This window comes from Cervus canadensis, chromosome X (genome assembly GCF_019320065.1).
Source record: "Cervus canadensis isolate Bull #8, Minnesota chromosome X, ASM1932006v1, whole genome shotgun sequence".
Classification (NCBI taxonomy): domain Eukaryota; kingdom Metazoa; phylum Chordata; class Mammalia; order Artiodactyla; family Cervidae; genus Cervus; species Cervus canadensis.
The window spans coordinates 13,409,742-13,481,830 of NC_057419.1; the positions used below are offsets into that span (position 1 = coordinate 13,409,742).

The 72,089-nt window shown below is 41.7% G+C and overlaps 1 protein-coding gene across 1 annotated transcript; it reads left to right on the top strand.

The window, feature by feature from the left end:
• Window positions 1–30,377: 30,377 nt before the first annotated feature.
• LOC122434775 (N-alpha-acetyltransferase 10-like) lies at window positions 30,378–31,303 on the top strand. The gene has a single exon (XM_043458475.1). The coding sequence runs from the start codon at window positions 30,499–30,501 to the stop codon at window positions 31,204–31,206; it is 708 nt and encodes a 235-aa protein (XP_043314410.1). The 5' UTR covers window positions 30,378–30,498; the 3' UTR covers window positions 31,207–31,303.
• Window positions 31,304–72,089: the final 40,786 nt, after the last annotated feature.

The window sequence follows — 72,089 nt, forward strand, 5'->3', positions numbered from 1 at the left end:
GAACCTGCCAAAAATGCAAATGCTTGGGCCCCAACTCAGATCTACTCAATCAAATCTCCTTGGATGTGAGGGGGAGGGAGAAGGCCAGGCAGTGGGGGCGGGCTGCAATCTACAGTCTAATAGGTCACCCCACCCCACCTTGGGTGATTCTGTTGCACTTTCCCCTTTGAGAACCACTGAATTAGATCACTGCGCCTCAGACTCTACCATGCACATGAATCCCTGGTTCAGTTCAGTCACTCAGTTGTGTCTGACTCTTTGCAACCCCATGGACTGCAGCATGCCAGGCCTCCCTGTGCATCATCAACTCCCAGAGCTTACTCAAACTCATGTCCATTGAGTGGGTGATGCTATCCAACCATCTCATCCTCTGTCGTCCCCTTCTCCCACCTTCAATCTTTCCCAGCATCAGGGTCTTTTCCAATGAGTCAGTTCTTTGCATCATGTGGCCAAAGTATTGGAGTTTCAGCTTCAGCATCAGTCCTTGCAATGAATATTCAGGATCGACTTCCTTTAGGATGGACTGGTTGGATCTCCTTGGAATCCCTGGAGATCCTGTTAAAATGCAGCTTGTGATTCTGCGAGTCCAGAGAATGGCATGAAATCGTGCATTTGCCGCACGCTCCCAGGTTCTGCTGGTGCTGCCGGGCCCAGGACCACACTTTGAGCAACAAGGAAGTGGATGGTCTTTCCCTCCAGTGGGGAGAACGTTGTCTGTGGGTTTTACACTTCATAGGCAGACAGAGGAGGAGGGCATGGCAACCCACTCCAGTATTCTTGCCTGGAGAATCCCCATGGACAGAGGAGCTTGGTGGGCTACAGTCCACTGGGTTGCCAAGACACGACTGAGTGACTAAGCACAGCATAACATAACAGAGAGGGTATGGAAAAAGAAGCAGAGCACAGTCCTGAACTAAACTGCAGAACTGGCTCCAACCAGAAAGCTTGGGACTCAATCTAAAAATTCAAACACCAAGAGCAGACTTATGGACACAGCAGGGGCAGGGTGGGGGAGGGAGGAAGGAGAAGGTAGGACAAAGGGAGAAAGTAACATGGAAATATATACTCTGTGTGTGTGTGTTATTGCTCAGTCATGTCTGACTCTTTGCAACCCCATGGACTGTAGACTGCCAGGTTCCTCTGTCCATGGAATTCTCCAGGCAAGAATATTGGAGTGGGTTGTCATCCCCTTCTCCAGGGGATCTTCCTGAACCAGGGATGAGACCCAGGTCTCCTGCATTGCAGGCAGATTCTTTACCATCTGAGCCACTAGGGAAGCCTAAAATGGACATATTTCTCCTGCAGAGACCCTGGGATTCACAGCCTTGCTCCATATTTTCTCTGCGTGGGTGGGGGATGGGGGACCTGCCAGTCCATCTTCTCTATGAAATAGTGCATCCAGCCAGCCAATTGACTTTTGTGGAAGAATACCTGGTCTCAGAGAACATGCAGTTCCTTTGCGTTCCAAGTTCAGGTTCAGTAGAGAGGAGTAGCTGAGTGATAAACACGCTCTGCTGACAAACACGCTTGGTTTGCTGTGACCTGCTTTGACTTGTTCTCCTCAACGCCCCATGAACTTGACCTCAGCAGGATCGGTGCGACACTTTCCCCCAAGAAAGGCCTTTCTCCATCACAGGGATGAGGAGGGGCCTTGTTCCATCCTTCTCAGCTGAGCCTCTAATCCTCCCCCAGCTAATACTGGGCTTTCCTTCTGAATTCTCCGTATCTCTCAACGCTGTTTCCTTTGTAATGCCAAGCCTCCAACTTAGCAAACCAGAGCCATCAAATAATAAAAACCTGCTTTTACTACGCCCTCCCTCTTGGGGACATTCATCACTTCTCACCTTGAATTTTCTCTTTGCTCTATGGCTGGCTGCCCACTGGCTTGATGATTCTGGGAGGCCACAAGGAAGGAGAGAAATTGTTTCATAGTCATGTAGATATCCTATGTAGACATGTGGCTAATCGGGTGTGCTGAGCTGCCAGGAAGGGCGTCAGCAGGTAAAACTTACAGCAGCTGGGCAGGGACTGCGCCGTTCCTGAGACCTGGGCCGTGCTGATGGTTCCAAGTTCTTTAGAATCCACTGTGAGGCCAGGATGCATGCTCAGTCACTCAATTGTGTCCGACTCTTTGCAACCCTATGGACTGTAGCCCACCAGGTTTCTCTGTCCATGGGATTTTCCAGGCAAGAATACCGGAGCAGGTTGCCATTTCCTATGCCAGGGGATCTTCCTGACCCAGGGACCAAACCCATTTATCCTGCATTGATAGGTGGATTCTTAACCACAGTAAAACTCCTGGGAAGCCTGAGGCTAGGGTGTACTTCTCTTTATTTTTGCATCCATACCTAGCACAGTATCTGGTACGGGAAGGAGTCACACATTTGTACTGAACACATTTTTTAAAGGATTATTTTTTGACGCGGAACATTTTTAAAATCTTCATTGAATTTGTTACAATATTGCTTCTGTTTTATGTTTTGGTTTTTTGGCAGTGAGGCATGTGGGATCTTAGTCCCCAGACCAGAGATCAAACCCACACTCCTTGCGTTGGAAGGTGAAGTCTTAACCACTGGACTGCCAGGGAAGTCCCTGAATACATTATTTAAAGTTTGAAAAATGTTCTCTAAGTTCTTACTAGTATTGGAGGCAGTCTTCATTTCCTTATTTTCCCTTAGCCATCAAAACATGTTGATGTTTCCTTTCTAAGATGCTGTCAAATGGAAAGCATTCAAAGTTTGTATGTTATTTCAAGCAATATTTCTACAACCATACCATTAACCTGGATTAATTCTTATCACCTGCTCTGCATCTAAAACAGCCCTGTCAGGTGGAACTTTGGGCTGTGATGCAAATGTTCTAATAGGCACAGTGCAGCGTGAACCTCAGTCTGCTGTGATCTGGCATCACGGCTGGGTGCCCTGGTACCAAGAGCACAGTCCCTGGTTTAATAGACTGAGTAGGAAAGCGGAACGTGTTTAATCTGGAGCTTGATTGACGTGACTCTTCAAGAGGAAAGTCAGACACTAGTCTCTGAATAGGGCAATTTTCTCTGACTACACTGAAGATCCATCCCGGAAATTCACTATGTTGGCAGTTTCCTCTATGGTGGACCAACTGGGAATTGCTGCGGTCTAGTTCAGGGATCCATAGTCACAGTTTGGGATATTTCTTCAATTAGGCCACTGAATAGCTGGGGTTTGCCTATGGTATTTGAACTGAAGCAAAATAAATCAGATGACATTCACTGCTCCATACTGTCTTATTTACTAGCTCAAGGACATTTTAATTCATTTAAGATTTATTTTCATTTCTATGTCCAAAGTTCATAAATTTGATCCTACAACAGTTTAGCTATTAAAAGAAAATCTTTCAATCCTCTCAAGCTGTATTCTTTTTATTTTATTATATTTATTGAGATATAGTTGATTTACAATGTATTAGCTTCAGGTATATAGCACAGTGATTCAGTTTTTTATATGTATATATTCATTTTAGATTTTCTATTATAGGTTATTATATGATATTGACTATAGTTCCTTGTGGTATACAGTAGGTCTTTGTTATTGATGTTTTTTATATATAGTAGTGGGTGTGTATCTGTTGATCGCAAGCTCCTAATTCATCCCTTCCTCTTCTCAAGCTGTATTCTAACAAGATTGTTCCATTCATTGGAATGGTCTTTGCGTGAAAAAAGAATAATAATAAAGCAAGGATGTTGCAACTAGAAAATTCTCTCCAACATTGAAAAAGCATATTTAAAACTCCAAATCTCTGAGTTCTCTACAGATTCTTAATAATACATTCTAGTCATGGCAATGAATATTATCATAATATTAATAATGGAAAATAACTATTAGGTTTCTAACTAAGAAATGTTTGCAAAAATTCACACCAGGTCAGCAAGGTACTCACCAACAGTGTGTTTTCTGTGTCCTACTTCCATTTGTTATATTTCCAGTTATATAATCTTTCCCTGGAGAAAAAGGAGTAATGTCATGAAGTAAATGTGTCAGGTATATGGATGTGGGTCTTTCTCTTGATATGAACACTTCATGCAAAATTCTTTCCAGGAGGCATCCTTGGGAGTTCATGAATTAGGTTACTGAAAGTTTTATTTTAAATCAATTTCAATGCTCCGTATTTAACTATTAGCTACAGGCTAATCCCCATGATCTGAACTGCCAGCAACTCTGATAAAAAGAACAGTGTATCTCATCAAAGTGCAAAACACTAGTTAGTAGCTGCTCTAAGAGAGGGGAGTGGCAACCAGTCTTGGATCTAGAAGCCCCCAGTATTACCATATGAATTAAACAGACAGCAGCATGTGAATTTCAACATTTACCTATTCCTTGTGGAACAGGAGGGAAAATGTCACCCCTCATTTGAAACCTCCCCACATTCTTGGCGATTTGCAATCTGAAGACTGATTCTGCTTATATCAGAGAGTGACTGATGCATGTGAGCTCCACAGAGGACAACTGCACGCAATTCCTCTCCCTTCTTCTTTGAAAGAGTCTGATTGCTGGCAATGTATTGACTCCATTTGATGGTGAATTGATATTTCAGTCACAGAAACTGGTTCTCAATCTCAAAGTAGGAGAATATGTCTTTATGATTTTTTCAGCTCAAATCAGTGTTTCATGTTGGACTGCTACATGAAATCATGAAAAAAATGAACTCGGAAAAAATATGAAAAATGTATGCTTCTAGTACATTTCACTGCCAGATTTTAGTGTAATATACAGTGATGGTCGTCATAACAACAGGAAAATCCAGGAGCTGCAATTACGCAGTGAGGGACAGCTGCTCTGGTCAGAAATAACTGGCTTGTTCCTAGTTGTCTAGTTACTTCACCTTGTACATCAGTTATCTAGATTCAGGCTCTTAAAATTGCCGCTCATCTACTTCAACTTTAGGTTCTCAGCTTTTTCTCTTGATTATTCCTAGAATATTTGAGCAGAGGAAGAGAAAGAGGGTATGTGCCAGGCCCCTTGATTTCAGTGGCTTAAGAAATCAACATAATTGATGAGACAAAGCTGAAGCAAACCATATACTGAAGGAAAGGGGGAACCCATGTAATTTTGAATTAAATAATGTGATGACAGAAAATGATTTAAATGATAAGAAGATTGCTTTGGAATAAAATATCACACACATGGTCCAGTGTGAAAAATATTACCCTGTCTTTCAACAAAATGGCTGATGGCATTTAGTATGTTGGCACATCACAGTGGGAACTTAGCTTATGTATTACTCTAAATGATTACCAATAAAAATATTCACAACCAGCTCACAATAGGCACTGAGTCAAATCTAAACCATAGCACCATCATTTTCCTAGGAGGCTTTCAAACCAATAGGTTTAAAAAATTTTTTTTTTCATTGTAGTTGATTTACAATGTTGTGTTAGTTTCTGGTGTATAGCAAAGTTATTCAGTAATATTTTTTTCTTTTTCAGATTATTTTCCACTATGAGCTTATCATAAGATATTGAATATAGTTTCCTGTGCTATATAGTAGGTCCACGTCCTGGTGGCTCAGATAGTGAAGAATCCTCCTGTAATGCTGGAGACCAGAGTTCTATCCCTGGGTTGGAAAGACCTCCTGGAGAACGGAATGGCAACCCACTCTAGTGTTCTTGCCCGGAGAATCCCATGGACAGAGGAACCTGGCAGGCTATAGTACATGGGGCTGCAAAGAGTTGGACACGTCTGAGTGACTAACACTTTAACTGCTGTTTTTCAATTTTATATATAGTAGTGTGTATCTGTTAATCCCAAACTCCTAACGTATGCCCCCCTCTCCCATTTGGTAACCGTAAGTTTGTTTTCTTTGTGTGGTACACGTATATATGCATACAATGGAAAACCACTTAGCCATAAAAAATAATGAAACAACACCATTTGCAGCAACATGGCTGAAACTAGGGATTGTCATACTAAGTGAAGTACATCATACAGAGAAAGACAAATAACATATGATATCACTTATATGTGGAATCTAAAAGAAGATACAAATGAGCTTATCTAGAAAACAAAAATAGACTCATAGACTTAAACCAACAGTTTGGAGAAAGACAGTGGAGTGCTTTTTCCAGTTTCTAACTTTTCAAACCTATTAGTGAAAATGCTATCTTCCACACACATGGAGTGATTACACATTTTAGGCATTATATGGTGGTTCTAACTTGAAGTTTGAAAAAGAAAAGACTGGTGGTGAAAATCCACTTCTCTAATAATAACAGCAAGCATTTAGGAGGGACAACTCTGTGCAGACTCTGGGTCTGTTTTCCTCACCATTATGTACTTACCATGTAGTTCAGACCCTGTCTTATGGTAGGCACCATGTGGTCAAGATAAACAACCTTTCAAGATAGTTTTCCAGCAGTAGACTTCTGTGATAACCTGTTGCTATTTATCTATTACTGCTAACAAATTATTCCAAAACTTGTTGGTTCAAAGCAATAAGCATTTATCATCTCACAGTTTCTGTGGGTTAGGAAATAGAAAGCGGCTTAGCTGGGTGATTCTGGCTCAGAGTCTCTTGTGAGGTGGTAGTTAGGACATTAGCAGGGCTACACTCATCTGAAAGCTTGACTGGGGCTGGTGGATGTGCTTCCAAGATGGCACATGCACACGGCTGTTGGCAGGAGTCCTCTGTGCCTTGCCATGTGGGTCTCTGCATAGGGCTTGGCTTCTGGCTTCCTTGAGAATGAAGTGATTAAAGAAAGAGCAAGGAGGAGACTGCAATACCGTTTTATGACCTAGTCTTGGAAGTCACACACCATCACTTTAGCCATTATATTTTCTAGAAGTGTGTCACCAGGTACAGCCTACACTCAACGGGAGAAGAATTAGGCTCCAGCTTTTAAAGGAAGCAATACCAAAGAACTTGTGGATGTATTTTCAAGCAAGAATGTAAGCAGACTTTGGATTTCAGAAAATAGATATGCTCTGGAAATCCAAGATCATAGAAAAATACAATTCAATTTAATTTACCAAAAGGAGCTAAAAACATGCCCATATTCGACCTGCCTACACTGTGATGAGTAATGGCAAGAAACTTTGCATCATTCCAACACTTTGAGTCCTGGTAATATTATAATATGTTTGAATAATATTGAGATGCCTATTCAAATGATATTGTGTCTCTAAAATATAATTAAAGAACTGCAGCATTTTTCTAAAAAGGTCAGGTTCACAATCAGTACCATTATTCACAGGGACTCAAGAAAAAGATAAATAATTAGAAAAATAATGTAAGGATAATTGGCTAATACCTATAAATATCTCCCTTGCACTTATCAGGTCTTCAGACAAATTGTGTTATTTTACCTTCAGTTGTCATCTTCTTGCATTCTTAAGCTTACAGACCCTGCTGTGTATCTTTCTAATCACGAAAAGTGCCCCATTTAACTTTTGAAATAATCCAAAGTCAGATGTAAGAGGAAAGAAACTGGATATTTGAAAAGATCAAGCTAATTATATTGTATCCTAAGAAGAAGATGAAAAACAAGCACAGAGATTAAAAATTACCCCAAAACACAAGACAAAAAACTAGTGATGGAATCAGCTACTCCTATTCTGGGCCCAAACTCTAGATCTCTTTTTGTTTTTAGCAATGTTTTTTAAACTTACTGTTATTAGAGAAAAATACATGTTATTATAGGAAACTGGGAAGTATAGAAAAATAGAAGAAAACAGTCACCTCCCAGAATCAGCCGCCTTAATGATTGGTGTATTCCCTTTACATCTTTGATTCATATAGATTTTTTATACTATTGGGATCACATCTACATATTTTTACATATGTTGCTTTTTTTTACCAACTAGGAAAGCAAAAACATTCTCCCAGATTATTGCAGCTCTTCATAGCTGTTTTTGATGGCTGCATAATGGTCCAAAGTATGGCTATTCATAGGCTTAACTTCTCTTATTTGTTAACTCTTCCCTCTCGCCCTCTGCCCTGTGACCTAGTATTGCAATAGTGGAGGCGAAGTCTGCATCCCTGCCCCTTGACTTTGAGCTTAGTCAGTGAAGGAAATGGCAACCCACTCCAGTATTCTTGCCTGGAGAATTCCATGGATAGAGGAGCCTGGCGGGCTATAGTCCATAGGGTCGCAAAGAGTCAGACAGGACTTAGTGACTAAACAACAACAATCAGTGGGAAGATTGCAAACTTGATTGGAGCTTTACAGCTTTAAGGGCACATAACTGACTGGACTTGACCTCTTAGGCTCCTGTGATTCACCATGAGAAAAATGTGTCTCGAGTAGCTGCTGGTCCAAGAAGAATGAAGAAACATATGGAGCAGACCAAAAAAACAACCTGCAGCCTGGAGCCAAGCCCTCCTAACCCCAGGGGAATCCAACCAAGCTAGAACTGATCCATAGATCTGTGCATGAAAAAACAGATGTTTACCGTTACAGATTCCTGAGAATTGGACGGAGGGGGCAGCAATCAGTCACAACAAACATGCTTAATCTGGAGTCCGTGAATATCAACAGTAAGCGATGGGTTGTACTTTGCTTAAGCAGTGCCCATGAATAATAATTTTTGCCACCAAGCTTTTCATAAGAATTGTGCAATCATTAGAATCTAGTAGCTAGTCTTCATAAACTAGCATGTATGAGACATGAATCAAATTTGGAAAAGTTAATTTTGCATGGTTCAAAATGGTAATAAAGCAAATCATTTATATCTCTCACTATATATATATATATATATATATACACACACACATATATATACACACATACACAAGAAAGGATATTTTTGTTCAATTACACAAAAATGCAAAATCAAAAGCAGGTGACTTGGGAAGAAAGTAAACTTGCCTTAGGCAGACCTTTTGCCTAGAGCCTACCTAGCTTCTTACTCCTAGATTTAGGATTTTTCATGATGACTGGTTGAAAAAGGGTTAATCAAGGGGCTGGAGCCAGGCCTGACTGATGTTATAGTGCAGAATAAAAGACTCAAGGCAAAAAGAGGTTGAAAAGGGAAAGGAAAGAGGCTCCTAGCAAGCCTCTAAGATCAGTCATTAACACTAGGATTTTATCCTTTGACTATTGACAAAGTTGAGTTTAATCAGGTTTAGTTAACCTAATATCCAAAGCATTTTTCATGTTTCCATCACGTTCTGAATCTTTTAGAGTATTTCAAAATGGATCTAATGTGAAACCCCATTGTTTGTGCAGCCGTAACTAAAAACACTCTGACTCCAATAGAATTGAAATTATTTTTAGAAAGCTTAAATTTCCCCTGGTGCAAGAGATAATGATGATCATAATATTTGGAAAAGGAAGTGTTTGGTTGGGTTATGTGTAAAAGAAAGACACACAGATGCATGCATGCACGCACATGCGCAAACACACACACACACACACATGGACCAGAAAGAATTCATCAAGAACCGGGAGGACACAGGTTTAATTTTTCCCAGTATGAATCGACACAAAGAATCGTTATTCTTGTGATGGATCAACTAATGTCAGTAGACTCTTTATTAAGATTCTTTGGGCCACTGATCAAAGATACAGAAATGATTAATAAATTTAGATTCATTTTCTAAAGCTTTCTAGATGAGATTTAAAAAGAAAAGCTAATCTTATTCAAACTGGCAAGCAATGTTATTTAGAAGAATAAAGCCTTTTCAAACAATTTTCTGATGGCTTCTTTTATACTTGAACTCTTATTTTCATGACAAGTGGAAACTTTTATTATTGTGGTATTGTACAAGTAATTTTATTTCCTTTATGGTCTCCTGTATTCCTGGCGAAGTATTAGCTTTATCGAAGTGGCCAGATAAAAATTCTTTGTCAGCTTAAAAGTCAAACTCTTGCTTCATTTGGGAAAAATAACTCTTTGCTAAAAAATTGTTTCTGTTTATAATCAGTTCAGTCGCTCAGTCGTGTCCAGTTCTTTGTGATCTGTTTATTATAGGTAGCTTTAAACTATGGTTGTAGCATAGCTGTTTCAATTGGAAATATTGGAACAATGAATGAAAGAGATAAGGCATGGATGAGTGTGAACTAAAAAATATGCAGATGCAAAAACATAGGTGGATTCAGTCATGAGCTAGAGAAAGTGCTAGTACTGTGCATTGTCTGTTTACCTACTCTTCTTGCCTCCTGAGGCAAGGAAGTTTAGGGTTCCACGGCATATATGGCCCCTTTCAAGGCAATATGTTCACACGGTCGTATGTTTTTATAAAATTTGCAAAAGTAATATATCTTCCCCACAAAACTGTGTCTTTCCACTATGACTTTCCTTTCTTATATAGGGTGGACTTAGAGATGGCCATGGCATTCTTGAAATCTGATGAAGGTCGAGTTGAATTAGACAGAGTTTGGTTTTAGTGGGATATATCTGTATTTCATATTTAAGTTATTACAAGCCATCCTGATGTAGAAATGGCTTTTAAGGATATTTCTACCATTTCCTGGGAGGACTCCCTGAAAATCATGACATTGAGGGCCAGAGGCAAAAAATATTAATGCGTGCTGTCACATGTAGAAGCACCAGAAGTAAGGAGTAGTGGAGGAGAAAGAAGGCTTGAAGTACAGAAAGCCAGAGGGTTGTCTATGGAATCCTAACCCTAACCTTCCTTATAAGTAGAGGATTTAGTTCTCAATAACTCTAAGCAAAATGGAAGTTCTTTCCCACCATGAATAGATTGACAGTCCAGTAGACACAATTATAAACTCATTATAAAGTGAAAATATATAAAATATATTTTGTATGATATATTTTCAAATATGTGAAACATTTTAACATGCTATGTACGTATTTCATTATATATAAATATATATTTCACATATGTCATTTTACTGTATAATTAAGGAAACAGATAAGAAATAAATGTGATATATATGAACTCAGTAGAAATACACATATGATATATATTTGAAATCAATAGAAATTATACTGATTGGGAGAAATAAATTATAATTGAAAGATTCTTTTATATCATAACAAAATCAATAATACATGAAAAGGAAGAAATACATTTTGAATAGAAGTGATGAGCAGACTCTTGGATCAAATGTTTGCTAATCCAGTTAAGGAAAAGAAGTCAATCATATAAGCATATTTGAAGAAAATTAAATTTCATGCCAATTTGACAAGAAATATTAATATTGACAATGATTAACACAAAAATCTGAAAGTAGCAGTAAATAAGGACATCAGTGACAAATGAGTGTCATCAGTTCAAAGAATGTTTCAGATTAGTCACTATATAAAGAAACTTGAAATGCCCTAAAATCTGAGAGCTTACACATGAAAGAAATGTGATAGGTTTTCTAGACTTGACAACAGATTCTAAAAATTTACATGACAGTTTTAGCAGTAAATGTCATGTCAACTTGAAAATGAAATAGGAAGCTGAAAATCAATTTCTAACCTGTCAATATTTTTTTTAAACGTAATCAATCATGCTAGACAGAGGAAAGGCTTTCAATCCCTACTTCAGAAAAGAATTACAAACTCATAGTCATTTGAAAAGCTGATCAAAGAAATTACAGCTAAAATATGTAAGAAAAAAATCACAGAGCTGTGTCAGGGAGTTATGTTATTTTTCTACATTATGTGATGCTTTTGGTATTTGCTAACTTGTTAATGTTTGTAATCTTTTTTCTCATTGTAAATACATACTTGAATTTTTGTGCCTAATTTTGAACTCCTTTTTTCTTAAAGACTCTCAAAATCATCCAAGTTTTAGGCCCACAAAATCTGAATTCAATCCTACCTGACTAACAGGCATAAGTACATATCTGTGTGTGTGCATGAACACACACACACACACACACACACACACACACACTAGCATCGTTACTGCTATGCCTCTACACTCCTGGCGCCAGATTTTGCTACCCACTGCAGACATTAGACCTCTGGATATCACGTGACCCCAAGGGAGTGGTTCACTGAGCCCCCCAAACAGGACTAGAGAAATCCTAAGAAGCTCCTGTCACTAGAGAGACCACTGTGAACAAAGCTGGATTTGGCCCAAAGCATCTCCAGGGAAGACTCGTTGTTTTCATTCATGGGCACTTCAGGAGTTCTGAGCTCTTTCTGCAGTGTCTGGGGGAGTTAGGTTGGCTCAGATTGCAAGGGCACCCTGGAGGATGTAGGATCCCCAGTGGATCATTTAACAAACCCCACTCCTGGCATCTTCTGGGCCTTAGAGGACAGCCCGCGTGCCGCAGCTCCTCTGAGGAACCGCAGGCTCCCAGCTCTGAAACTGCCTCACACTGGAGAACCAGTAGCTGCTCAGTCCCCAGGGAACATCAGTGGTGAGGAACCTTCCCTGGGTTCTCAGGGGATCCGTTTAGTGGTTGCTTTGCAGCAAGCTGGCCCAAATCCCAGGTAATCCAAAGGCTGGCCTCTAAGGGTGTCTTGTACATGAACTGCAATTCCAGGGAGTAAGAGAGCTCTGCCAACACTCGCTATTTGGTGATGCTTCATGCCACGCACAGGGGCTGGGAGTTACCCTAGGAAGGGGAGATGGTGAGCAATGCAGTAAGCGCCCAGGTAGGGGCATGGGGACTGAGCGAAGGTGAAGGCACATAGGTGGTTGTCGCCCATGCTGTGAAGGGACACGTGATTCAGACCTGAGCACTCTCTCCCCATCTACACAGGCTGGCCCACTTTTAATTCCAAGTCAACCTTGACACCAGTCTCAACTCCTTTAATAGTTTCCCCATGAAATCCAATCAGACATGGAGAAGGCACAGTTTTGCTGAAAACTGGGGGTAACAAATAGCCATCCAACCTACAACACACTGAATTCTTTGAAAACATGCTGTGGGTCCATGTTTTCCTTCAAATGTCTTCTGCCAACTTCACCTTTTCCTGCCTCCAGTCCCACGCAACCTCTGTTCCCTTGCTCTGCCTTCTCCCTTCTCTAATATGAAATCTGATCACCAGCTTAACACTCCGGTCTGAGGACTTCTTTCCCTCCAGTGGACTTAATCAAGTCATTTCAATGTCCCAGTTAAGACGGGCTCTCTTGACAGAGGAATTCTGCTAAAACAATAACTGCTTCTCCATATGGCCATAAGATAAAATAAGAAAGAGTACTGTGGTTTGACTACAGACGTAATAATTTATGGTGTCCTGTCTGGCCAACATGTATAATTAGGACTCTCTGAACAGGATTTTGACTTTCATAAATCAATTTCAAACTTCAATTTAGTATTTTCTCCATACAGGCCCATTAAAGGAAATTTGGCAAATGCATAAAAGTTGCAAGAAAAGAAAATGAATCAGCACCATTCCATCCCTTGTATGACTCATTGTTCACATTCCTGTGAATTTTCTCCCAAATTCTATATTCACTGAACTGAGGTTCTGGTTTCTTTGTTTTTCAAACGTAGTTTTAACCACATTGTGTATATATGTCTACATACTGCTTTGTAAATGTTGATCCTAAATATTTGCCACGTTATCACTCAGACCTCACACATATCATTTAAATGTCTACATGACAGATCCTCAAATATACAGTTCCTGTTGACTGACTTTATTGATTTGTCTATAGCTGCTCTAAGAAATCACCACAAACTTAGCAGCTTACAATGGTGGTGGTTTAGTCGCTCAGTTGTGTCCGACTCTTGTGACCCCATGGACTATAGTCTGCCAGTCTCCTCTGCCCATGGGATTCTCCAGGCAAGAATACTGGAGTCGGTTGCCATTTTGTTCTCCAGGGGATCTTCCCAACCCAGGGATTGAACCCAGGTCTCCTGCATTGCAGGCGGATTCTTTACCAGCTGAGCTACGAGGAAAGTGGTAGCAGCTTACAATAACACAGGTTTATTATCTGATAATTCTGGAGGTCAGAAGTCCAGCCCGGGTTTCCACGCAGCTAAATCCAGGTGTGGGCAGGGCTGTGTTCCCTTCTGAAGGCTCTGTGAAGTGAAGTCACTCAGTTGTGTCTGACACTTTGTGACCCCATGGACTGTAGCCTACCAGACTCCTCCATCCATGGGATTTTCTAGGCAAGATACTGGAGTGGGTTGCCATTTCCTTCTCCAGGAGATCTTCCCAACCCAGGGATTGAACCCAGGTCTCCTGCATTATAGGCAGATGCTTTACCGTCTGAGCCACCAGAGAAGAGCTGTCTGAAGGCTCTAGGGGACAATGTTTCCTGGCTTTTTCTAGCTTCCAGAGGCCTCCTGTTCCACAGTTTGTGACCCTTCCTCCATTTTCAAAGTCAGCAATACTGCAGCTGTCACTTTCTTCCTCTTCTCCTTTTAAGGACCCCTGTGATTACTGCGAACCCACTCAGCATCTCCCTGATATGCAATCTTAATTCCATCTGCAACCTCAATCCCCATTTGCCAAGTGGGCGACATACTCACAAGCTTCAGGAATCAGACATATTCCTGCAGTGGTTATACTCCCTACCAAACTTATCCATTTCTCATTCTTGGACTTTCAGGCTGTTTCTCATTTTTCGCTATGATACATGCCATTGTAATCTGAGTTATCATTTGATCTACTTTTCCCTTGTTAGGTCAACAGAAGGGAGAAAGTGTAGACAGTAGGAGATGCTGGGAGAAGGTATATGCGATGCTGCTGGCATTGAAGTAGTCTGATACAGCAAAAATAATACTGGGATTCTCGTTCAGAGCCCATCAGCATTTACTAGCTGAGCAATTTTAGGCAAGTCACATAATGCATCTGAAAAGTTTCCTTGTCTACAAAATGAGAAAATAGCACTTATCCAGGCATTGCCACAAGGTGAAATGAGATGATGTAAACTGCAGAGCCACTGTGTTTTTGGTGGTCAGTGGTGATGAGCATGATTATGATAATACTCAAGGTAATAATTAAAAGTAGATCCAGTAACATGGCATTATTATTTTTTAACATTTGTGGTAATAAGACTCCTGACCCCTCAAATTGTTGATCTTGTCTTGATGGAGAGGGAGAAAAAGAAAAAATAATTTGGGTAAGAAGTGAGTTGAGAAAGAACAGTGTTGCGAAATTTTAGTTATTAGTTCAAGCTTCCCTGGTGGCTCAGATGGTAAAGAATCTGCCTCCAATGCAGGAGACCCAGGTTTGATCCCTAGGGTCAGGAAGATGCCCTGGAGAAAGGAATGGCAATCCACTCCAGTATTCTTGCCTGAAGAATCCCATGGACAGAGAAGTCTAGTGAGCTACAGTCCACAGGGTTGCAAAAGAGTCAGACATGACTGAGCGACTGACACTTTTCATTTATGTATTGCTTCCCCCCTTTTTCCCTGCAGCGGTCCTAACATCCATGCAGCTCTGCCATTGCACTGGGGCAGGCTTTCACTCTGCGGCCCTGGTATCTGCTACTTCATCTTCCAAGAATGCTCTCCCCCTGGCATCCACCTGGCTCCTATCTCCTTCAGTTCTTTGCTCAAACACGTCTGCAAACATCACGTGTGTGGACCAACCTCGATAAAACTGCACTAACACCACGACCCCTGCCATTCTCTACCCTCTTCCCTTCTTTCATTTCCCCCCCTATATCACTAGTAGAATGTAAGTTTCAGGGGGGCAGGATTTATGTCTACTTCATTGCCTGTGTTGTACCCAGTGCCTAGAATGGTGTCTAGTATGTATTATGGACTCAATCATTTTGTTAAATGACTAAACAGCATTTGATCCATTGCACTGTGAAAAAGATTTCACCAAAGGACTCCTTTTAGTAGGAATTTTCCCCATTAAAGCATACTCTTCACACTATGATTTGGATAACAGGTCTGGGGGGGAGGGGAGAGGGAAGGGAAACAAGCGAACACAAGCAAGCATACACACTTAGGGAGTCTATGTTGAAGAAGCAAATGTCTAAGAGGACTGTTTCCTTGACTGATTTCAAAAAGTAAAGTATAAACAGAGAGCTATTTTGCATAGTTTACAGTCACTGGGTTTGGAGCAAGAGCCAAGGAAGAAGGCATAAATGACGACTTTTGCATAAAGATTAACCAGAGTGGATGCATCACTCAGGCCTCAAAGGCTGTCCTGTGGCCTCTTGTGTGGAGCTGTTGTCGTCATGAAGCAACATCCTGGTTTAATGTTGAAAAGCAGAAGTGAAAAGAAGTGGTATTCGGTCTGCGGGCTGAGCGGAAATCAACAGAGAGGGAGAACGGCGTAAACGTCAGCACGCTTTTCTCACGCCCCCAGCAGGAGGAGCCTGCGCTTGGGAGAAATCCGGACCCTGCCAAGCACGTTCACTGTGTTCGTCTTGATGAACTTTTCGTGAACTGATCTTAATTGTCCTTTGCCCACAGCAGTTTGAGCAAGCTCCAGGAGATGGTAAAAGACAGGGAAGCCTGGCGGGCTACAGTCCACGGGGTCGCAAAAAGTCGGACACAACTGAGAGACTAACCCACGTCACCAGCAAATGGACTCACCGCCCCGCTCAGACGTGCTGTTATTTTACACTCGTGCATTTGTAACTCTTGTCTCATTATTCCCCTGCTCACAAAAACACAGCAGCTGCTAGCCCCAGCTTCCTGGCTGTTCTCTCAGCCCCCACCCCACCCCTTCCTTCCTGTCCCCCTACTTCAGGCCTATGTTATTAGTCTTAAAGCAGGTTTTCAAAACATCAGGACAGACAAAGATCTGAGGGCCATAACTCTTATACACTCCTTAAAGACCTTTTAGGGGGGGTCTCGGATCCTGTATCCCAAACAATAAAACTGTGCCAAAAATTTATTTCGAAAGTAAAGCCAAAATGTATCCCTGTGAGACTAGTGGCAGATAAACAACTTTCAGTTTAATCCTAACAAGAATGGGCAAATGGACACTGATACTTGGTTTAATATTTCACTAACGTAATCCCTTTCCCATGCAGTGATACTCTTCTGTGACTCATTTATTTGTGTGTGTGTGTGTCTGTGTGTATTTATTCTCCTGGAACATGAGATTTTTAGGTCTTTTAGAAAAATCCATGGGAATGTTCAAGGGAAAGAAATCATATGTCACGATGGTTCTGGTGAAAGCACACATGCACTGGATGATTTTTACTCACAAAAGTGATCTCCTTCAACCAAATTGGTAAGACAACTGCCAGGAAACTGTGGAGGGAATGTATTCATTCGAATCTCACATACCAACTCGGTAATGACCAAGCTTCAGTACTGAGCTTAAGAGCAGACACAGAGGGTTAACTTGAGTTCAGTGCTAGCTCATGACATCCAATTTGGGCCTGGGTTAATTATTGATGGGAAGAAGTTGCCCAGCTCCAGGAGAGTTCTGGAACTAAGTGTCAATCTGTGTGCTAGGCAGTTTAATTTGGAGGTGAGGATATGGGGCTGGGAATTAGGATCACAACTGTTCAGTTTAAAATTCTAGGGACTTCTGTGGTGGCCCAGTGGCTAAGACTGCATGATCTCAATGCACAGGACCCAGGTTCGATCCCTGGTCAGGGAACTAGATCCCACATGCCACAACTAGGAGTTCTCATGGCACAACTAATGACCCTGCATTAAAAAAAAAAAAAAAAAGAAAAGAAAAGAAAAAAGATCCTTTGTGCTGCAAATAAGACCTGGTGCAGCCAAATGAATAAATATATTTTTAAAAATAAAGATTCTAGCTGTGAGACTCCTTCAGCAGATCCAAACCAAGGTTGCTTTTGGGACAATCCATGAGACAGCTAGCTAATTCAGTTTGGGGACAGAATTAAAAAGACAACTCCAGATAGTCAGAAAATGGGTTTGATTCCCCTCTGAATGTTCAAATTAGCTTGAAGGGAAGATGAGTGAAAGTGAATGATTCCAAGAAACACCAAGAATTCACCAGCAAAAGGGACTTTGGGAAACGAGGGCCATAAATTACTGATGAACTACTGGAACTACTAAAAAGTTTATGTTGACAACCAAGGAAATTACATTTCTTAATTCAGGGCCTATATCTCTCCCCAGGTTCCTGGCATGTGGCAAAGCTGTGATGGCTGAAAAGAGGTGGTTTTGGTAATGAAGGATTCACAGGAAGTAAAAATTAAAGGAAGAGCTGAGTTAGGCATCTTTCCAGTCAATATAGGCTTCCCTGGTGGCTCAGATGGTAAAGAATCTGCTTGCAATACAGGAAACCCAGGTTCGATCCCTGGGTAGGGAAGATCCCCTGGAGAAGAGAATGGCAACCCACTCCAGTATTCTTGCCTGGAAAATCCCACGGACAGAGGAGCCTGGCAAGCTGCAGTCCATGGGGTCGCAAACAGGAGGACACGACTGAGCGACTTCCACACCACACCACACACACCAGTCAATATAGGCCAGAGAGAGACCCAGGGATCCTGAAAACTATGAAGAAGAAGATATAATAAATAAGGACCTAAAGTAGATGAAGAATTATCCTTCTCTTCTCAAGTTAGCCTGACTCCTGTTGGCCTATCATTAAGAAGCAGCAAATCTTAGTTATTAGCATTTTCAGGAGATGAAAATTTTTTCCATTGAACTCTTTGATGTTATCCAAAAGTCCCCAGGAAAGAAAAATGATATACGCTCTTGGGCTTCATACCAAAGATTTCAGAAAGGGCAGTAAAAGTAGTTTCCTATCTCAAAACTTCCAATAACATTCTAGTTTTATCTCAGACCTACAGGACTATAACTTTTATGTACAGAAAAAGATATAGGAGTCTCCCAACGATTGGCAATTTTTAAAAGACTATTCACTTGGCTTCTTTTATTGTCAGAAAACTTTGTTTGAATTTACTCTGAGGCTCAGCATAGGATTGTGCTAAAATGGAAACAGGAGAGAAAAGCTCTACGGATGTACCCTGATCTGCCAAGGGACAAGCCCACCCGTGGCAGAAATTGTTGACAAAAAGAACAGGGAACTCTGCTCAGTACTCTGTAATAACCTAAATGGGAAAGAACTTGAAAAAGACTAGAAACATGTATATAGATAACTGAGTCACTTTGCTGTACACCTGAAACTAACACAACATTGTTAATCAACTAAGCTAACCAATTAAAAAAATAATAATAATAACAAGAATCCTTGTTGCTCCATAAGGTTGTGACCCAGTTTTCAGGCCTCAGACACCTTGTTGACACAAATATTATTTGCAGCATTAGCAAGGGTGCTGTTGACTGGGTTTCTTCCCATTGACCCTTTTGGCCCCCAAACCAGGGGCTCCCTCCAACAGTTAAAACTCCTTCAGTTTCATGGCTGGCTTAAAGGACCCCATTACAGTGGAAGGTTTGGGTTCGGTTCACACCCCCCTATGGCTGGGCTGTTGTTTGGGAAAGTTGGAAGTGGCAGAGTTGGGGACCTCGTCTCATAATGGACTTGAAATTGTGGCCCCAAACCTACATGGGACCTCAGTGCAAATAATTTTACAAACTAAAGAGAACTCTAGCGAACTCTGACCCCTGTCTTGCAGCATCTGCCCTAGGTAAGCAAGAGCATCTGTTTTGTCTCTTCCTGTAGGCATCTATCTGTCTGGCCTTTCATTTTGGGTTAGTTCTTTGACCTGTGACCTCACTGTCTTATGAATTCAAGGAAAGTTGGAACTTGCAGTTTGGCTTTTTGATATTCTAAAGGTGGGAGCCATACTCTTCCTAGCCTTGTACATCTCCAAGAAGCAAACGGAGGTCCCTTTCTCTGAACCTACCAAAATATAATGAGGTGTCCATGGGTCTCTGGACTGCCAAGTGATGGGGGACCTGAGCTATGGTTTCGCCTCTGTATACCCAGGTCTCACCTGGGACCAGGCACATAGTAGGTGCTCACTGAAAATGCCTGCTCCTCTCTGCTGCATTTTCATTTTAAGTGATCCTCTTCTCCCTTGCCTTCCAGGGACAAGCAACAGCAGCACCCCCCAGGAGCTTGTTAGATATGCAAATTTTCTGGCCCTACTCCATCAATTGAACCTGAAGCTCTGCGGGTGGGATCTAGCAATCTGTCTTAAGCCCAACCCCCTCCCCCCCAAGTGATCTACTTGAGAAACACAGCCTTAGAGAAACAGGAGCGAAGCAGTTGTCTCTTTCTGGCTGTTTCAGGACCATTGCTATGTTCTTGCGGAACAACAAAGCAGCTGAGCAAGTGAGGAGCCTGCCCCAAGGGAGGTTTGCTTCTACTGTCCTGCTTTCTCACCCCAAGACATACCGAAGGCTCTCTGTACTCAACTGCTGTGTACTTGCCCACTGGCTTTCCCAAACCTTGAGTCAGTAACCTCAATTTTCCCTTCTCCCACTTTAAGCAGAAAATTAGTGCCAAGTCAACGGCCAAAAAAAAAAAAAAAGGTGGACTTAAAAAATCTAACCTAGCGGTTTTCAACTTTGGCTGCACACTGGAATCACACCTGGGGAGCTCTCAAAAAAAAAAAAAAAAAAGAAAGAAAGAAAAAACTCAGACCAATTAAATCAGAGTCTCCAGGGGTGTGCTCTTCGTTGCTGTTATTTTTTTTTTTTTTAAGTTCCCAGTGTAATCCCATGTGGCAAAAATCTAGCAGAGAATCAAGGCTGTGGTCTTGGCTTGGTAGTATTTTCTGTATAAAATAACCATGCCCCAAATGTTGGTATTTTGGGAGTAAGACATTTTTCCTCTCTGAGCTTCCTCTACCCCAAACCGCCTGTGCTCTCCCCACATGTGACTGTGAAGCCAACAAGAATGGGAGTGTTAGTGCTGGGCGCACAGTCAGGGAGCTGCCTGCTATTTGGGGTCCAGTCCTGGGGGTCCCAGGCAACACCCCTTAGCAGAGAGGGTCCTCCAACATTTTGACTTTGGGTTTCAAGAGCGAAGGAAATATATGTGCTCTGAAACTGCTCGTTACCCTGTATTTGGTGTGTCACAGAGGTGAAGGTTCTGACAAGTAAGGCGTTTAACTGGACAATGCGTTTTCACTTTGAATAAATGTCCAGCATTCTGCCTTGGCAGGCCAGCCAGCCTTAAGGCAGATGAACTAGGTCATTGTTTCTGCTATAGTTTCCCATGCAAATGCAGCTCTGCCAGCAAAGAGCAGACTTGCAAACCCTTGCATTAGCAAGCTCTCCGGCTCCCCCGCTCCCTGGCAGTGCTCAGCAGATGGGTCCAAAGAGATGCACATGACCAGGGTCAAGACTGAGGCAGCGCTGAGACCCTCAGCAATCCACCCCTCCTTCCTGTAACAGCCTCTGCACCGCGCCCTGCCCTGCCCCAGCATCACCACCAAAACTCCCCTCTCCTGCTTCCGTGGTTGGCAGGACTGTGGCCTTATCTACCCAGGGCCCCTGTGGCCCTGTCATCTCCTCCCACCATCATCTGGTCCTCTGAGCTGGATCACCAGGGCCACAGCCAGATCCATCAATTGGTCCCATCACACCTCTGCAGTCTTAGCTCCCACGACCTCATGGAGCTCTATCATCTGTCCCAAAAGGCATTTTCCACCTCCACCTCTTTTGGACTTTGGCTCCCTTGGACTTGGTCTCTTTCACTCAGAGCTTCCACTTGATGCTTCCTCTGATAACCACTGGCAGAAGTGTACTCTCGTTGGTTCCAATAGAGCTGTATACCTATATCTGTTTTAGCACTCTACTCATTTACCATGATTGTTTTATAATCCCTTCTCCCTCAATAGACTATATGTTCTTGGTAATCTATTTCTTACTTTTAAAAACATATAGATACAGAGTTTCAAAATACCTGGCAACAGTAAGTGCCTAGTTAATACTTCCTGACTCTACCAAACAGGGATAGAATGCAAGCCACAAATGCACACCAAATATAAAATTTGAAATGTCTAGTGGCCACATTTTTCAAAAAAGTAAAAGGAAAGTGGTGAGGTTAATGGGGTGTTTTTTTTATTGTCATTTTATTGTTCTATTTTTTAAAAATTGAAGTATAGTTGATTTACCATGTTTCAGGCGTATAGCAGTGATTCAGGCATACATATACCTATCTATTCTTTTTCAGGTTCTTTTCCATTATAGGTTATTACAAGATACTGAGTATAGTTCCCTGTGCTAGGTCCTTGTTAGTGATCTATTTTATACAGTTGTGTTTGTCACTCAGTCGTGTCTGACTTTTTGTGACCCCACGGACCACCATTGCCACCAGGCTCCTCTGTCCATGGGATTCTCCAGGCAAGAATACTGGAGTGGGTAGCCATTCCTTTCTCCAGGGGAATCTTCCCAACCCAGGGATCGAACCTGGATCTCCTGCATTGCAGGCAGATTCTTTACCATCTGGGTCATTAGAGAAGCCCATTTTATATAGAGGTTATCATTAATAGTACATTTTATGTAACCCAATACCTGCAAAATATGATCCCTTCAACATTTAATCAATGTAAAAAGTGTTGAGGTATGTGATGTTCTTTTATTTATTTTGTATGAGGCCTTTGGAATGTGGGAAGAATTTTACACTTACCGCACATCTTATGCAGACTGGCGGCCTTTCAAATGCTCAGTAAAGCTCGTGGCTACCACAGTGGACAGCACCGCCGAGAAGCTGAAGTAGTGCCCTGGAAGTTGAAGGTCAGCCTTTCTTCTAGGCCTCTGGGCAGAGTGAGAGGAGTCCAGGATTCTCCTGAAAAGCTCAAAGGACTGTGAGAAGGGAGGGCCCATCAGAAGATAAACAGCCACCAACTGACAAGAAGCTTGGGGGCCCCCAGGGCACAGAAGCCTGGCCTGAGGGAGGGGACAGGTGTGGGCCAGGCGAGGGGCTCCTCAGGACCGGAAGGGGCACCTCAGGACCGGAAGGGGCAGAGCGGCGGTTCCGCCGGTTCAAGACAAACACAATAAAGGGAGCTCTTTCAAAGAACAGACCCACTTGATGGTGACTTGCTCCCACTCACTTTCACTACGTGTGTTATGGGGTCAGAACGGACAGGTATGACAGATACAGGAACACACCCTTTATGAGTGGCCATTAATCACAGCCTCACAGCTGGGCTAAAGGAGAAGGCAGGAAAGTTTCTCCTCTTCAGTAAATACACCATTTACAAATCCAGTGAGAAGCAGCAAGTGAAGTTCTTTCTGAGGTAGAACAAGTAACTTTGAGTGTCAGAAGCAGCATGAGAGCCAGAGGAGGTAAGGCCGACCCTGGAGCTTTTAAGCAGAGCAAGCATATTCAGTTCTTTGAAGATGTAATGTTCCAGAAAATGCAAGGGAATGGCCTGAGCTAAAACCTCCAAAAGGGAGCAGAAGTTTTTCAGAGAGATTTTCTCAATCTATTGCAAAATAACCAGCATTAAAGCCATTTAAGGAAAATACTGTACATTTAGTTTCTTTATATTCCTCTCTGGGTTTCTTTGCTGACAGATAGCACCGGTATGTGGAAGAAAAAGCCAGGGCAAGACTGTTTTCAAGGCGGTTACTGGCTCAGAAAGCAGTGAGTATCTGGGGGTGGGGGTGGGGAACACACTTCTGATCTAGGGACTGACTGTAGGGGTGGGGAGACCCCTGCTCAGGAAACCTTTTAAGGTGAAAGACAGAAGGAGGTAATCATTTAGCCCCGCAGAGCTGTAATAGTAAAACCCTGACCAGCTCAGTTCTTCAGCTCTGCTTTCCAGATTTATTTTGGTACAGATAAATTCTTAGACTGAGGCAAAACAGACTATGTACAAACTGACCACTTGGGTTGTTTTTATTATTTAAGAAAATTCATCCAGCAATTATAATGGTGTTTTTCTAGGCCCTGGATAATCCTTTCGCATTTCTGCTAATAACTGCAAAATAGCTTCATGGAAGAGTTATCAAAATATGGAATGACTCTGGGTATTTTTAGCAAAGGAGACTTTTTAAAATAAGATTTTCACTTAATTTATGTTCTCACTCAGTCATCTTAATGTTTCAAACCAAAACAAAATGAAAAATCCTCCATAATGTTTGAGATCTTAATGATTTAGATCAACACTATCAGTCTATACCTTCTCAGTAGTTTAGATAGATAGATAGATAGATAGATAGATAGATGGATAGATAGATTCAACACTTCAGAGCTGGTTAAATATGAAATAACACATAAAATAGTGGACCACAGCGTAAACAGCAGCCTGAATGCCGACATTATACTGATGAGACAAACATGCCTTACAGTATCTTCAAAAAAGCAAATGCCTTTTCAAATTAGAAAAAGCCACTTAAATATATGCTAGATGACTGAAAACACATAGTTAATGATAAGAAATTTTGTTAAATACGAAGCCAGAAAACAAGCAAACCAACTGACCTAGTAAAAATAATGACAACCTTTTAAACAAAAACATGAAAATATCTTTCCCCTTTTCTGAGTGGGGAAAACAAAAAGGCTCCTTTGTATAAAACACCCAGTGTCAGAACTATACCCAGGGCCCCAGCTGTTCAAATATTTTACTGCCAACAAATTTCACAGGCAAGTATGTTCCCCTTCATGGAGGTTAAGGTTTCTCCTGGGTTGGATATTAGAACTTGCTCAGTGTCTAGACTTTTCCAGACTGTTACAAAATAACTTCTAGTCTAACATATGTCTTTGAGGCTGACACTGAGCCTTGACTCAGTCTGCTTTATTCTTCATCAATTTGGAAAAGCCAGTTACCTGTCCTATTTTGCTCTCTGGGAAATGGTGGGTCAGCCCCATGGACACCTTCCCCCCATATTCCAGGGCAGCTCTCATGGGGTACAAGTCACTGTTGTAACCCCTAGGCCTCCCACCAGTGGTGTGCCAGACAGGTTAGAGGCCACAAATGTAATTTGCATTTTCAGATTCCTCTTCTAAGGAACGTTGTGGAAAAGCTTTTCCATGGCTGTGGTTCCTGAAGTGAAGTTAATAGTATGTTGGAAAACATACACAGACAAAAACCCAACTCTGGATGGAGGAATCTATGAAAGGATTAGAAGAGCTATTCTAATCTGATGAACCTAGATTCTCACATTCACCACATGTACCATGACTGGCTTTGTATGCTGACTTTTCTGAACTCTTCTCAAAATATAATTTCTAAACAGTTAAAAACATGGCTCATGTCAAAGATTTTAGCCAATAACATTCATGATGGAATCAATGAGACTATAAAGGTATTTCAAGAATTGGAGGAACTATGTACTTACAGGCATTAAAGAAGAAGAAAGTTCAAATGAGATTACTGGTTTATATACGAAACTCTTCAAAGTCCTTCAAGGCAATAAAACTTTTTCATAAAAATCTTTGGGGTTATCTTTCCCACCCATCAGGGAGGATTAGCATCTCGACCAGACAACACATACATGTTAACAGATAACTTCACAGAATCTGGGATCCTATTTAATAAAGAGTAAATAGCAAGTCACACAAAGGTAACTTCCCACACCATGTACGTAGTCCTGGGGTGAGCTTGTTAAGCAGAGTTAATGACATTGAAGGGAGAGTCTGAGCCCTCCTGGCCTTATTTCCAAAATTTAGATCATTTTTCTTAACACTTTACTTATTATTACTTTCCTGCTCTATTTTGATTCATAGTCAAGATGATAGGAAAAATATACTGGCAAGTAAACTTTATCATGTGCAACTCTTCAATACACATCAGACATGTGAAGAATGCAGATGGATGCATTTTGGGGGTGAGGGTAGGTGGTGTTGGGGAAGGAGACGCAGGCAAAACTGAACAATCAAGGTAAGTGGCTTTATAAAAACTCTAACTGTAATTACAGGCTTAATGTGCCCCATCAGAAACTGATACACTGGTTTGAAAGCAGCCTGTTAACTGCGTTTTGACTGTAAACAGCACACTTTGCTAACGGAGAATGCACATGCGCTTTTTTTCATAGAAAAGAGCCTCTTAGTTTGTTGTGTTGTGCTCAGTTGCTCAGTCGTGTCTGACTCTTTGCGACCCCATAGACTGTGGCCCACTAGGCTCCTCTATCCAAGGAATTTTCCAGGCAAGAATACTGGAGTGGGTTGCCATTTCCTAATCCAGGGGATCTTTCCAACCCAGGGATCGAACCCATGTCTACGGCATTTCCTGCATTGCAGGCAGATTCTTTACCACTGAATCACCTGGGAAGCACCCACTCCCCCATCCCATGTTCTTTCTACAATGCTATAAATGTGAATTGTCAGTGGGCCGGAGATCAATTGACAGGAAACAGAACAACAGATAGGGAGGTGGAAAGCTGCGGTTTGGAGCCAGGCCTATGGTTGGTGTGGGGAGTTGGGGAGCTGCTGGGAACAAAGGAAGGGGAGTGAGTCAGAGGTCGTGACCTCCCAGAAAAAGAAGTGATCTTGAACTGTTAGAACTGAAGCTGAAGAAGGTCTCCGGAAGTGGAGGAGCCCCTGCGGTGAAGACCGGAGGCTTGAGGGGCAGCCAGTTCAGGAAGAGGGGAGCTGCCCTAGAGTTCCAGGGCTGGATACTGAGCTGGGTTTCAAAAACTAGCAGGAAAAATGCCTCAGAAACAGGGATATCATCCGGGGCCAGGGTGATGGGAGCGTTCCATCCTTGCCTAAAGCGTTAGTCGCTCAGACTCTTTGTGACCCCTTGGACTGTAGCCCGCCAGGCTCCCCTGTTTGTGGGATTTTCCAGGCAAGAATACAGGAGTGGGTTGCCATTCCCTTCTCCAGGGGATCTTCCCAACCCAGGGATGGAGCCCAGGTCTCCTGGATTGCAGGCAGATTCTTTACCATCTGAGCCACCAGGGAAGCCCTAGCCGAAGAGTACTATTTCACTGAAATGATTTTGAATCACTGGTGCATGGTGATAATAAAAAGCAGATTGATGCTTGGTTTTCTTATTATGTGGACGTCAGTGAAGATCACCCAAAAGAGAACAGACAGAGGCTCTTTATTCAGAGCAAGGGAGTCAGCCACTGTCTCTTACAGAGATTCAAAGACAGGGACAGGAGGGGGAGGCTTTCTTGTGAAAAATAAGATTCCACGTGTGCCCTGATGGCAGTGTGTTGACATGGGGAAATTGGAGGACAATAATTAGAAGTGGCGCATATAATGTGATTGGTTCAGGGAGCATTCTTGGCTTACTCTGGTTGATCTTGGGTTGGAAGTCAGGGCCAAAAACAGGGAAGCTGGCAGTCAGTGACCAAGTCCTGATGATCTGGGTCGATGGCTGTAGATGTTATGGTTTGGCTTGCTGAGCTGGATGCTGCAGAAACTGTGGATGAAAGTTCTTTTGTTATATATGGACTGGCCACTGTCCATCTGTATATTCAGTCTCTCAATTGTTTCCAAATACTGTACTTGCATTCCTTTATTGTCTGCACCCTGGCAGATAATGGTGTTAGTAAGCCATGGCTATAAAGATATCTGGCTACAGTTGTACTAATGTTGAACTGAACAGGGAAAGATGTTAAAAAAAAAAAAAGGAGAGAGAAATTAGATTTACCTGGTAGCCATGGGCAGGACATGTTAGCACAGAAGAGACTCAGCTACGGAATGATTCTGACTTGGGTTTTGGTGATGCACAAACTGAGCCAAGATATTCCTGGCTTGACCACAGTCTCTTGCACTTTTACTTGTAACTCCCAGTAGTTCTCAAACCTGTCTGCACATGATGATTAAAATCACAATCAATCAAATCAGAATCTTTGAACATGGGTATCAGAAATTAAAAAAACAAAAACAAAAACAAATCAGATGATTACAATGTGCAGGAAGTTTTGAGAATGAGTGCCCTAGTAGCCATTGCTACTCAAAGTTCGGACCCCCACCCACCAGTAACATCTGTTTTGCCTGGGAACTTATTAGAATTGCAGATCCCCAGGCTGCACCCTCCATCTACTGAGTCAGAATCTGCATTGTTAACTAAGCTCCAGGTAAATAGCATTCAGATGAAGAGTTTGGGAACCACTGTTAAACCCTTGGTTCAGCATGGCCTCTCTCTGAGGAGAAGCACTAGGACTATACCCCATTTTGCAGCCCAAGGAAAACATGCCTTCTCCCCTCCCCCACCTCTTTATCTCACTGCAAATACTGCTAGAGGTGGAAACACAGGCCTTATTTTGGAGAAACTGGGAAATCTGTCACCAGCGCTAGAGTGTTTGAAATTAAAAAGCATAGTGTGCTAGTGGACAGTGCAGTTTCTTATCAAAATGCCCAGAAACTTAAGGGAAAAAAGAGCCAAAGGCAGAAGCCTCCAAAATACTAATTTTGTCTTTTCCCAGAAAACTCTTTTAGCTTGAAGAGTCAAAGAATACTCTATTACATTTGTCCAAATAAGCCAGGGTCCACAAAAAGACCTCTGACTTTTTCATGTTTTAAAAGTATGTTTATGAGAGAGAAAGGATTTAGAATGAGATTCAGTAAGAATAATGAAATATTTTGTCTTCCTGTGTGTGGAAGAGCTAGCACCCAGATATTCTTATTTCGGATGTGAGGATATGAGGTTAAAGTTTATTGACAAAGATCTTAAACTAAATCAGAGAAAGCATGGTTATTTCTCTAGAACTCTACAAAAAGACAGACGCTAACACTATAAACTCTATGTTTAATAAAGGAGTTAAATTGTGAGGGTATGCAGCAAGGAAATAATACCAAATGCTAAGTCAAATCCTCAGGAAGAAATGAAGAGAACCAAAAATGGTAAATAAGAAGGATTATGCAACAAACTACAGGGACTTCCCTGGTGGTCCAGTGGCTAAGACTCCACATTCTCAAAGCAGGGGGGCCGGATTTGATCAGGGAACTAGATCCCACATGCTGCAACTGAGATTCCGTGTGCTACAGCTAAGACCCAGCACAGCCAAATAAATATTATAAATAAATAAGAATAATACTAAAATATATAAACAAATAACAAGCCGATACCACGATTTCTTTTAAAAAAAACTATAAATATATACTTGCTTTCATTTTATCTCTCAGCGTCTTTAAAAGATAAGATCATATAAACCAATAATTATAACAATGTGTTGTTTGGTTTCTAACATATATGGACATACTATGTATAGCAGTAATAGCACAAAATAGGGGTAGGGAATGGAACTATAGAAGGAAAAAGGCTTTTATATCTTACTGGAATTAAGTTAGTATATCTGAAGTGGATTCTGATAAATTAAGAGGCGTTTTGTAAGTTCTAGAGCCATTAATGACTTAATGTAAGCCTTAAGAAGAAAACTAAGATAAAAAAATTTTAAATATCATTAAAGAAATGAAAATAATACATTAGAAAATATCCACTTACTATAATAAAATGTAGTAAAGAGGGAAAATAGGAACAAAAGATACCAGAGGCATATGAGAAACAAACAAAACAAAATGGTAGATGTAAATTCAACCATATCGATACTAACTGTAAATATAAAAGGATTAGACAATACAATCTAAAAGCCGTGTCTGTCAGATAAACAAAACAAGATCCAACTGTGTGCTGTCCATAGGAGACACACTTTAGATTCAAAACTGAAAGGTATGTTAATGTTTAAGGATGGTAGTGGGTGTTGGCGGTAGGTGAGAACATTTAATCTACTATATATTAGGCACTGAAGTACAGTGACTTTTGGCCTTAACTATAGCTCTTTTGGGGCTTCCCTGGTGGCTCAGGGGCTTGTAATGCAGGAGCCACAGGAGATGTGGGTTCAATCCCTGGGTCAGGAAGATCCCCTGGAGGAGGACATGGCAACCCACTCCAATATTCTTGCCTGGAGAATCTCATTGACAGAAGAGCCTGATGGGCTACAGTCCATAGGGTTGCAAAGAGTCAGACATGACTGAAATGACTTAGCATGCCACATGCACAACTCTTTTGTTATGAAAGACCCTAGCCTTCTAAGATGAGGACAATTTCAGTTCCTCCAATGAACAGCCTGGAAGAGTCAAATACCCTCCTCTCCTAATCAATTCAAAGATGAGAGAAAAAAGGTGAGGCTAGAAACTATCAAATTATAATTTTCAATAAGGTAAAAACATAGCTAACATCCCTATAATGAATAAGCAAGTTTTAAAGATTTATTTAACTCACAAATGAGGGAGCCAGCAGTATGGTATAGGTATTCCAAAGAAGAATACCAAAACTTAAGCATTTATAGTCTCTGAAAGAAAGAATGCTGAAATAAGATCTCCAAGTTAGAGACAAAATGATAAATATCTGATGGTGCAGTAAGACCATAGTACTTTTCTACTAGTTAGAAATCATTTCTATCCTTAGTTGACGAAAATCTTTTTCAGTTTATCAATTTTTGTACAAGTTAGCATTCAATTTTATAAAAGCCTGGGTATAATCAAGCAAAACATAAGTCAAAGCTGCCTACATTATCTGCCCTGTAGGTAGGCTTATAAAAACTGTTCTAGAATGGCATTGAAAGGGCGCACTGTAAATCTTTCTGGGTTCCACATTTGGGAACTTTTTTTTTTGTTAACAAAAGTAGATTCAATTGTGGAATACCTTTTAATATAACAGCAACCATCACCTGGCTAATATTTACTGCTAGCTCCTTTCCAGGTTCTCCATGGGTCACATTACATATCTTCACATCATTTCCTCCTCACTGCAAAGCTAAGGGATGGGCCCCCGTGATCCGGGACCTAGCTCCAGCCCTAGCCGTGGCCTGGCAGCCCCGGTGTCGCTCCGGAGCGTGGCGGCAGCTGACTGCGCGTTCACGACCCGCTGGGAGCCGCGAGCCTCGCCGCCGTTATGAACATCCGCAATGCGAGGCCAGAGGACCTGATGAACATGCAACACTGCAACCTCCTGTGCCTGCCTGAGAACTACCAGATGAAATACTATTTCTACCATGGCCTCTCCTGGCCCCAGCTCTCGTACATCGCCGAGGACGAGAATGGGAAGATCGTGGGGTACGTCCTGGCCAAAATGAAAGAAGACCCAGACGATGTGCCCCATGGACATATCACCTCGCTGGCTGTGAAGCGTTCCCACTGGCGTCTTGGTCTGGCTCAAAAGCTGATGGACCAGGCCTCCCGAGCCATGATCGAGAACTTCAATGCCAAATATGTCTCCCTGCAAGTCCGGAAGAGTAACCGGGCAGCTCTGCACCTCTATTCCAACACGCTCAACTTTCAGATCAGCGAAGTGGAGCCCAAATACTACGCTGACGGGGAAGATGCATACGCCATGAAGCGGGACCTTACCCAGATGGCCGATGAGCTGAGGCGGCACCTGGAGCTGAAGGAGAAGGGCAGGCATGTGGTGCTGGGCTCCATCGAGAACAAGGTGGAAGGCAAGGGCAACTCGCTTCCGAGCTCAGGAGAGGCCTGTCGTGAGGAAAAGGGCCTGGTTGCGGAGGACAGCGGTGGTGACAGCAAGGACCTCAGCGAGGTCAGCGAGACCACAGAGAGCACCGACGTCAAGGACAGCTCAGAGGCCTCTGACTCGGCTTCCTAGAGCCCGCACCTGCTCCCCTCCCTGTCCTGGCCTGCCCATCCCATCCTCACCGCAAGAGGTTTCACAATAAACTTCACCCAGTGGACAAAAAAAAAAAAAAAAGCTAAGGGATGGCTGGCTAGTGATTAATTCCAGTTTAGGATGAGAAAATTAAGTAAAATAAGTAGTTTTTCCAGATAAAATAAGTAGTTTCTTCAAGGTCATGTATCCAGTAAAAGGTGTGGACATAATTTGAGTTTGTGGGTTCTCACTCTAAAAGGCTACACATCTCACAAAAAGGGTTTATTTATTTATTTTATTATTTATTTTTGGCCGCACAGGCTCTTCGTTGCTGTGTGCAGGCCTTCTCTAGTTGTCGAGAGTGGGAGCTACTTTCTAGATGCAGTGCATGGGCTTCTCATTGCAGGGGCTTCTCTTCTTGCGGAGCACAGCCTCTAGGGCGTGCGTGGGCTTCAGTAGTTGTGGCTCCCAGGCGCTAGGGCACAGGTTCAGCAGCTGTGGCACACGGGCTTAGTTGCCCATAGCATGTGGAAGATTCGAACCCTTGTCCCCTGAATTAGCAGGAGGATTCTTATCCACTGTGCCACCAGGGAAGTCCCACAAAGAGGGTTTCTAAAATGTCTTTGTATCCACAATAGTGCCTTTAATAGTATATATGTTCAATATGTGTTTCTGGTGAATTCCCTGAAAATTCAACCCATACAAGAAACAATGAAGTAATAATTCTGGAAGCTCCTTTCTTTGGTGCTTCTGTACAATTTCTCCCTCTCTGAAGGAAATTCTTCTCTTTACTCAGATTTCTCTTCTCCTCCCACAGTTAAAGGTACAGAAAGTCACATGGTGATTGCATCACTCCAAGATACCAAGCAAGTTAGGACCAAGTATGGACATAAATCTTCATTCTTTATCACAAAGTACTGGCAGTGGAAATGTACTGGCCCATGTCAGGGGTTAGTTTTAAAATTCCACCATCTATTTCATCGAGACATCTAAAGACTTCACAGACAATAATCATTCCTTAGATCAACTGAGGAAGTGAGTGGGCATAACCTAACATTATTATTTTTCTGCAGATGGGAGAATAGATAGGCTACGCAAACCTGAGGTCATGGAGCAGCTCTTTGGAAGAATGTAGAAAAGAGAGCCAACATTTTCAACTGAAACCTAAAAAGTTTTATCTATCAGACAATCCCTCTCAAAGCCGTTTTCTTCCATTCTGATGTCTCCTTTCTTAAGGAAAAAGGATGCCAAAAAGATGACTGATTAAAAATGGAGGAGAGAAAATACTGCAGAAAAAGGATGTCTCAGACATGTGGGGCAATGACAATTTTCTTGTTTTAATCAACAGTGAATGCTTTTTCTATTTCCATGCTAGTGATCCCATTCAGCAAGATGTTATCGCCAAACACCTGGTAGGTGTCATATACTCTTAACACTGCCCTGTGGGAATCCAGAGCCCATATATGATCATGTGCTAGAGAAGACTTGAAGTTAGTAATCAAAATGGTTCTGTCTGGATGTCCTTTTCCATAAATGATTCACTTAGAGATCTCTTTCTGGTTAAGCAGTTTGAATGTGTGCAGGTGTTCCGCACAAACTGGCATGCCATTGTTGTCAAAGTCAATCTTATCTTCAGTAGCACCCTTGTAATGAACCAATCTGATCATTCTATTTCGTGGCGCACAACACAACACCTGGCTTGTGCCCCAGTAGACAGCTCAGATAAATGACAAAGGCAGGGCATTGGCGAGCATGGCGCTGACCCCACTTGTCCTTTATCTAGACAATCAGAGCTGGTCTGCATTTGGAAAAAGCCTTGATGCACAGGCATGAGCCAGAGGAAGGGAGGCTAAAGGATGCAGAGGATAAAGAGATGAGAGATGCAACAGTATTGGCAGCTTCTCAATCAGGCAGAGCAGATGGCTTTGTGGGTCAGGCAATCTGTCACAATCACTCAGCTTTGCTGATGCCTGGTGGAAGCAGCCATAGGTCAGACACAACTAAATGGGTGTGACTGTGCCTTAATAAATCTTTATTTACAAAAAGAGGTGGCTGGCTGGATTTTGCCTGCAGACTGGAATTGGCCCCCTGCCTGAATTAGAGAACAGGTGCTCCCCGCCCCATTTCCTTACCCTATGCTGTGACTTCAGAACCGCAAGATGATGATCTGAACTGGGAGTGTCTTAACCTTCTCATCCCGGATAGCTCAGTTGGTAAAGAATCTGCCTGCAATGCAGGAGACCCCGGTTCTATTTCTGAGTCAAGAAGATCTCCTGGAGAAGGGATAGGCTATCCACTCCAGTTTCTTGGGCTTCCCTTGTGGCTCTGCTGGTAAAGAATCCACCTGCAATGTGGGAGACCCCGGTTCGATCTCTGGCTTGGGAAGATCCCCTGGAGAAGGGAAAGGCTACCCACTCCAGTATTCTGGCCTGGAGAATTCCACGGAGTGTATAGTCTGTGGGGTTGCAAAGAGTTGGACACAACTGAGCAACTTTCGCTTTAACCTCCTCAACACATCTCAGAAAGTGGGCGCCTTCAAGATCTTTTTTTACAGTTAGGCAGATGGGTACAATCGGAACCCGTCCATGTAGCCTTGCCCAGATTACAAAATTAAAAAAAAATAAAAGACATCGCCGGCCCCCTAGAAGCTCAGCATCTTGTCTGGGAGGCACAGCCCTGTTGCTGTGTGTAGCTGAAGCTCATTTGATTCTGATGCTGGGCTGTGCCCCCTCTGTGTGCCGGTGTCACCCGCGGCTCAGTCAGATGGCCCCACAGTTCTCTGGGGTTGGGGAACATGGCTCTGCTGGGCAGGGTCTGCATTTGAGAATGAGGGCCTCCTTAAATTTTGTGTCCTAGATGTGTAACTTGCCTCACCTTTGTCCTAACCCTGGCTAGAAGCTCCAAGGGGCACGTGGTACCTTGGCCATTTTGCTTGGCTCTGGCCCATGTACACACAAGAATGGTAACAACCCCCAAAATGACAATTGTAGCTTATATGACACACCATTGCCACTTTTTTTCAGGGACTTCATATAGTTTGCCTTAAAATCATTTACCAATTTGCTAATGATCAGGCACTTGGCTCCCGGAATTATTACTCCTTACAACAAGTTCTGCAAAACAGGCATGACTCCCATCTTACAGCTAAGGAAAGTGAGTGGCATCAAAGCCACACACCTCACTCAGGTTCATACCACTGGTCAGAGGTCGTGTCAAAGTTCCAAAGTAGACTGGCCCAAGTCATACACCTCAACTGGCTATTTTTCTCACCACACCGGATATTTCTATAGGAAGACAGAAACTGACAGCTACAGGTGTGGTGTAACTTGAGGCCATCCAAACAGAGGTTTGCTCTATTAGATCAGCAGTGACCTGAAATAATCCACGTTATGCAAACACATTAGTGCCAGCTTTTAAGGGAAGCGCAGACCTTGGAGTGTTTGCAGAAGATGGAGCTCATAAAAAGGCCTCGTGAATGACTAACTGCAGTTGAGAGAGATCTTATAGGTGGGGCAGGGTGGATCTCCACCCACAGAGAGCTGCAAAACCTTTCACTAGAAAATTCTGTTTTAAGGCCCAGTGAGGCAGTTTAATCTTTGTCCGTTTTCTAGGAAAATGATGATTTTATATATTTTCTTTTTTGTAGATGAAAAAGTGATTTTATTGCTAAACATGGCCATTGTGAAAATCTGTTCAGAGCCTCAGGAGTTGCTCCAAGTTTTTGACTGCAAGGAAAAAAAAAAAAAGACATTATTCAATGGAACCGTTATCCTTTGCTTTTTGGAGTGGGCCATATGAAAGTGGAGGTCAAAACTGCCAAATGCTGGTAATTTCAGATGGTTCAACCCAATATCTAGGTAAAAGGAGGTCTGGCAAACTTTTCCTGAAGGGCCACATAGTAAATACTTTAGGCCTTGCCAGCTGGAAATAAGGCCTCTGCCTGCTACTCACCTCTGCCATTGTACCATGAAACCAGCCATAGAAAATATGTAAATGAATGGATGTGGCTATATTCTAATTAAGCTTTCCTTACAGAAATGAATGGTAGGCTAGATGTGGCATGCAGGCCACAGTTTACCAGCCCCTGATCTAGAGTTTGTTCTTCGAAGTTTTGGTTTTGTTGTTGTTCACCGCTTTTGTTTTTGACAATATTTTAATGTTATAATAATGAAGATTAAAAAAAAAAATCCTAGATGGTGCAGATCTTCTCTGAAGGGCAGAGAAATGGGTTGGCTGTGCTGCAGACATATGACGAGGCCAGCTGTTTTCACTCTACATTGTTAGTTGAAAGAGCTATCCGGTCTCATGACAAGTTCCAAGCTTCAGTGTGGTATTTCAAAAATAGAACTTGTTGCTGAAACATCTCTGTCCTTAAGCATTGGGAGGGGATGCTAAAGCAATATCATGTGCCAAATACATTACGTGTCTAATACTGTCATTAGGTAATACATGAGAATCTCTGATTTCTGTATCTAAATATTTAATCATGTGCGTGCAAATAAGAACATGGTGAATGGATGCTGAAAGAATAAATAGATGACGAATAATATGGCTTCACCTGAGTGTACAGCAGCCAGTGGTCCCCAACCTTTTTGGCATCAGGGACCAGTTTTGTGGAAGATAATTTTTTCACACATGGTGGTAGAGGTGTAGGGGTGAGGGATGGTTTCAAGATGATTCCAGGGCGCTCCATTTATGGTGCACTTTATTTCTATGATTATTACATCAGTTCCACCTCAGATCATCAGGCATGAGACCCCGGAGGTTGGGGACCCCTGTGCTGGAGGGTATCAGCGTGTGTATGCTGACTCACAATGGCATTATGATCACTCTCACAGGGTTGAATTCCAGGTCTAGGTTCCCTATTAAACCTTGGGCAACTTGTTTAGACCATCCCACTGCTCCTCCGTCATCTATAAAACCAGAAGGCTGAATGAGATCAGAGGGCTCTAAAGTCTGATATCTCTGGGGCCAGGCTGATAAGGAGATAATAAGCACAGGGTACAACATCAGATGTTAAGTTGATTCTACTAGAATCTGCTTTCTTCTGTGGGTTTTAAACCAAAAGACTAAGTTTTTTATAGCAGTTTTAGGTTCATGGCAAAGTCAAGGGGAAGATATGAAGATTTCCCACATACTCCCTGCTCCCACACGTGCACAGCCTCTCCCAACATCAATATTCCCCCACCAGAGAGGTATAAAGGTCAACAGCTGGTAAACCTACACTGATGCATCATTATCACCTAAAGTCCACAGTTCCCGCGACAACATTCCAGTTCACTCTTGGTGTTGTACATTCTAGGGTTTGGACAAATGTATAATGACACGTATCCATCACTATAGTATCTTACAGGGTATAACAGTGTCACTGCCCTGAAAATCCTCTGTGTTCCACTTAGTCATCCTTTCCTCTCCCTTAACCCCTGGCAACCACTGATCTGTTTACTCTCTCCATAGTTTTGCCTTACTGAGAATATTGTGCAGTTGGAATCATACAGCACACAGCCTTTTCACATTGACTTGTTTCACTTAGCAACATGCATTTAAGGTTTCTCCATGTTCTTTTTTTTTTTTTTTTTTCCCTTTCATGGTTTGGGAACTCATTTCTTTTTAGAGCTGAAAAATACTCCATTGTCTGAATGTACCACACTTTGCTTATCCATTCACCTACTTAAGGACATCTTGGTTGATCCCAACTTTTGGCAATGATGAATAAAACTGCAATAAACATCTGTGTGCAGGATAAGTTTTCAGCTCCTTTGGGAAAATTCCAAAGGGTGTGATTTTGGGGTGGTATGCTAAAGGCATGCTTAATTTTGCAAGAAGCTGTCAACCTGTCTTCCAAAGTGGCTGTACCATTTTGCACTCTCACTAGCAGTGAGTCCTGCTGCTCCATGTCCTCGCCAGTGTTCTAGATTTGGGCCACACTAATAGGTGTCAAGAGGTCTCTCACTGTTGTTTCAATTTGCATTCCCCTGATGACATGAAGATGACATAAAACATCTTTTCACTTATGCCGCCTTTCAGAAAAAAGTAGAAGACAAACAAAACCACTTGTGAAGTTCATCTTGGCTCATGAGTTGATCCCCTGGATTAAAGTAGGGTTTATCCACTTCAGCACTACTGACATTGTGTGCCAGATAATTTTTGGCTTGGAGGGCTGTCTTGTGCTTTACGTTTAGTAGCATCCTTGGCTGCTACCCATTAGATGCCAGCTGTGCCCACCTCCACTCTCCAAGTAGTGGCAAGAGAAAATGTCGCCAGGTATCTACAAGCACCAGAAATACTGCAAATTGTCCCCATGGGGGCAAAATCACCCCTGAGTGATAACCACCGAGGTTGTGAGGTTACTACAGAAACGTGGGTTTGAGGCATGAGCTATTTCAGTGCTATTCAAATTGTGGTCCATGGACTCACAGCATCAGCATTACTTGGTAGTGTCTTTGAAATGCAAGTTCATGAGCCCCCCTCCATACCTATTGACTCAGACTCTGTTGGGATAGGGCAGTGGAATCTGTTTTAGGAGGCCATCAGGGTGACTGAGGCTCACTGAAGTCTCAGTAGCACTGGGGTAGATTCTTAGGGGAGCAAGTCAAGCTCTTGCCCTGCTGAACGAAGGTAAGATAAATGGGGATGATTAGGATTTTGACTGACAGAGAGCAAAATGCTGGAGGAAGAAAAATAGAAGTGCATTTCATTTTTCATCAGTGAGAAATAAAAGAAGAGAAAGAAAGACTAGATTTTTAAGGCATTTGATGAATGGTCTTTAAGGATTTAAATAACATGGATTTCCTGAGATGAACATTGTTCACTGCCAATCTGGACAGCCATACCTCGCTTTATTATGCTTTGCAGATATTAAGCATTTTACAAATTGAATATTTGTGGCTAAAGGCTCAGATGATGGTTTGCGTTTTTTAGCAATAAAGTTTTGGTTCTGGCGGGGGAGGGTTTTTTTTTTTTTTTTTTAATCTTTTGTCTATACCGAGCAGCATGTGGGATCGTATTCCCTGATCAGGGATCGAACCCACACTCACTGCACTGGAAGCCTGAAGTCTTAACCACTGCCCTACCAGGGAAGTCCCACAATAAAGTATTTTTAAATTAAGCAATGTACATTGATTTTTTAGACATAATGCCATTGTACTATACTTTAATACAGTATAGTGTAAACATAAGTTTTGTATGTACTAGGAAACCAAAAAAGTACATGTGACTTGCTTTATTGCAATATTACTGTAGTGTTCTGGAACCAAACCCACAATATCTCAGAGGTCTACCCGTGTATAGTATCCAGGCTCTCTTAAAACATTTGGACCACCATGTCTATAATGAATAGATGCCAATCACAGGGGCTGCCTGGTCCAGTAGAATTCCCCCCCGTGATTGTGACTCTGCCCCCTCCTCTGCCTCTCACTCACTTTCTCTTCACCTCCTACCTACATCTCTTCCCCCAACCAAGAGTGAGCATGTGACTCAAGCCTGACCAACCAGGTTCCTCCTTTCAAACAAGCTCTAGTAAGTTGGCTCCTGAGAAAGACTCCCACAAGCAGAGAGAAGCAGAGGTAGAAACAGGGAAAGCTGATGATACTGGAGCTGGTTCCAGTTACTCCTACGTCCTTCCTGTGGTTTGCATGTGAGGGCAAGTAAATGCCTCCTCTTTTTGCCTTAGGTTATCTGACTCAGCTTTCTGTCACTTGCAACCACAAAGCCCTGACTGATACACAACTCAGCAACTGTAATCTGGCAAACAGGATTGCCTAGCACCTGCTGAGGATTATGTCCTGGATTTAGGATTGCAAAATACATTGTAAAACAATCCTAATCCATTAACTTTTCTTTTGATTGACAAATTCCCGTGAATATTTATCACAGGGACATAAAGCTAAGAGAGATTTTACATATTATTGTTTTGACTTGATTATGAAAAAGGTTTTCCCTCTATTTCTGTCTCTGCATTGCTTTAGAAAAAAATAATTTCTATAATGTTTAGATCTTTTTTGTTTAAAGAACTAGACCTCATGAAATAACCTAGAGTGAGGGGTGCTGGGGTGTGTGTGTGTTAGTGTATGTGTAATAACTGTTCATTGAAGGAAATTGGAGCAATCCAGGAAGGAAAGGGAAGAAAATTAAACTGATCTACAATCCTACTAATCAAAGATAAGCATGATTAACATTTTTTGTTTCTTCAATTTCTTTTCTTCCACATAGAAAGTTTAAAGTCCTATGTATTGCACCTCCAGAAATCATCAAACACACCCAGACGTACCTATTAGGCATGCTGAACTATGCTCATCTCTTTACAAAATTAACCTAATGGTATCTTTCCTGTGACCTCTTGATATTTATAGTCTAAACCAGGGATCAGCAAGCATATTTTTGTGAAAAGCCAGGTAGTAAATATTTCAGGCATTGGGAATCATATAATCCTGTTGCAACTACACAACTCTGACCATTGTAGGAGGAAAGCAGCCATGGATAGTATGTAAATAAGTGGGTGTGGCTTTATTTCAATGAAACTTTATTTACAAAAACAGGCATGCAGGCTGAGTTTCCCATCCCTATTCTAAACAAAACCAACAAGTGAGCATTTTAATGCCAACCAATAAAAGCAGTCTCCTACCTTAATCTACCATCATTTCACTTGGTAAGGACTGAGAAGGACAACAGTATTGTCCTGTAGGGACTTCCCTGGTGGCTCAGACGGTAAAGGATCTGCCTACAGTGCAGGAGACCTGGGTTCCATCCCTGGGTTGGGAAGATCCCCTGGAGAAGGAAATAGCAATCCACTCCAGTACTCTTGCCTGGAAAATCCCATGGATGGAGGATCCTGGTAGGCTACAGTTCATGGGGTCACAAAGAGTCGGACATGACTGAGTGACTTCACATTATCCTGTAGAGACATCATGAGAGAAAAAGATGAACAAGTGTTACTGGGAATAAAGTCTATACTGTCAAATGTTCTCATATCCACAGGGACAAATACATACCCTGGGAAATGCTTCCAGGACAAGAAGCCAAAAATGATGGTCTCAATGCTCAGATTCACAGTTAGCACTAGAACTTATCTTGAACATCTGCTAGCAAAGCCAGTGGAAGCTGTGCTAGTTCTTATCTATGAGACAAAGTCTTGCTTCTCTAACATGTATTTCTTTCTGTGAAAGCTAAAGAAATAGAACACTGCTGGGCCCTGATGTGGCTGACACTCCCTGACGCCCCACTGATCACACCAAGTGGTCCCCAGTTTCTCCTGGTTCTAAGGGACGTGAAGATGAACGGGAACCTTGCTCTGGATCAGTTCTGGAACTCTCCAGACATTGGAATTTCCCTCGGAAATGGGTCAGGAGAAGAAGGGTAGGCACTCGGGCCACTTCTCGGCCCCTCACTGGAGGATTGCTGATTTCCCAGCAAGCACTGGGGCAGAGCCAGCTGCACTTCTTTCAAAGGGAAGAGCTGATTCCCACAGGAGCTGGCTTGTTGGGGAGTCTTGCTTTTCCCTGACAGGGCTGACTCATGGGCTGTACTGTAGCCAAGACACCCTAAGAGCTAGCTCAGAAAGAGAAGGCTGTGATAATTACTCCCCAAGGGCAGCAGAAACTTGCTCCTGAGGATTCATTCTCAGGAGCCACAGGGCACACTCTGGGAGTGAGAGCTGGAGGATGGTTGAAAGCTGAGGCTTTTGGAAGGGACCCACAGGAGAGGGTCTCGAATAAGAGCCTGACATGGGGAAATGACAACCAAGCTTGGAACGTCTACGTGGGAGGTGGCAGGAAACCAAGCCAGGACTGGAGCTTGGGAGATCACGATTTGGGGTTTGAGAAAGAGCAGGAAAAATCCAAACTGTCTTTGAGTTTGGCCCTTGAAGCCTAACCCAGCAGAGGTCAAGCAAATCCCCTAAAGTGGAGGCAGCAGCCTGGTTCTCCAAACCTTGATTCGCATAAGAATCAGTTGAAGAGATCAAAATGCAGATGCCTGTACCTTCCTTTCAGGAATTCATACTCAGTGAATGTTAAAGAAGGGCTTTGGGATTTACATTTTAATCAACATTCCAGGAGATTGAGATGCACTGGTCCTTGAACCATGCTTTGAGGAAGACTGGACATAAAAAGATAAAATTATATCTTCTCTTCTATCATACCTATAACCATCTCAGTGGTAGCTAGGCCACCAACCTGGACCTTTTCACTTCCGTAGTCTTTTTAATCTTAAAAGCCCTTTTGCACCTACTGTTGTTGTTCAGTCGCTCATTCATGCCCGACTCTCTTCAACCCCATGGACTACATCACGCCAGGCTCCCCTGTCCTTTATTATGTCCCAGAGTTTGCTCAAACTCATGTCCATTGAGTCGGTGCTGCCATCCAACCATCTCATTCTCTGTTGCCCCCATCTCCTCCTTCCCTCAATCTTTCCTAGCATCTGGGTCTTTGCCAATGAGTCGGCTCTTCGCATCAGGTGGCCAAAGTATTGGAGCTTCAGTCCTTGTAATGAATATTCAGGGTTGATTTCCTTTAGGATTGACGGGTTTGATCTCCTTGCTGTCCAAGGGACTCTCAAGAATCTTTGCACCTATGACTTGCTATAATTTTCCTCTAACAATGTTTTGAGGTGGGAATTTTTATAGAAACTTTACAGGCAAAGACGCTGAGGCTCACAGCACTTCACGTATATTAGTAAGTGTCCACACTCACTGCTCAGGCCACAGTGTCAGTGCCACGTTACATCAGATTCTTGAGCGAAAAATGAAAAATTATGGAATCTAGAAATCCTGCCCAAATCTCCTGGGTCTTCGGGGACTAGATGACTTGGCCCTAGAGACTCCTGTCTGTCTTATGCATAGAATGCATATGATATGATGATAGCCCCGGCAGAGATGAGCTCTTTAAATGTGAGGAGAGGGTAAATGGGTATGAAGGCACTAGTAAAAAGACCAGTGCTTGCACAGCTGCTGGCCCAGCTCACAGAGTCTAGGGGCAGAAACACCAGAGTTGGCGAGATTTACACCAGCAAAGAAGATCCAGGAAGGACCTGTAGTCAGTCAGGGGAAGCGGATGAGATGTGGGTTTCTTGCCACTCCCCATTACCTCGGCCTGGATCCTTCAGGTGCAAGTAGGAGGTTTTAGGGTCAGCAGAGGAAGCAAGAACCACATTGTCTGGGTAGACTTAGGGTAGAACCCACCATCTCTAATGGGTGTCTGGTCTGCCCTCAGAATTAAGGCAGGGAGTGATCTCAGTCTTGTAAAGAGTCCTTTTCTCATGTTTACCACCTAGGGATAGGGCAGTGTGGACAGTGCTCGGTTCCCTGTGTCGGGAAGATCCCCTGGAGAAGGAAATGGCAACCCACTTCAGTATTCTTGCCTAGGAAATCCCATGAACAGAGGAGCCTGGTGGGCTACAGTCCATGGCGTTGCAAAAGAATTGGACTTAGCAACTAAACAATAACAACAAACCAACATCAGGAGCAGGAGATCAATTTCCATCATTTTTTTTTTCTTACTGTTTTCTGCTTATTTCAGGCTATTTGCTTTACTAGAAAGTAAAGATGTACAAGAGGCTTAGAAAAAAAACTAAAAGCTATTTAATTCTGATAAATATTCTGTATTAATTTATTAATCATTAACTTATCTCCCTATTCTCTTCCAAAACAATTTAAAACAACTTAAAAAATACAAGTAGTTGTAGCAGATTTTATTTTCCAAAAAACAGCCACAGAAATACTTCTCATCCTTTCCACAATTTTGTCATACTCCTACTTAAAGAAGGATTTGATATTCACACTACCATATATAAAATAAACAAGAAGGACCTACTGGATACAACAGGGAACTATATTTAATATACTGTAATAACATAGAAAAGAATCTGAAAAAGAATATATGTGTGTGTGTGTGTGTATATATATATATACACACACACACATACATATATATGGACATAAGTTTGAGCAAACTCTGGGAGATAGTAAAGGACAGGGAAGCCTGGCGTGCTGCAGTCCATGGGGTCGCAAAGAGTGGGACATGACTTAGCAACTGAACAACAACAATATATATATAACTGAATGACCTCTGTTGTACACTTGACACTAACACATTGTAAATTAACTATAAATCAATTTAAAAATAAAAATTAATTAAAAAGAAAGAATTGATTTCCTTTCTTTGGGAAAGACTGTGAGACAACCCTTAGGAAAGAATGTAGCAGAAGTGACCTCCAATAGTAGGTCATAAAGGGCAATATAACATCTCTGCCCAGCTTATCCTTATCTTGGGAGGCTCACCCTTGGCAATCAGCCACCATGTTGGCCATATGGAGAGATAACATGGAGGCATTCCGCCCACCGTCCCAGCTGTTTTTTTCTTCCGGTCTAACAGCCGGCATCAACTTCCACATATCTGACTGAGCAAACCTTTGAATGATTTCAGCCCATTGCCTTTGAGGAGCCCCAGCTGATGCCAAGTGTAACAGAAACCAGCTATTCTGTCAAGCCATCCCCAAAGTGTCAGTGAGCAGAATAAATGCGGATGCTGTCTTAAGCCACTAAGTGTGGAGATGGTTTGATCTTTTGCACTAGATAACTGAAACACTACTATAATCTTATTCCGCAGTTATGAGAGTTAGGTAAAAGGAAAATCAGATTAGAAAAATAATAAGGCAAGGAATAAGAAGAGTGTGGAGAGAACCAAAGCTTTATTAGGCTCTGAAATATGAGGGTTTTGTTGCTATTATTTTTGCCTAAGCTTTCTGGTCAAAAGGAACATACTTTAAGGCAGTGCTTCTGAATCTCAACTGTGCTCACAAATCACCTGAGAATCTTGTTAAAATGCAGAGTCTGTACACCCGAAACTGACTCAAAACTATAAATCAGCTATACCTCAAGTTTTTAAAAATGCAGATTTTAATTCAACAGGTCTGGGGTGGAGCCCAAGATTCTCTATTTCCAGCAAATATCCAGGTGTTGTCAAAACTTCTGTTGCCAGAACCACACTTTGAAAATTTAAGTAGGTCTGTCTGACATCTTTTGACAACTTTTCTGCAACACATAAAAATGAGTTTCATGAGCTGTTTCTTAGAAGGACCCTTCATCATATAATTAACACATAAGGCAGAAGGAAATTTGTTAAGTGATCCATGCAGGGTACAAGCAATGAAGATCAAGTACAAAGCTTGCTAGGCTTGGCTCGGTGCAAGAGTAGGTTTTAGAATACCTGAGGATGGACTTCATTTCTTTTAAGCAATCTTCCAACAATACTGTTTCTTGTAAGTATGCTCTTTTTTGGCTGCACCGTGTGATATTCAGGATCTTAGTTCCCCAACTAAGGGATGGAACCCATTCCCCCTGCATTGGGAGCACAGAGTCTTAACCACTGGGCTGCCAGGGAAGTTCCTTATAAATGTACCTTTGATAAGATTATCAGAGCAGACTGTTCAGGGTTAATGTCCCTGATGAGAACACAGAGCCAGACATTTTCTGTGGCCAATTAAAGGATGATTCATAGGCTTCAACCATCAAAAAGAGGGTACAGTTTGGTTCATCTTAAGATATGAAAAATGCCAACTCAAGACAAGTGTTTGAATGAATGTCCACACATTCATCATGATGTCACACAGCCATTATGTGAGGAAGGCAAATTAAGAACATGTCGGTGGAAAAGATCAATATCTCCCTCAGCAAACCACTCTGGACTACTCTAGTGAAAGTTGCTCAGTTTTTGCAACCCCATGGACTATACAGTCCATGGAATTCTCCAGGCCAGAATATTGGAGGGGGTAGCCTTTCCCTTCTCCAGGGGATCTTCCCAAGCCAGGGATCAAACCCAGGTCTCCCACATTGCAGGAGGATTCTTTACCAGCTGAGCCACAAGGGAAGCCCAAGAACACTGGAGTGGGTAGCCTATCCCTTCACCAGCAGATCTTCCCGACCCAGGAATTGAACCTAGGTCTCCTACACGGCAGACAGATTCTTTACCAACTGAACTATCAGTGAAGCCCTGATGACCATTCTAAACTACTGACAAATGAATGGCCAAGACCTCAAATGTGGGCCACTCTATGCTCAGAGGAACCCCACAAAGTAAGTGCTATCTGCTCTGTTAGGGGATATTTTATACTGAGCTTGACCTTCAAGGTTATAAAAACAGAGGCTTTGCCTGGCCAGTCAGTATAACTTAGCCCTTCACCTCTCTCCATTCATAGAGGCAAAGGATGAGAAATGATCAAAAGAAGCTACAAATGACTGAAACTTTGCTTCACACATTTCACTAAAAGTGTTTGGGTTACAACAACTGTCAATTATAGACAGAAATTCCTAGAGCCTGCCTGTTTCTCATGGAGAATACTGAACTGAGAAACCCAGGCTTGTAGTCCATGGGGGAAAGTGGCAATGAATAAAAAAGGATTGTCTAATGCATAAACTTGGATCCATAATTTGCAGACAAAAGAGAATTTAAGTTTGCAGAATCAGATTGGACTGTGGTCTGGGCTCAACCAAATGACAAATACCTAGAATGGAGCCTGTATATAGCACTCCTTGATGGAATTTATTTAAAAGTAATTGTGAATCCGCACCTAGCTTATAGATAATTCAAAAATTGACAAGGATGGGGTAAAGTGGCTGAAAAAAGAGGAAACTGTTAGAAGGAAGCCGACCATGATCAACTTTTTTGGTACAAACAGAATTAGCTTCTTAGCATTAAAAAGATTTCTATTTTAAACTCAGTGCTTCAGAAAACCATGACAAATTTTTAGCTAATGAAATAATAGTTTTATCGTCAAAATGAGAGAGTACTCATGTTTAGATAGCTAAAGAAAAATATAATTTATTAGTTTAAGGATCAAAGCCATATCTAAAGGAATGAGCAGCTTCACCAAGCAATGAGATATATGTTTCTGGAAGAATTCAAGCTGATGGACATTTGCTGGAGAGAACATTCTCACAATGGGTAGGAACAGGAGCTACCTGACAGGTAAGAGACAGCTGGAATCCAAGTTTCTAGGATTCCCTGACATCTACAATCTGCTTTTTGACATCTGTTTATACCCCGTGGGGTGAATTTTTATACTGAAGTAAATATATTAGATGAAGTTCTCTGAAGTTAAGAAGCTTTGAGCAGTAAAGCCCCCAAAGGTCATTTTGTCCATTTTCTCTCATTTTACAGTTGAGGAGACCAGGTCCAGTTTTATTCATGATGGCCCAGTCATATATTGTAGGTAGTGGTGGCAAAACTGAGATTAAGAGCTTACATTTCAGTATTTCCAGTCCATGTGTGTGTGTGTGGTTTTAGGCAATAAACATATCTAATTAACATTATAGTTTCCACATCATAGTCACTCCTTGCAAATCTAAACTTTTTTGGTAAGCTTTTGTTGCATGTGGTTCTACTGAAACTCTATGAAGACACAATTAACTTTAATTAGGAAAAATGTCAAAGATACACAAAAGTAGGGAATTAAACTTTCATGTACCCTATATCCAGATTCAGCAATTATCAAATTTTGCCACACTTGATTTATATGTCCCTTTTCATCTTTGCTGAAGTATTTTAAACAAATTCTAAATGCTATATCTTATTACCTCTAAATATTTCCATATTCATCTCTAAAAAAATAGACGTTTTCTTATATAGAACCACATTCATGCTAAACCAAATAAATACCCAAGACCTAGTCTACAATCAAATTTTCCCCAATTGTCTTAGAAATCTCAACTTCCCCTGCTCACACACACACACATACACACAAAAACAACAAAGAAAAGAAGGTAATTATTAACTTTAGAAATAAGCATTACAGAAAGGAAATGAAATCATATCTATGAATAATATTTACATAGCCATAAAAGTATAAATATTAAACAATGATGGATAAAAATGTTCATGTAATTACGTTAGGAGGATGAGGGAGGAAGAAAGGATTTCCTTATTAGGAAATGAAGAGATGATACCTAAAACTGAGTATTTAAGAAATAGCAAAATAATCAAAACTTTGTTTTGTTATTCTTGTTTTGTTTGCAATGTAGAATTAAATACCAGAAAGTTGAAAGATTTGAAAATGACTGCTTCTGGGAAGACAGACTGTGTAGGATGAGTGACGACAGAGGAATGATTTTTTATTTTTTTTAATAAAGTAGAGTTGATATAATGCTGGGTTAGTTTCAGCGGTACAGCAAAGTGATTCAGTGATAGATGGATAGATAGAGATTCTTTTTCTCATTCTACTCCACTACAGGTTTTTAAAAGATATTGAATATAGTCCCTGTGCTGTATAGTAAATCCTTGTCGCTTATCTGTTTCATTATGTATAGTAGTTTGTATCTGTTAATCCCAAACTCCTAATTCATCCCCCTTGCTCCCTTTCCCCTTGGTGGTGGTGGTGGTGTAGTTGCTAAGTCGTGTCAAACTCTTGCGACCCCATGGACTGTAGCCCTCCAGACTCCTCTGTCCATGGGATTTTCCAGGCAAGAATACTGGAGTGGGTTGCCATTTCTTTCTCCAGTCCTTTCCCTTTGTATATAGACTCATTGGTATTTTTTAGAGTACACATGTGAGTGATATCATTTAATATTTTTCTCTGTCTGGCTTACTCTATGTACTTTGATATTCTCAAGGTCCATTCATGTTCCTGCAAATGGCAATATTTCACTCTTTTCTGTGGCTAATATTCCATTGCATGTATGTATGTATGTGTGGATATATATGTATACACACACATACACACACATCTTCTCAAGCTAGGTGATGGGTGCATGAGTTCATTTTCTGTCTTGGCTATTGTAAACAGTGTTGCTATGAACATTGGGGTGCATGGATCTGTTCAAGGTAGAGTTTTCATTTTTTGTGGATTTACGCCCAGGAGTGGGACTGTTGGATCATACGGCAACTCTATTTTTACTTTTTTTCAGGAACCTCTGTACTGTTTTATATAGTGGCTACACCAACAGCGTAGGAGGGTTCTCTTTTCTCCACATCCTAGGAGTGACGTTTTTAATTATCTATTTATGTATAGCTTTGTGCATGTATGACTTTGATAAAACTGAAAGTAGCATATCTATATCTGCTACTGATTCGTCCCCTTAGATGTCTGCTAGAAGACAACTCTTCTCTCAATATATCCCAACACTTCACATCAGCCATCAGTCTGGACTGGTTGTACTGTGGGGTCTGCAGCACATCAGCCATCCTAGGCTCTGCCTCCATCATCCGGGTGCATCTTGGGGACCACCTCTGCAGCCCTGCTGTGTAGGGTCAGGGTTTCTAAGTTCCCAAACTTCCTCTTTCTTGGTTTAGTACCTCATTTTGGTGGAACTCCTCCCCTAGTAGCTTTCAAAGAAAAAAAAAAAAGAGGAGATGAATATTTCAAAACCTTTCAGGTCTAAATATATCATTCATACCCTCACACTTGACTGCCTGATTGTAGGGTAAAACATAGCCACAGATTTCCATGCAGGATTTTAGAGATGTCTCCCTGAGTCTTTCAGGTTGCTACTGAGAAGACTGTGTGTCTTATTTATCCTCTGTGCTATTATGTGATCTGCTGTATAATTTTTGTGTGTGGAAATGTTGCGAATCTTCACTTTAAGCCTGTACTAAAATTTCCTATCGACATGAATTGGTTTGGGTTGATTTTCTTTCACTATGCTGCTCACTTAGGGGAACCTTTTCAATCTGGAGGCCTGTGTTCTTCAGTTACAGAAGTTTTGTAATATTTTCTTGAAGATTTCTTCCCTTATATTTTCTTTGCCCTTTGTTTCTGGGATGGCTGCTATTTAGATGCTTACCTCCTGGCCTGCTCATCTGAGTTTTAAAAAATCTGTTCTCTCTTCCATTCCTTCTCTTTGTTTTTCTACTTCCTGAAAGATTTTCTTAATTATATTTTGCAGAACTCTATTATTAAAATTTTTTTATTATGCTTTTAACTTCTAAGGATTCAGTGAATGTTTCTTTTTTGTAGTGTGCTATTCTTGCTTCACAGTTGGAATATTTTCTCTTCTACCTTTGAAAATATTAATCATAGCTTCCTTATTATTTTTATTTTCTGCTCCCTGTACTGTCCCTGTTTCTTCCAAGTTCCTTGTTTGTTTTGGTCTCTATCTTTTCTGTTGCTAGCTTCCCTCAGACATCTCATGACCTTTGCCTGCCTGCTCATATTTAAGAGTGTGGCAGATCGGAAGATCCGTGGATAAATATTTTTTGTTCTTAGCAGACTTGAATATAGGAGGTTCTGTTTGAGGCACTCAACTGTGGGATCCCTTCCTGCCTGTCAGTTTCTTTAGGTATTTTTCTTGGGCTGATCAGTGATTCCTGAGAAGAAATCTTTGATTTTTGCCTGGGGTATATAAGACTGCCCAAAGAGTTCTGAGCTCCAAGCAGGGAAGATAACTGGGCATGTCACTGCTAACTGCAGAGTTGCTCACTTATATAACATTATATAACCTCAACCTCTTTTTCTTTAAAATATATATATAACATATATTGTGTATATTATATATATTTTTAAAGTTATATTATTATATATGTGATATATAAATATAACATATATACTACAATCTATATACAATATATCTAATATATATGATATATTAAACATATTATGTCGTTACATTATATTATTATATAAACATATTACATAATATATACAATATGTATTACATATATTATATATAATAAAATATATAACATATAACATATTGTATATAATAAAATATATAACATAATATATATTGTATATAATAAAATATATAACATATAACATATATTGTATGTAATAAAATATATGACATATAACATATATTGTATATAATAAAATATATAATATATAACATATATTGTATATAATAAAATATATAATATATAACATATATTATATATACTTATTTTTTTAAGGAGGAAGAGGTAAAGAGGTAAGTTATATATATTATATACACTAAATATATAATATATATTACATATTATATACTACAAGCATTGATGTAATATTATATATATTAATGCTTAAATCCTTTCCTTAGCTCTGTTTGAAATCTCAGGTTCAAAGTCTCCCTGCTTCTTAGCCACAGTCTCGTGCCCTGATGGGGAGGGATTCTGGATCCTAACTCTTTCCCTGTGAGCCCTGCTGTCTGAAGCCCCACTGCGTCTTCACTGGGGAGGTGGCTGGTGGCTCCAGGCCTGAGCCTGGCTGGGGCTGCACACAGCAATCATGTTCAAGGGCTTCTACCATCGCTAGCTTAGGTTTCAGCTTTTAGGTGTTTTAGGTCAGTTTCTACTCATATAACCATTGTCCACCTTCTAAAATGTAATAATCTTTTTTTACATGTTTTCACCTTTAAAATTAAAATTAAAAAATTTTCCATTTTGGTAGGATTTTGTGAGTAGAGGTAACTGTGAGGGTTCCATTTCCTGTGTTTAACCAGAAGGCCAGTATATCTACTGAGTTTGTATTTTAAAAGCTATATTTTTATTTCCCAATTTTTACTGTGTGTGTTGGGGGCAGGGGGCAGGGTAGTGCATTTGTATGTTAATTGCAGTTGTCTCCATATCTGATACTAGTTGTTTACTCTTTGGTAGGAAAATGACATGGTTTATTTACATTCTACTTCATACACTTTCTACTGTTTCAATATTTTGTTTTGCATTTTTTAATATACATGTACTATTTTTATAAACTGAAAAAAAATTTATTTTGAAAATAAAATAGTTTATCAGTGACGTTTATTTCCTATGGTTGTTCAGCAAAACAAAGCAGAATAGAAAAGAATACAGGTAGGAGAAATAAAATGAAATCTTTAAAATGTCAGCATTGAAACTGAGAGTGTCATGCAACAGAAAGACAGTGGTATCTTTTGTTAGTATTTTGTTCACTTTACTAGATGAGATTCTGTATATGAATTCATTAACAATTCATTGACATTTGATTAAGTGCCAGGCCCAAGTTATTCAATACATCCTAACATTACAAAGCCATCAGAAACCCAGTCCAGTAGACGAGAGAGACATACAGATCAATGATTGCATTAGAGATTTATAAGTGCCACAGTACAGACACGAACAAAGCTTTGCTCACGCAGAGACACAAAACATTAGTTCTTCCAGGGCAGGAGTGGGTGGGGAATAGGTTCAGAAAGTCTTTAGAAAATGACATTTGAAGTGAATCTTTTTACCAAGTTCCCCTTGCCTTCTAGTGCTTTCTGCTAATATGCTAGAAATAACCCAATAAGTTCTTGTTTGTTTTTCTTATTTCTGGGTTTCTTTTTTTCTTATGTTTTTAAATTTAGAAAAATGGGAATATGTGAGTTTTTAAAGCATACTTCCAAACAGAGAAATGAGAGCTAGTTTAGGGAAAGATTTACTTCTCTACTTTGACTTGAAAATCCATTGTTCATTGACCAGGAATTCAAATTTTATCAATAGGAAAGAGGAGGGACATTCGAGATTAAACAAAATACTTTCATTTTACATACTAGGCAACTAGGGTAACAAACAGAAAGATTGCGTGTACATTGTTTATGGCTTTGGAGAAGAAAGCCAATTTGATTTGCTAGTTTAGGCATAACAATACTGAAAATGTATATTAATTCTTCTAAGGTTTAGCATCTTTAGAGTTTACTATTAATAGTAAATTAAGTGTTCCGAGGAGGAAACACATTTGCACAATACAAAACCAAGAATGTATGATTGTTATGCAGGGGAAAAGCTCCCTGGCATTCCTGTCTGTCATATTCCATCTCCTCCCACCCCCAGGTAAGATGCTCTTTCGTATGCATCTTTTTTTCAGATTTTCCAGCAAACAAATATGAATGTTGATCCTTATTGCCCAGTTTTTATACAAGAGTTGCTTCTGACAAACACTCAAGTTTGGCCCAACAATATTGATAGTATCTAGAGTTTAAATTAACAGCAGTCTTTTAATTAAACTTTAAAGACTGAACACCGACATTTCTCTATGATCCTTCCACAAATCCATTAAAATGACAGCAAAAGATAGAAACAGTAAAACTTCACAAAGATGCAGAGAATGGGAACAGTGAAACCAGGCAGCATGAGACACCCTGATAAGTTTTATTATTTGTTTACAGTTATTTGTTTCCTGTCTGCACTTGCCCTGCTCTCTACAGATGGAAATACTTCTCCACCCCATGTTTTCTGGACGTGGCCATCTGACTTGCTTTGGTCAATGTACTGTAAGCAAATAATACATAAGACATGTCTCAGCAGAGCTTTCATGCATTTCTGTGGTTCAGTTCTTTTCGTGGTGCTTCTGTCCTTCACCAGGAGGATTAAATTCCCCAGACGGTGTTTGCTCTTAAGCTTGAGTCCTGGATTTCAAAAACACATGGAACCAAGCCCAGCAGAGCCTAGCAGAGAAACAGCCCTCACATAACTTAGACCAAAACAAACAAACAAGAAAACAAAAAAAGTAAGCCACTGAAATTTGGAGGGTGTCTGTGTCTATAGCAATTGCCCACTAATGCAGATGCCAACATTTTGGGAAAGTTGAATAACAAACCATGGAGTGGTACCAGGAGAAAGTGAATGTCTCACAGACGTACAGATAAAATGATCTGAACATAATTATCTATAAATGGGCCTTTCTGGTGGCTCAGACAGTATAAGAATCTGTCTGCAATGCAGGAGACCAGGGTTCAATCCCTGGGTCAGGAACATCCCCTGAAGAAGGGAATGGCAACCCACTTCTGTATTCTTGCCTGGAGAATCCCATGGACAGAAGAGCTTGGCGGTCTACAGTCCATGAAGTCGCAAAGAGTCAGACACGACTGAGCGGCTAAGCACACTCACATCTATTGTTTCAGTCTCTGAAACCAAACAACATTAAACACAAATGTCACAAATTCTACACATACACAAAAATTACAGTTCATGTTTCTCAGATTCCTACAATCCCACCTGAAGCCTTAAAATGAATTTTCCAGAACATGCAGGATAACATATATTTTTCCCTAGTCTAACTAGCCTTCTTCGATCTGGGTCTAAAAATGAACTAGATTCAAATGCCACTAAAACTTTCATTTTCCTGATTTCACATTTTTTAGACTCTAAGCTTATTATTTTCTGACTTTTTTTAGTAGCTGGAATATACATCATCTATTTTAGCCTAAAGAGTACTGGAGAGTGTAAAAAGAATAACAAAGTACTATAGAGGAGTTTTTGTTGAGCGGTTGGTAGATAAAAGATAAAACAGCAAAGAGAGAGATCGTATTAGCTAAATGATTACCATATCAAAACAGGTCCTTTCTTAGGGTTCTGAGATAAGGTTTGGATTTGGGCCAGCCGCTCTTTACAATTCAAATTAGGTTTGTTAAGAGGTTTTAGATTCTTCCACCAGGGCCCTGAAGTTAAGCTGGAGGTGCTGACTGTAGGTCCTCAATTCAAAGAGGTTTTCACTTCAGTCAATTGCACCTGTATTGATGAAAACCAAATGGCACAGAGCATCCTGCATAGCTTTGACTGAATCTAAAGGAAAACGAAACAGTGGGCTGGTTGTTGGGTTATCTCCAGCGAGTCAAAGTCGCCAAAAGGCTCAGAGAAGGGTTTTAGTCCAGGGGGTTCAATCTAGATGCGGGCTGGCTTTCAGTTGAAAGGGATTTCTTGAGAACTTCGTGTGGCTGAGATATGACAATATTGCTGGGAAAGGGAGTTGGAAATTTCCAGGGGTCTGTGTTTTTCATTGTCAATCAACCCTTTTAACACATTGTATCTATCATTACATTGCTGTTGTTTCCTGATTATAAGAAAACACAGGAATTTGTAAAATACAGAGAAGAGAAAGTTAGAAAATTAAAATTGCCTGCCACCCAGGGATCTACTACAACCAATCAATTTGGCCTATTTTCCTCCTTCCTTTCTCCCTCCCTTCCCTTCTTCCTTCCTTCTCATCCATCCATGCATCCATCATCTATGTAGCCCTTTTTATCCAGCTATTTATCTATCCCTTTATATAAATATAATAGTTTTACATCTCTGTAGTTTGTTACATAAATTTTGCATTGTCACTGATTTTCAGATGTTCTGACTCTTACCCTCTCATGTGCAACCTTTAATCTGTGGGATCTTCTGGCTTTGCTAGGCAGGGTGGCCCATGGGAACTTATGGCCTTTTATTCTCTGTTAAAAATTCCTTGCAATCAAGAAGCTGGTGTTTTTCTTAATGTAACTAAAACAAAAACAGAAGATCACCCAGAACTTGAGGAGTTTGCAGTAAAGATTTTTTTTTTTAATTTCTGCCTGCAGAATTTCATCACACAGCCTTGTCTGTCTTTACTTACTCTCTCATATCCCTCCAGACGTGGGCCCCTGGCGGTTCCTTGGTCTCTAGACCGGGAGTCCCCGACCTCTGGGATCTAATGCCTGATGATCTGAGGTTGAGCTGATGTAATAATAATAAAAATAAAGTGCACAATCAATGCAATGTGCTTGAATCATCCTGAAACCACCCCCTCCACCCCCAGTGTGTGGAAAAATTATCTTCCATTGAAACCGGTCCCTGGCCAAAAAGGTTGGGGACCGCTGTCTTAGAGATAGTTTCTTAGGGCAGGATTGGAAATGTCTCAGCCAAGATCCCCACAGAAGCATCATGAAGGGTAATTTTTGATTGGTAACAAAAAATAATGGTGATTAACATCTTGAGCAGGAGGAGAAGTGGGCGACAGAGGATGAGATGGTTGGACGGCATCACTGACTCAATGGATATGAGTTTGAGCAAACTCTGGGAGACTGTGAAGGACAGGGAAGCTTGGTATGCTCAAGTCCATGGGGTCACAAAGAGTCAGACACGACTGAGCAACTGAACAATAACAACATCTGGATAGGTATTATAATTTTTTTTTCAAAGTTATTTTTACATTCAGGAACTCAGCACTTAGGCCCTGTGAAGCAAGGTGTCTTTGAGTTCTATTCTAAGCTGAGTCTCAACTTCTTTTTACCAGCACTTCAATTCTTTGAGCCTCAGTTTCCCCTATCTACATAAGGGAAGGAGAGAGGGTCAATACCTAGGGGACCAAATGCTCGCTGAGATCACTCCCAGATCAGCAGTTCCATTGTTCTCTGAAGATTCTAATGGCCCCATACTTGATAGACATGGAGGCATTCTTCTCATGAACCGCCAGTCAACAGTAGACTTGCCGTGGGCACACACGCAGCAGGAACCTCAGTAGATACTAATTTGGGGGTGGGTGAGTTGGGTGGAGGAAGATTCCAGGGTCTGATTTCCCCAAGTGAAGCTGTACACTCTGCTCATGTTGGGCCTCTGTGTCTCTCCTCATCCCCTGCGTGACATAAGCTAGGTGAGTAAGGCTGTGTGTGTATATAGACAAATGTGAAGGATAATTTATTACGTGCATACTCCATGGCACCAGGCAGGACTTCCTGAATAACCCCAGAAACAAAGAGGAGATGGAGCAAGGGGGAAAGAGAGCAGACACTCCACTGAATGGGCCCTTGAAGGCCTCCTAGAAGAGCTGTGGTGTTTGCTCCCAAAGGCCAGGGGCTGCGAAGACAATGTGTTTCCTGCTTTCAAGGACAAAGTTAGTCCTCGTGGCTCCGGGCCTGGGCACTCAGCCACAGCTGTTACCCTGCCACGTCCTCAGGGGTGGGAAGGGAAGGCGGTGCCTGGGAATGGCTTCCTGTTCCACGCAAAACAACTTCACCCACAACCCTCATGAAGGTGGGCTCCTCCAAACACCCTCACTGTCGACATGGCCAGCCTGCTGTGATGCGCTAAGCAAAGACTGGGCACTCCAATGCCCTTGTGCTTCTTGTCTAGCACTGCCTTGGAATGGCTTCCTGGCTTCCACGGGACTTACCAAAACAGAATGCTAAAAGGCCACATCCAAGGCCACTTGGCAAGCCGGTGGCCTGCAGACTTTAGCACACACCCAGGCCTGGTGGGAGGGACCGGGCCAGGATTTCCACCCTCACCCGCTAATTCTTACACGACTCCCTGCTGCCCCTTTGCAAGTGCCTGAAATGTCTAGAGATGAGAGTCATTCCTTGTACATAGAGTCTGCCAATTAAGATTCAAGTCTTAGGGCAGGAATAGCACTTTGGGCTTTCATCAGACATTTACCTTAGTGGAATATTCTTCCCCATACTCTTTTCTGAGAAAATTAGGCAGAAGCCAGCTAGCAGTAAAGAATCTGCCTGCCAATGCAGGAGACACAGGAGATGCAGGTTTGATCCCTGCATTGGGAAGATTCCCTGGAGGAGGAAATGGCAGCGCAGTTTAGTATTCTTGCCTAGAGAATCCCATGGACAGAGGAGCCTGGTGGGCTACAGCCCATGGGGTTGCAAAGAGTCAGACATGACTGAGCAACTGAACACATACACATACATCCCTTCCTGGAATGAGACCTTACCAGGCTGTGAGAGAAAGAAGGAAAAGAGGAAAAGACAGGGTGGAGTGTGGGGATTGATCCTGCTTTCAGCAGACTAGCTAACCCCAGGTTGCAACTTTATTCCTTCATCTTCCTCTTGGGAGTGTGTTTGAAATACCAAGCACTAAATATTCTGGGAGTTGACATGTTTAATTAAGTGGAGGTTTACTCAAGCTTATTTACCTGCTCTCTTCGCTGATTTCTTCTGCCTCCCTCTGTTTCCTAAACAGAAGCAGCTCCAGGGACTTGCCAGCTGCCTTTTTCCTCTACCTTCTTTCTCCATTTGGGAAAACCTCACTTTTTCAGCTTTAAGTATCACAATCAGGAGGCTGCCCTTCCCCAGTGACTCTCTAATCCAAGGGTCGGCAAACTTTTACTGTGAGGAGCCAGAGAGTCAGTACTTCAGGCCTTTTGGGACATCTATCTCTAGCGAAATGCCATCTTCACAGCATGGAAGTGGCCAGAGACAACTTGTAAGTGAATAGGGATGGCTGTGTTCCAATAAAACTTTCTTTACGAACCCTGAAATTTTAATTTCGTGTAATTTTCACTTGTCACAAAATCTTCTTCTTCTTTTTTAGATGTTTCCCCCCAGCCACTTAAATATGTAAAAACTATTCACAGACCTTACAAAAGGCAGACTGTGACCCGCTGGGATCTGGACTGGGTCCAAGTTGGGAGTGGGTTAACCACCCTGCAAATTCCATTCCTCCTGCTGTCCAAAAACACCCTCAGCCTTGACACTTATAATATGAAAATCGCCCTGTCCTTTATCCATCCCACAAAATAACTGCTTCTCCTAACTTCCTTATTGCTCTGAGGATACAGGAGTTTTCCCAGGAACCCAGGCTGGAATGCTGAGGGTCTGTGTAGTTCCCATTTGTCATCCCATATGCAAATCTAGCATCCCAACTCAACCGCTGACCCATCCTCAATGCTTCCAGCATCTGTGAATCTCTCCTGTGCAAGATGTCCTGTGTATCCAAACTAATTCTCCTATAGCAACACTTTCATCATAGAACTCCTGCACGTGTTGAACCAGCCTGCAGGATCCTCTGCCTTTCTATGTGCAGTTTCCCCTCTGATGGAGTTTTCTAATTTCATCCCTTGCCATTTCCCTATGCAGATCCTCTGTGCAAACCAAAATGACCAGCCTTCAACAGGCGACAACAACATGCCGGAGCATGGGGTCCGTACCTCTATGCCTTTCCTCTTGATCACCTCCTCTCTTCCCCCAGCCCTGAGCTCCTTTCCTAAACCCATGGACCTATCAAAAGACTCATGGCCAATCACGATAAGACATCACGTCACACACACTAGAGTGGTTAGCATAGAAAGGCTGACAATGACTAGTGTTGGCAAGAAGGTGGGGAAATTGAAAACCTCATATAGTGCTGGTGGGGATATAAAATGGTGTAGTCACTTTGGAAAACAATCTGGCAGTTCCTCAAGAGGTTAAGCAACTCCACATCTAAGAGAAAAGAAAATATAGGTCCACATATTACAGTAGAAACTAACACAACATTGTAAATTCACTATATTCCAATACATATTAAAAAAAATAGGTCCACACATAAAACCACGAAAGTTCACAGCAGCATTGTTCACAGTAGCTAAAAAGTAGAAACAAGCCAAATGATCATTAACTCATGAATGGATAAACATGCAAGGTCACATATTGTATGATTCCAGTCATATGAAATGTTCAGAACAGGCAAGTCTATAGAGCTAGAAAGCAGATTATTGGTTACCTAGGATGGGGTGGGATTGAAGGAATAGGAGAAATGAGGGGAAACTGCTACACAATTTCATGTATGAGGACCTGAAAACCCACTGAACTGTACACTTTTAAAAGGCTGAACTATATGGTCTATGAATTACACCTCAATAAAGCTGTTTTATGTTTTAAAGAAAGGCTCATGTCAAATCAGATCACTGTAAGTTATCAAAGAAAAAATTATCTTCATTTTGTAGCTATATTATCATCTGTTCCACTCATCTGACATTATATACTACCTTATAATTTTTTTAATGCTTATACTTTAATTTCCTAACTCCTTGTACTTTCTCATACTCTTGCATATCAATGTATGTTTGTTTGCCTGTGTTTGTTATTTAATTCAGAAGACAATTCCCACTGGTTAAAATGATGTAAATCGAACCAGAACTGGAGATGATAGCTTACACAGTGTGGGTGTGACAAACACAACTTGCAAGGGCCATATTGATGTGAAATGATGAAGTGGGGGAAAAACAATCTTCAGTTTCACTTATGAATTGATGTGCTTTGCTTTTAGTACTTGGACATTGTTAATTGGGAACAGGTTGCCTTGGACCCACAGCAGAGTGCCTAAAAATTAGGATATCTGGTTATGCTTATGCTGCAGTTTCCCCATTCATAAAAAGCCAAAGTAGACAGAACCATATACATATATATATTAAGTTATTAATGGTGGCACTAGTGGTAAAGAATCCACCTACCAATGCAGGAGATGCCAGAGACATGGGTTCGATCCCTGGGTTGGGAAGATTCCCTGGAAGAGGGCATGGCAACCCACTCCAATATTCTTGCCTGGGAAATCACATGAACAGAGGAGGCTGGAGGGCTACATCCATGGGGTCACAGAGAGTCGAACACGACTCAGCATACACACACCTATCAACCTACTATGTGCACAGTGTTGGGCCCAAAGACTATTTAAGCAAACTCAGCAAGTCATTAATGACCATAGCTGTCAGATTTCTATATACTAAGCACAAGATATGGTAAGTTCTGTTCGCTAATTTTTTTCCAAAGTTTATATTTGGGATATGGTTATTGGAAATATATCACTTAGTAAAATATTAAAGTGTGCATTATAGGTCTATAATCAATATATATTGACTAAGTCAGCAAGAAATTAAGGATATGGGAAAATATAGAATACTATTTGGGTTTAGCATTCTCTGGAGAGTATACATAATCCAGTACATAAATTATGTCCAAGTAAATGCTCTCAACACAAGAGTTAAAGTACATTAATAGCATTCTTGGGTCCCAAAAGAACTTTCTACTCTAGGATACTATCCAGAGTAAAGATGTAGCAAATCTAGTAAATTATTATAAGTTTTCATGTCAGGGAAGTATCCTTTCAGGAAAGGTCAGAAATCATTTGTCTCTCAAGTATTTTAATTTGAATAAGCTAACTCTCAGCAAGTGAAAATGCAAAGTCAAAGCTGTAGGCATAGCAGAACCCTTGGAAGACCAACTTCCCACCGATTGTTTCACAATCTCATTTTCAAGATTCCTCAGTTCCTTGAGGACCACCCAGGGCCTGGGCAAGCTTGCCAAAAGCTAGAGTTCCCACCCAGAGGTGTGGGGCCATGGTTACAGTTAGTAGAAAACTGCATTCACTCGTGTGGAATGTCTTTTCTATGTATCTGCTCTGGGAACCCGTTAATGGTGGTGACTATGGATTCAGAATTGAAATCCTCGTTGATCACACTGGCTTTACCTTAAAGACTGTATGAGTTACCTATTGCCACTGTAACGAATTACCATCAACTCAGTGGCCTAAAACAGCACACATTTGTTATCTTCCAATTCTGGAGGCCCAAAGTCTGAATTCACTTTCGCTGGGCTAAAATCAAGGTGTCAGCAAGAATGGCTCCCTCTACAGGCTTTAGAGAAGACTCCATCTCACTGCCTTCTATAGTTTCTAGAGGCAACTGCCATTCCTTGGCTCATGGCCTCTTCTTGGTTCTTCAATGCATCATGTCTTCCAGTCTCTCTTTGCCTCTCTTGTACAAGAAGCTCTGTGATTACACTGGGTCCACAAGGATAATCCACAATAATCTCACAACATCAAGATCCTTAATTTAAGCAATCTGCAGAAGCCCTTTTGTCATGTGAAGTGATATATTCATGGGACTCTGGGATTAAGACATGGATGTCTTTGGGGGCCATTATTCTACCACAGAAATGCAACAAAGAGGCAGCCTCCTTGAGGCCTCCATCATCACCATCATCACTGCCTCTAAACACCTACAACAGCCCAGACATGGGCAGTCAGCACTCTCCACCCATCACTTTGTGTTGTTCTTAACATTGGAGTGGAATGCCGGCTCAGCCATTTCACACATGCCAACACTGAAGCTCTGGGAGGCTTAATGACTTGTCAAGAGTCCCAGAGCCCTGAGTCCTGGCACCTCTTACTGCAAAGGCTGTGATTGAAAACCCTGTGCGGGAATTCTGGTTGGCCTCTCACAGTCACTACAACCACTTTCTTCTGGGGTTATGGGAAAACACCATGTCCTCATCATCCCACCTTCTCCTGTTCAGTCTCATGCAGCCCCCAGGTCTCACTGCCAGCCCAGTGCCCAGCAAAGACCTGGATGGGTAAGAGTGACACTGCTTCCAGCCCATCTGTCAGCCTCACTGTGGAGTGGACTCAGGCCTGTGACATTTATTGAGTGCCCTCTATGCACTAGGCATGATATCAGGCCCTGGCAGTTCAATTTTATGGCAAATCATTATGTACAGGCATAACACATTTCACTGTACTTTGTACTTTTTAAATTGCTTACTCACACTTCACAGACATATTTTATTTTTTAACTGAAGGTATGCAAGGGACAAACTTGCATCAGGCAAGTTTATTTGTGCCATTTTTCCAACAGCATTTGCTCACTGTGTTTGTGTTACATTTGGGAATTTTCACAGTATTTCAAATGTTTTCATTATGATTATGTTTGTTACGGTGATCTGTGATTGATGATCTCTCATGTTTCTGTTGCAAAATGGTTACGACTCTTTGATGGCTGAGATTGATAGCCAGTATTTTTTAATTAAGGCATATACATTCTATTTAGACATAATACAATTGTACATTTAATAGACTACAGTATAGTAGAAATATAACTTTTATATGGAAAAATTTGTGTGACTTGATTTATTGTGATACTGACTTTATTGTGGTAATCTGGAACCAAACCCACAATATCTGAGACGTATGCCTGTATATTGTTGATGCCACACATTTACAATTGTAATAGTACAACTTGTCCTATTACTTATGCTTTAAAACAAGTAGTTATCTCTGACTCTAATTACCAGGGTATTTAAAATGCATGAGAACATGAGATACAGATACTTAAGATTTAGTCACTCTCTTTTCTCTACCAAGCCAATAGTCTTTGACTTTTACTTGGTTTGCTAATTTTAGGAAATTATAAGTAAAGGTTCTTCCTTATTTCCAAGGGAGATTGGGGCACAGAATAGCTATTTGTTCCAGGAAGAGAAAGAAAAATAACCCAGGCGGAACCCAGTCTAAGGCAGCCACTTGTAGAGACAGTGAGCCAGCCCTGAGAAGCATCCAGATTGGATAAACCATGTCTGCAAAGGCTGGCTTGTCCCAGGACTATGACAGACCACTTGAATTTGCCTGCCTGGTTTATGCCTAGAAAATCTCAGAGTACTCCAGAAAAACTCAGCTCATCACTGTTTTGAGACTGGGCACACAAATTGCTGGGGCCAGAGAATGTTTTTTAAAGATGGAAGAGGCTTGAGCATATATCTTTGTGTTCTGGGGGTAGAAGCAGGAGAATGGAAGCAACTAAAGATAGAAAAAAAAACAAAAAAAAACAAGAGTCATCAACTGGAAACAACCCATCCACCAGAGAAATGGATAAACAAGAAGTGGTGCATCCATACAACGAAATACAACTCAGTAAGCAAAAGGCATGACCCCGTGCTACACGCAACAAGGTAGAGGAATCTCAATATCATTAACTTGAGAGAAAAAAGACAGACTAAAGAGTATAGGCTGCCTGATTCCATTTACATGAAATTCTAGAAAATGCAAACTAATTTAGAGGGACAGAAAATAGATCAATGGATTCCTAAGGTTAGAAGCAGAGACAGGAATGAACAGCAGAAGTTTTGGAGGTGATGGAGATGTTCCGTATCTTGTTTGTGACAGCGGTTTCATGATGCCAAAACTCAACAACTTGTACATTTTAAATGGAAGCCACTCACTGTATATAAGTTATACCTCAATAAAGCTGATTTACAAAGAGACAGGGAGGCTCCTTTGGGTACTGTGGACTGGAAGGGGAACATGTATTTCATGGAGAGGGAAGGGAAAGAGGCCAAGACAGAGAGAGTCTCAGATCCATCCATAGGTGGAGAGAGAAGAGAGTGGTTAGCCACCATTCGTATGTCTCAAAACAGTGTATCCTAAAGGAAATCAATCCTGAATACTCATTGGAAGGACTGTTGCTGAAGCTGAAGCTCCAATACTTTAGCCACTTGATGTGAAGATCTGACTCATTGGAAAAGACCCTGATGCTGGGAAAGACTGAAGACAGGAGGAGAAGGGGTCGACAGAGGATGAGATGGTTGTATGGCATCACTGACTCAATGGACATGAGTTTGAGCAAACTCTGGGAGATAGTGAAGGACAGGGAAGCCTGGCATACTGTAGTCCATGGGGTTGCAAATAGTCGGACACGACTGAGCAACCGAACAGCAACAATATGTCTGAAAGCTTTTGCAAAAGCTCCCTGCATTCCTATTCCCAGCAAAGAGTCTCCTTTGAATATGCACATTCATGTCAATCACCATGAGATCAATTCAAACCTGAAGAGAGAGATTCCTATGGCCACATCTTAACCCACCATGTGTTCTCTCCAGGTGGGAGATTTGCAAGGTCTAATCTTCACATACCTCCAAATTCAGCCCACTTTCAGTTTGGTATTCCTGTCATATGGAGCCACTCGGAGCCTCAGCAGGAACTGGCTAATGTGTTCCTGGTGGCATTTTCTTTGATTTCTTCCTGTGCAACATAAATCACTGGCAGTTCCAGAAGCCAGAGAAGGTGGGTGTAAAGGCTTAGTCAGAAAGCTTGGGGCTGCGAGGGGAGCCTGAAAGATAGGGATCTGTGAGTGCCTCCCTAGTTAGCAACTCTTTCAGTGAACCACTTACTGGAGTCTATTTGACAGCGTTTTGCAGTAATGAAGACACAGCCATAGCAACCAGATGACAAAGAGAACCACAGCCTTCTGGAAAAGGGCTGCAAGTCTCTGAAGAGATATTACCACTGTGGAGCTTCCATTTCTTTCTGCATTTGTTTCCTTTCGGTAGCTACTAGAGATAGACATGTTTTTTTTCCACACTGTCAAACTAGGCGAGTTTTGATTTACCACAGCTGGGGGCATGGGCCTAGGACTGGAATGCTACAGTGAGCAGAAATATCCGATTACAACTATTTTTTCTCAGTCATTAAAAAATACCACCCTCAGAACATGCTTTCTTGGTGCCCAGCTAATATCTAATGTTTTTATATTCACAATAATCTTTTTACCCTTCTGCAAAAATAGGAAGTTGAGATTAAGTAGAGAAACCAAAAAGCCCTTCCCTTGACGCTGCGCTAAACTGAAAGTCCCTCATGAGCACAAGTTTCTCACGTAACTAGGAAGCCAGGCAGTGTCCCCACTCTTGGGTTACAGGAGATGAGTTTTGGTCATGCTACTTCTCCACTTTTACAAAAGAATAATGATGTGAGACTCCCTGCAAAAGAGGATTAAAAAATGTGACTATGTGTGGGAGGGTAACCATGGCATGAAGGCACCATTTTGGACTCACCCCTCTGGTGAAATGCAGCCTGCTGTCTCTCACCACCCACCAAAACACATGCCTGCCCTCCATGTAAAAGTGAACTGGCTCCCAAGTGAACTGAAAATAGATACTCAAAAAACACGTATACAGAAATGTTCATTCAGCACTAGTCACAACAGCTAAAAGGTAGAAACTGCCTGAATGTCCATCAGTGGATGAGTGGATAAGCAAAATGTGGTCTAGCCACACCATGGCATGTTACTCGGCTGTAATGGGGAAAGAGGTACTGACACGTGCTACAATATGCATGACCCTCAGGACTTAAAGCTAAATGAAAGGAGCCAGACCCAAAAGGTCATATGTTGTATGATTCCACTTATAGGAAATGTCTAGATGAGGCAAATCCACAGAGACAGAAAACAGATTGATGGCTGCCCAAGGCTGGAGGTAAAGAGAAACTGGGAGTGCCTGCTGAATGGGTCTGGGGTTTTTGTGAGGTTGATGCAAAAGTTCTGGAACTAGATAGAAGTGGTGGTTTAACAACAGTGGGAATTTACTAAATGCCACTGAACTGTACACTTTCAAGTGGTCCATTTTATGGGAATTTTACCTCAAATTTAAAAACTTCTGAGTCAAAATAGTGTCATAAGGTCACACAAAAGCTTTAATACAAATAATGCATTCAACAATAAAATATCAAAGAATCAGTTACTATTTTTAAAAAAAGCAGCCTGTACTAGACTTACTGTGTTGATCAATGCAGAATGTATATAAATGCTGAATTCCTTTGTTTTATACCTGAAACTAGTATATATGGTATGCCAATTATAGTTCAACAAAAAGTATATATGTACAAAATAAGACATTAAAAAAAAAAAAAAAGCAGCCTGGCAAAGCAGATGTATTCAATTCAGTTAATATTAAGTGAGCCTTCTATACCTCAACTAGAGGAGGAAAGACATGGAAATAAAGCTCGCCAGGCTGTGACGGGGATGGGAACAGGGCAGGGTGGGTGGCGTTGGGGGGAGTAGGGACTACGGGTAGTTGGGAGAGCTGCTTTGCCCAAAGGGCCACCAGCGTGGTGGAAGACAAATGCTGACAGCATCCCTTGGTCCAGAAGGCCACACCCTGCCTCAGCTAGAATCTCATGGAAAAATGAATTAGTAAGGCAAGAAGCTCAAAGGAGCGATAAAGGGTATAGTAAATTGGATCATAGAAAAAACAAGAGAATTCCAGAAAAACATGTACTTCTGCTTCATTGACTAGGCTAAAGTCTTTGACTGTGTGGATCACAACAAACTGTGGAGAACTCTTCAAGAGATAGGAATACCAGACCACCTGACCTGCCTCCTGAGAAATCTGCATGCAGGTCAAGAAGCAACAGTTAGAACCGGACATGGAACAACAGACTGGTTCCAAATTGGGAAAGGAGTACATCAAGGTTGTATATTGTCACCCTGCTTATTTAACTTATATGCAGAGTACATCATGTGAAATTCTGGGATGGATGAAGCACAAGCTGGAATCAAGATTGCTGGGAGAAATATCAATAACCTCAGCTAGGCAGATGACACCACCCTTATGGCAGAAAGTGAAGAGGAACCTTCTTCACACAAGAAGAGCCTCTTGATGAAAGTGAAAGAAGAGAGTAAAAAGGTTGGCTTAAAACTCAACATTCAAAAAACAAAGATCATGGCATCCAGTCTCATCACTTCATGGCAAATAGATGGGGAAACAATGGAAACAATGACAGATTTTACTTTCTTGGGCTCCAAAATCACTGCAGATGGTGACTGCAGTCATGAAATTAAAAGATGCTTGCTCCCTGGAAGAAAAGCTATCACAAACTTAGACAGCATATTAAAAAGCAGAGACATTGCTGACAAACATCTGTCTAGTCAAAGCTATGGTTTTTCCAGTAGTCACGTATGGATGTGAGAGCTGGACCATAAAGAAAGCTGAGGGCCCAAGAATTGATGTTTTTGAACTGTGGTGTTGGAGAAGACTCTTGAGAGTCCCTTGGACTGCAAGGAGGTCCAACCAGTCCATCCTAAAGGAGATCAGTCCTGAATATTCATCGGAAGGACTGATGCTGAAGCTGAAACTCCAATACTTTGGCCACTTATGCAAAGAACTGACTCATTTGAAAAGACCCTGATGCTGGGAAAGATTGAAGGCAGGAGGAGAAGGGGATGACAGAGGAGATGGTTGGATGACATCACCAACGCTATGGACATGAGTTTGAGTAAGCTCCGGGAATTGGTGATGGACAGGGAAGCCTGGTGTGCTGCAGTTCATGGGGTCACAAAGAGTTGGACACAACTGAGCGACTGAACTGACTGAACTGAAATGCTTACAGTGTTTACAGGTAGCAAAGCTCTTCCAGCCCGAACTACTCCCTGGCTGAAGGAGGGTCTAGAGTAAGCTTGAGTACTAACAGAGAGTCAGGGCTGCTGCTCCTTGACAGGCTCACCGTATGACTCTGAACTTGGTCAAGCCGTCTAACTTTCTGGGTCTTGGTTTTCTTTGCTAAGTGCTTCCCAGACTGAACTGACATCACCCATGCCTATGGAACACTCAAAACACAGAAACGCACTTAGGGTTGGAGAAAAAGCCCCTGAGAGATTAAGCAGAGTTTCTCAGACTTGAATTCCTAGGGTTTGTTAGTACTCAGATTGCTGGTCTCCATTTCCAGTTTCTGATCCAGCGAGTCTTGGGTGGAGACCTGAAAATGTTCATCTCTAACAAGATCCTCATGAGGCTGATACTTCACCACACTTTGGGAGCCAAAGATAAACTAAACTAGTTGTTACCAACACTGGCTGATCATCACAATCACCCGGAAAGTATTTTAATAAAAAGCTACCAGGGCTTCTCTCGTATGTAGTGAGCCTGGGACCCTGCTGAGTCTAGATCCTTCTGTCGAGCTCTCCATCCTGTGCTGCTTCTGAGAGGTGGGCCTGAGGCTGGGCTCTTACGGTGGGTGGGATTCAGAAGGTGGGAGGGATGGATGCTGGGGCTGGCTTGAGCCAGAACGAGCCAGAAAAAGCTCCAGGTCAGGAATCATGGAACCATGACCCCACTCATCTTAAATAAAATGCACTGATCAATCATTGCATGTATTCAGTACCTGAAGACGCGAGGGAGGGAGATACAATAGGACAAGAAAAATGGCTTTTGCACAGACATACTTGGGAAAGGCCTCTGGAGACTTCACAAAATGTTCCAGACACTGTCGGTGGCAATATTTATTCCTACATTCTTTCCCCTTTTCCCAGAACTAAGTCTAAATAATAATAACAGCTTTCAAATAAAAATACCGTAGTATAAATTCTAAGGAATGAAATCCAATTTACTGGCATCTTAAAGTGTCCTGAGACGCCGTTTCACGGAGTACCTGGGAAGATGACTGTTCACTGATTATTTAGCTGGTGGAAGGGAGGGAAAGAGAAGTTCCATTTTCCTGGTTATTGCTTCCAAACCCAGACATCTCACAGCACAGATGCCGACCTGTGTGGCTGAGCTTGCTTAGAGCAACTCCTGACGATTATTCAGATATTTGACCTGGACTTGCCAGTTCAACCTTAAATCGTCTGCTAGCACAAAAACAACAGGCAAGATGGTCCTATTGCTTGAGAATAAAACAGGATGTATTTGCTGGTGGGCAGGCACATAGAACATGGGTGTCAAGTGGTAAGCTTCTATGATGGGTCATTTACAAATTCTCCCAAGAGTTAACTTGGATCAACTGACAACCCCCCTTCTTTGCCCCCAACCTTGCAATAGGACTAAACCACCTGGCTTGTCTTCTATACAAGTGTGAGTGGTGCAGTCATACAGCTCTTAGGCTGGCTATTAGGGGAATTCTCCTTAGCAACTGCATGTTTCATAAAAGTGCTTTTCAAGAAAAGTGCACATTCTTTGATGCCACACTGTTCTATACTTTAGCTCCTCACAGCACTTAGCACAAGGCTGAACACAGCTCATTCACAATGTACTTTTCTTTTCCACTCAAAAGAGTACACAGCAGAGTCTTTGGATGGTTGAATTGGTTTAGTCACTAATGAGAAAGTGCTGCCTTGAATATACATCTTTAATGGTTCTACAGCAACCATATTATAGACCATGATGTCATCCCTGGATTTTTTCTTGTGACTCTGAGGCTCTCTTCTTAATCCATTTTATTCTACAGCCACTGAATATAGCCTTTCTATGCCTCATGGCACAGAAGTCTCATAAAAGTGCTTTTCAAGAAAAGTGCACATGAAATTAAAAGATGTTTGCTTCTTAGAAGAAAAGCTATGACAGCTATGATAAACCTAGACAGCATTTTAAAAAGCAGAGACATTACTTTGCAGACAAAGATCCATATAGTCAAAGCTATGGTTTTTCCGGTAGTCATGTATGGATGTGAGAGCTGGACCATAAACAAGACTGAGTGTCAAAGAATTGATGCTTTTGAACTGTGGTGTTGGAGAAGACTCTTGAGAGTCTCTTGGACTGCAAGGAGATCCAACCAGTTCATCCTAAAGGAAATCAGTCATGAATATTCATTGGAAGGACTGATGGCAGAAGCTGAAGCTCCAATACTTTGGCCATCTGATGCAAAGAACTGACTCATCGGAAAGACCCTGATGCTGGGAAAGACTGGAGACAGGAGGAGAAGGGGACAACAGAGGATAAGATTGTTGGATGGCATCACCAACCCAATGGGCATGAGTTTGAGCAAACGCCAGGAGATGGTGAAGTACACGGAAACCTGGCAAGCTGCGGTCCACAGGGTTGGACACAACTGAGTAATTGAACAATGACAACATGCCTCATGGACTGAGTCAACTGGGGGCAGTGGAATGAGGGCTGACCAGGAGTCAGATCTGGGTTTGAGTCTTGGTTCAGTGTTGGGTAGCTGGATGACCCCAGACCTACCAGTTAAGCTCTTTCGGTCTCTGTTTCTTTGTCTGAGAAATAACAAAACAATACCCAATTTAGCCATGACTCATCCCTTCAACTTGACCATTAGCAATATGAAAGCAAAGACAGAGCTACTGGTCCCTTTGGTCAAACTCCATGTTACCTGCTGAGCATCTCAATGAGCTAAGGAAATACTTGCAGAACTGGTGTTTGGAGGAAGAAAGGGATGAAGGAAGAAATGACTCTAGGATTCAGGAGAAGTGAGAAACTCAGAATTATTTATACCCATTTTCTTCTAGTCTGTGTTTTCATGGCCGAAGAGACAGAGGATTGCAGCAATGTTTGTAAGTGGCAGCAGGGCAGGTGATGTTTGTGCAAGCCCGTGGAACTCAAGAGAGGCTCAGAGATTTTGGAAATCCATCAACCTGTCAGCCCCACCACCTCACTGTCCATCTTGGAATGCCGACGGGGACGCTTGCCAGTGAATGATGTTTGCTAGGTATTAACAAATCATCCAAAGAATGATGTGATGTGCTAACATGTCAGATATGATTGTTGTGTTTGTTGTCAGCCCCTGTGAGGGAATTATGGGAAGATTTCTCTTAAATGGCACTGTCTAGACCATTTTCCTGCCTTTTCCTCTGTTGATAGGTCCCACGTGAAGGTTACTATGGGAAACACTCCCTACTGATCCATGAGTCATGTCTGCAGCCTGGAAGGTTCCAATAGCAACGCTATTATCCTCAGGCACAGGTCCTCTGGGATTTTATCTGAGCTGTAGAAAGACAGCCTGGTGGCAGGAAGAACATCTTATAAACAAAACTAAAAGAACCCAGTGTTTATTCACTTACATTGCTAGAAAAAAATAAATCAAGGCTATGAGTTAGTTGGATGAGCAAAACTGACTACCTTTTAAGCTCTGAAATGCTCAGGAACAATTCTGTGATGTCCATAGAGAGTTCATTTTTGAATCATTTTTTCGGACTAGTCTGCATAAAAGGCAGGTTATCATCAGGATGCAGGTAACATGAGAAGTACCAAGGTCTTTGGGAAGAGCACCATTTTGTGTCAGAATGAATGTTTAAGCAGGAGACTGTTCACTCATGTACAGGAATCACAGAGCACGCTGGTGATCAGATGTTTTCAACCAACTCTGGATTGAGAAATTGCTATGGAACACAACAATAGCAAGGAGTGGGAGAAAAATCAAGTAAGTGTCCTAGTGGATTTTTCAGAAGCAGAACTTGGGACTGGGATCTAGGTGATGGGAATTTTGGAGGTAGTTCTCTCAGGAGAAAAGGAGCAATTCTCTGGACGAGGGGAGAGCTCACAGCATCCAGGAGCTGGGGGAGGATACACCAGCCCAGCAAAGTAGGCCGCATCAGTACTGACTCTTCTTGCTTACCCAAAGCCACATCCCAGTCATTGGCACTTGTTGTTCAGTTGCTCAGTGGTGTCTGACTCTTTGTGACCCCATTGACTGTAGCATGTTAGGCTTCTCTGTCCTTTGCTGTCTCCCAGAGTTTGCTCAAACTTATGTTCATTGAGTCAGTGATGCCATACAACCATCTCATCCTCTGTTGTCCCCTTCTCCTCCTGCCTTCAGTCTTTCCCAGCATCAAGGTCTTTTCCAGTGAGTCGGCTCTTCACATCAGGTGGCCAAAGTATTGGAGCTTCAGCTTCAGCATCAGTCCTCACAGTCAAGACACAAACCTGTCTCTCAGCCTTGCCAGTAACTCATCAAATCCACTCTTTTATAATGGCAGCACTTACCATTGCACCATCTTTTATAAAGCACTTTCAGAGCTATGATCTCATATCATGACCACCATAATCCTGGGACATAGACAAAGGCCAACATTGGTGTGCCTGTGACGTGGAGCCTGAGAGAGTGATCCAGCCCAAAGTCACACACCTGGAAGTAACAGAGTTGAGACTAAACCTTATTCCCAGGGTACCACCTCTTTTATGGATCAGAAGAGGTATTGAATAGTAAGCTACCATTTAGCCTTGTATATCTACTGATCACAAGGTCAATGTCATCGATTTGGTTTTGTCCTATGTCCCTCATATGAGGACCTCCATTTGAGCCTAAGGAATATTAAATATTCCTCAAGAAATATTTTTGCTCAAGGAATATTTAAGTTCTTTGTCGTGTATTGCTGGCCCTGGTATGGGATTTCTGGTTTTCTTTCTAACTTTTGATACCAACTCTTCGTAACAAGAGAGAAATAGTCTATTTTTATTAAAATGACTCAAATGTCTCTGGAAACATTTACAAGGTTTGGAATGTTTTAATAATTTCCTGATCTGGATGCAGCAAGGCATTTGAATGAAATAGCTAATGTGAAATTCCTCCTCATTGTGGAGTTTAAATTTTGCTTCGTATTATTCTTGTTTCAATTTAATCACAGCTGAGCCACAGATGATCACATGAGCTGAGTCTGTGATCCTTTCCTTCACCATTCAGATTTATAGGGAGTTTTCTCTCCTTTTCATCTCACCTTCTTCCTCCATCCTCTCCAGCCTCACAACTTTTCTCATTATCTAATGGTGTCCTGCCCTGGTGTCTGGATATCCAGTTCAGTTCAGTCGCTCAGTTGTGTCCGACTCTTTGCGACCCCATGAATCGCAGCACGCCAGGCTTCCCTGTCCATCACCAACTCCCGGAGTTTACTCAAATCCATGTCCATCCAGAGCCTGTTCCAAATCCTCCCATGGAATGTTCCTACCTTTCATGAGGTCACCTACACAAGGGCACCATGAGGTGTGGGACAGAAGACAATGGTTCAAGATCATAGTCCACCTCGCGCTGACATTATGATCATATAGCAGGAAAGAACATGGGTGCTTACAACTGCGCATATCCTTTGACCAAGCAATTGTACTTTTTATAGCTATGCTACAGAAACGATTAGAGATACGCCCAAAGGTTGTTTACCACTGCAATTTTTACAAGGAAAAACAATTGTTCAGGGGCTCCTCAGCCTCCAATAAA

Excerpts from the sequence above, each read along its gene's own strand:
- LOC122434775 (XM_043458475.1), top strand. The coding sequence starts at position 30,499 with ATGAACATCCGCAATGCGAGGCCAGAGGACCTGATGAACATGCAACAC.